Source organism: Herpailurus yagouaroundi, unplaced genomic scaffold (assembly GCF_014898765.1).
Source record: "Herpailurus yagouaroundi ecotype Mexico unplaced genomic scaffold, PumYag 193, whole genome shotgun sequence".
Classification (NCBI taxonomy): Eukaryota; Metazoa; Chordata; class Mammalia; order Carnivora; family Felidae; genus Herpailurus; species Herpailurus yagouaroundi.
In genome coordinates this window covers 5,277,454-5,345,953 of record NW_024412424.1, presented here as the reverse complement: position 1 = coordinate 5,345,953, position 68,500 = coordinate 5,277,454, and the positions used below count along the sequence as shown (strand labels likewise).

The 68,500-nt window shown below is 57.7% G+C and overlaps 3 protein-coding genes and 1 long non-coding RNA gene across 10 annotated transcripts in view; 3 read left to right on the top strand and 1 right to left on the bottom strand.

Moving 5' to 3' along the window:
* CCDC12 (coiled-coil domain containing 12) overlaps positions 1–8,772 on the top strand; it is a 53,774-nt gene extending 45,002 nt beyond the window's left edge. The window contains exons 3-7 of the mRNA XM_040445162.1: positions 5,172–5,251; positions 6,844–6,905; positions 7,120–7,154; positions 8,228–8,304; positions 8,400–8,772. Coding sequence (XP_040301096.1) covers positions 5,172–5,251; positions 6,844–6,905; positions 7,120–7,154; positions 8,228–8,304; positions 8,400–8,482 — 337 coding nt within the window. The 3' untranslated portion in view covers positions 8,483–8,772. The remainder of the gene's footprint in view (positions 1–5,171; positions 5,252–6,843; positions 6,906–7,119; positions 7,155–8,227; positions 8,305–8,399) is intronic.
* A 16,400-nt stretch (positions 8,773–25,172) lies between these two features.
* PTH1R (parathyroid hormone 1 receptor) lies at positions 25,173–50,086 on the bottom strand. 6 transcript variants are annotated; one of them, XM_040445156.1, is made up of 16 exons: positions 49,934–50,086; positions 47,668–47,723; positions 45,213–45,335; positions 34,800–34,902; positions 32,722–32,856; positions 31,006–31,116; positions 30,784–30,902; positions 30,534–30,628; positions 30,139–30,334; positions 29,479–29,632; positions 27,884–27,944; positions 27,475–27,541; positions 27,105–27,199; positions 26,356–26,497; positions 26,197–26,238; positions 25,173–25,688 (listed from the first exon to the last, which is right to left on the bottom strand). In XM_040445156.1, the coding sequence occupies exons 3-16, from the start codon at positions 45,285–45,287 to the stop codon at positions 25,311–25,313; spliced, it is 1,773 nt and encodes a 590-aa protein (XP_040301090.1). In that variant the 5' UTR covers positions 45,288–45,335; positions 47,668–47,723; positions 49,934–50,086; the 3' UTR covers positions 25,173–25,310. The 6 variants fall into 6 exon arrangements, with proteins under 6 accessions (XP_040301090.1, XP_040301091.1, XP_040301092.1 ...); XM_040445157.1 differs by lacking the exons at positions 47,668–47,723; positions 49,934–50,086 and adding an exon at positions 46,384–46,568; XM_040445158.1 differs by lacking the exons at positions 45,213–45,335; positions 47,668–47,723; positions 49,934–50,086 and adding exons at positions 35,789–35,909; positions 36,431–36,549.
* Positions 34,064–35,834, top strand: LOC121011123 (uncharacterized). Its single transcript, XR_005781501.1, has 2 exons — positions 34,064–34,167; positions 34,757–35,834. It is a non-coding gene; the product is annotated as an uncharacterized LOC121011123 (long non-coding RNA).
* A 13,765-nt stretch (positions 50,087–63,851) lies between the features above and the next one.
* Positions 63,852–68,500, top strand: part of MYL3 (myosin light chain 3) — a 5,466-nt gene continuing 817 nt past the window's right edge. For both annotated transcript variants that reach the window (XM_040445153.1, XM_040445154.1), the window contains exons 1-4: positions 63,852–64,056; positions 66,306–66,333; positions 66,472–66,621; positions 67,408–67,581. In XM_040445153.1, coding sequence (XP_040301087.1) covers positions 63,925–64,056; positions 66,306–66,333; positions 66,472–66,621; positions 67,408–67,581 — 484 coding nt within the window. In that variant the 5' untranslated portion in view covers positions 63,852–63,924. The remainder of the gene's footprint in view (positions 64,057–66,305; positions 66,334–66,471; positions 66,622–67,407; positions 67,582–68,500) is intronic.

Sequence of the window (68,500 nt, the reverse complement as noted above, 5' to 3'; positions counted from 1 at the left end):
GGCTCCAGCACCTCCTCCCGCCGCAGCCTCCACATTCTAAGACCAGGGTAGCAGAACCTGTGCGTGGCTCCAGTGGCCTCTGGAAGAGTGAGCTCCAGATGCCACTGTCTGCCTAGTGACTGTGGCAGCTTCCGAGGGGCCCGGCTGGCGTGGTGTAGTCCCATCTCCCAGCCTCCCAGAGCTGTGGCAGCTCCGGATACCGCCAGATGCCGCCGTGGGGAGCCCCCAGGATGGAGGCCTGGGCCCGTTTTGTGTGTGAACCTGTTGTTTCTCAGCTTTCCTTTTTTATCTCAATTTTGGTTTTTTGGATTTTTGTTTTGTTTTTAATCATTCCATTTCCTGTTAATATAACTTGTTAATTATATACTCCTTTTCCCGTTAGGGGTTTCCGTAGGGATACAACATACATCCTGAACTTACCGAAGTCCAACATAAAGTAACACTGTGCCGTTTCCCATGCGACGCCAGGGCTGCAGAACATTCTCACACCATGGATGGTTCTTCCCGTCTCTAGTGCTATTGCTGCTGCATTTTCAATCCCACAAGTCATCTTTACTCTTTTGTGCAGTCAATATTCATTTAGATTTCCCCACATAGTTACTCTTTCTGAGGCGTTTAATTCCTACCTGCAGTTTGATTGCTCTCATCTGAGGTCATTTTCCTTCTGTCAAAAGCACTCCCTTTAGTAAAGAACAGATTCCCTGACAACCAGTTTCGCCAACTTTTCTTTCTCTGGCCATATCACCCCATTGTCGGTTTCCATTGTTTCTGTCGAGAAATCAGCTGTCCGTTTTATTTCTCCTTTGAAGATCAGGTGTCTGTTGAATTTAAGAATTTTCTCTTTGTCTTTGGTGTTTAGGAGTTTGATAATGATTTGCCCAGGTGTGCTCTTCTTTGGGGTTCATAGTGTTTCTTTAATCTGTGTATATTGTATGGCTTGATGTTTTCCACTTATTATGTAAAATCTTCAGTTATTATCTCTCTCTTTTCTTAATGTTTTATTTATTTTTAGAGAGAGAAAGTGTACAGGCACGACCAGGGGAGGGGCAGAGAGAGAGGGAAAGAGAGAGAGAATCCCAAGCAGGCTCTGCGCTGTCAGCATGGAGCCTGATGCAGAGCTTGAACTCACGGACTGTGAGATTGTGCCCTGAGCCGAAATCAAGAGTTGGCACTTAACTGACTGAGCTGCTCTGGTGCCCCCCGCTATTATCTCTTTAAACATTGCTTCTGGGACTGTCGTTATATGTATGTTAGATCTTCTTGCTATGTCCCATAGGTTTCTTATGTTCTTTTCTCTGTTTTCCAACTGTTTTCCCTCTGTGCCTCAGTCTGGGTATTTTCTGACTTATTGGTGGTTCACGAACCCTTTCTCTAGCTGTTTTAAACTGCTGTTAAATCCATTTATTGAGTTCTTAACTTTGGTTGATTTTCAGTTGCAGAATTTCCATTTCATTAAGTTTTACAGTTTCAGATACTCTGCTGAAATTCTCCACCTTGTGGTATATCTTCCTGAACTTTAAAAAATGTGCTATGTTATTTTATTTTTATTTTTATTTTATTTTAATGTTTATTTATTTTTGAGAAAGAGAGCAAGCACAAGCAGGGGAACGGCAGAGAGGGGGAGAGAGGGTCCGAAGCAGGTTCTGCACTGACAGTAGTGAGCCTGATGTGGGGCTCAACTCACAAACTACAAGATCATGACCTGAGCTAAAGTCGGTCACTTAACCGACTAAGCCACCCAGGCACCCCCAAATTTCAGTTATTTTATATTTCATTTCTTTTTAAAAAACATTTATTTATTTTTAGATTTTTTTTTCTAATGTTTATTTATTTTTGAGAGAGTCCGAGACCGAGCATGAGTGGGGGAGGGGCAGAGAAAGAGGGAGACACAGAATCCAAAACAGGCTCCAGGCTCCGAGCTGTCAGCACAGAGCCCGATGCAGGGCTCTAACTCACAAACCACGAGATCATGACCTGAGCTGAAGCCGCATGCTTAACCGACTGAGCCACCCAGGCGCCCCTAAACGTTTATTTTTTTGAGTGAGAGAGTGAGAACGAGCGCAGGGGAGGGGCAGAGAGAGAGAGACAGAAAGACAGACAGGATCTGAAGCAGGCTTTGTGCTTAGAGCAGAAAGCCCTATGCGGGGCTTGAACCCACAAACTGTGAGATGATGACCTGAGCCAAGGTCAGATATTTTACCAACTGAGCCACCCAGGTGCCCCTATATTTCATTTCTAATCGTTTTAATATCTGGATCTCCTGTGAGTGTATTTCTGTCACCTTTATTATTCTTTTCTTTTCTCATGGCTTTGGTTGAATCCTGGATGTTGTGTATGAAAAATCTTAGAGATAATCTGGGGTTCTGAATCAGTTATTTTCCTCCAGGGAAGATGTATTCGAGCTTCGGGCAGGCAGTTAGACTAGGGGTGCCCTGACCCACCCTCTCAGGACTGGGGAAGAGGCTTCCTTCCTGCACTGATGGAAACTTTTATCTCTTCGGCCACATGAGATTGCAGGGAGCTCTCCTTGGGGTCTCAGCTGTGCAGCCTCTGCTCGTAAATAGACAGATGCTTTAGGGGAGATGAGGTGCCCAGTGTCAGGCTCACCTGTCACACTTGCCCTTCCTATGATTGCAGTCCCTCAGATCCTGGTTGCCTTGGGGCTTGTCCAAGGCTAACAGATTTTTTAAAATATGTCTCGGGGCTCCTGGGTGGCTCAGTTGGTTAAGCGTCCGACCTCAGCTCAGGTCATGATCTCACGGTTTGTGAGTTCGAGCCCCGCATCGGGCTCTGTGCTGACAGCTCAGAGCCTGGAGCCTGCTTCGGATTCTGTGTCTCCCCCTCTCTCTGCCCCTCTCCTGCTCACGCTCTCTCTCTCTCTCAAAAGTGAATAAACGGTAAAAATAAATAAACAAACAAACAAACAAATAAATAAATAAAAGTATGTCTCTTGTCAGGTGTTTTCAGCCATTTTCAGAAGCAGGGGGTTAAACCTCGGCTCTGTGTTGGAAAAGCCAGGCCCTGGAGCAGAACCCAGTGCCCCCATGACCTGTCACAGAGACTCCTTGCCCTTCAGGGGTGGGGGCCGAGGGCAGGGCAGGTAACTGGGCATTCATTAGAGGCTATCTCTTCATGAGCTCTCACAGAGTGAATCAGAGAGGGCTTGGATGTAGCTTGACGGAGCTGGACATACCCTTCTTGTTTAATGATGTGGAAGCTGAGGCCGAGAATGGGATGGTCCCACAGTGACTGGGACACAGGTGTTCTCGACTGCTGGACTGGTGCTCAGCTCCCAGGGAGAGCAGGGGACGCTGGGCGGTAGCACTGCTGTGGGGGATGGGGCTGCTGTGTGGCCAGCCTCCTCCCCCCCCCCCCCGCCCCCGCCCCCGCCAGTGCTGCTCTTTCCTATTGTGCTGCCCTCTCCCTGTCCCCCTGCTGTGTCTTCCCTGTTCCAGCATCTTACGAAGCCTGGGCAGCAAGGCGGCTGGGGCGCGGGTACTTGTTCCTGGGGCTTCAAGCTCTGGGTCCAGTTCCTAGCAGACTCCCCTCTCCTGCTGATTTCTCACAAAACCCTGAAGCTGGTTTCTGAGAGCGATAGTTTTTTTTTTTTTTTTTTTTTTTTTTTTTTTCTCACTATTCCATGCAGTTTTCTTCCCACACCCAGTTTCTCTTCTGCTTTTCTCACTACCTTGTTGTGAACGAAAGTCAGTGTACCGAATCATGCCCCACTTTCTCTGCTGGGGCTTCCGTGGCATTTACCAGCAGGCCTGAAGGAGGCGCTAGAGGGTAGAGGACAGGGTGGGTGTCCTGCTCTTAGCACTGTGGACTCTGGGCATGGGGCCCTGGCAGAGAAGGGGGCTGCCAGAGCTGGTGATAGGGACTGGTTGGCAACAGAAAGTTCCCAGATTCAGACCTCTGCCACTTGCTAGGTGTGTGGCCACAGACACCTGCTGCCTCATCTGTAGAACAGCTTGCCTGCACAAGGGACCTCAGCAGCGGTTTTGTCCGGCACAGAGGGTTTGGTAGGTGACGGACTGTGGGAGCCCTCCTGCTGGGAAAACCATCCCTGGACTTCTGAGGGGCCAGCAGCCGTTGAGGGGCTCAGAAGACGTAGTGAAGGAGGACCCACCTCCCAGGCTCACCTGGTTGGCATGTCAGGGGGCTGTTCTGCTTCCCTAGACTGGAAATGGTCTGTCCCACAGTCTGTCTTGCCTTTATGAAGCAGCAGCCCCCACATGCAAAGTGTCACTTTGCCAGCCCGTGGAGGGAGCCTGGGGCCGTTTCTCCTGTGGTCAAGCTTCCCTGTGTGGGGGTCGGGATTGATGAGCTGCTGAGCCAGGGAGACCCCAGCACACGCCTGGCGTGGAGGCCACCCCTGCCCAAGGGGACTGACGTGAGAGGAAAGTAACAGCGCTGTTGCTGGCCGGGCCCAGTGTGTGATCCTGGTCCCTCACAGCTCCCCTCCCTTCACGGAGGTCTTGGGGTCTGCCCAGTGGCGTTTTAAAGCCCTCTTGTGGCCGCGGGGCCATGCAGTTCTTCCGGCTGTCCCAGCCTTGCATGCTGTCGTGCCTGTCCTTCACCCTTGCCGGCTACTCCTCGCACACACACACCCTTGCCACCAGGAGCTGAGGTCTGTGCCAGCGGCTCCAGGCCACAAAGGCTCTAAGAAGGAAGCCAGGCTTGGAGAAACAGTGGGTGACCACCGGCTTTGTCCTGTAGGAGAAACTCAGCCCGGGAGCTCCGGCCCTGACTCTGGGTCAGACGCTGCAGCCACTGCTGTGAGACCTTATGAAAATGCTCCAGTCTCTCTGACCCTCAGTTCTCCCGGCTGTCAGATGGAGCTCATCCAGGAGAGACAGCCAGAGAATGCTCCCGGGCATCCCTGGCCCCAGCTCTGGGCGAGAACCTATGGTGCGGGCGGGGCCTTGGTGGAGTGACCCGCCCAGTTGCTCCCCGGCAGATGACGGGGCTGCATGGAGAGGGGGGCCCGTCCCTATGGTCCTTCTGTTCCCGTGCTCTCCCTCTTCACCAGGCCGTCTCCAGAGAGACCGGAGGAAAGTCTAGAAGTCACCGGCTCGTGTGGCTTCCTCACAGTCCGACCTCCAGGTGTACGAGGTAAACGAGACTGCCACATGCTTCGCTCCATCTCTGCTTGTCATCTCCTCTCGTAGGGAACTCAGGCTGCGGAACTACGTGCCAGAGGACGAGGACCTGAAGAGGAGGAGGGTGCCCCAGGCCAAGCCAGTCGCCGGTAGGTGGGCCGCAGCTTTCCACCTCCAAGGCGCCGTCAGCCGCCTCCACGTTGTCAGGTGTCATCCTCTCTTGGAGGGTAACTGGCAGTGCCAGGCCCGGAAGTTGGGCCTCCAGGACCCCTGGCAATGTCTCACAGCCATCCAGAAGTGGTCAGTGCTGAGTGACAGCAGAGAGGTGGTCAGGGCACGGCTGGAGGGCCTTCCGGGGACCGGCGAGAGAAGAGGCCCCATTCCCCTAAAGGACCTCTCTGGGCTGAGACGTGGAAGGGGCAACAGGGGCAGGGGCATAGGTGGGGATGGATCCTGGGGGCACTTGGGGGTCAGAGTGAGAGACCCTGGAGAAGAGCTGACCACTCAGGTGCTCAGAGAGCAGCGGGCGGGCAGGTGCCCGCCGGCTGCGAGGCGTGGCAGTGCCAGAGCGCAGAGGATGGAGAAGGTGTCCCTGACGGCAGGTGTCCCTGTGTGAGCGGCCTGGCCGTGGGGCTGCCCGGTCTCGTGGCGTGGGGAGCAGCACAGCAGCCGGGAGCTTCTGGAGATGCTCCACACTGGAGATGCAGAACACTTACCACGTAGACCCCTGGCCCTGTTTTTATCCTTCGTTTCTGTTACCGGTTTCTAATTATACAAATTATAAATGAATAAGTACATTTATCTTGAAGACAGCAAATTGTTGCCCATTCAGCCACCCCCCGCCCCACCCTCGTCTACTTCCCCAGTTGTTCACCTCAAGATTCGTGTGCTTCTTAGGTGGTTCGCTTCGTGGTTTGGGCCCCCATGGTGGGGGCAGTAGGCGGGACCAGGGAGAGGGGCGGGGAGTGGTCCCGTCCCTCGGCTTCACCATCTGTGGCTGGAGGCAGGTGAGGCAACATGTGGCCACAGTGACGGGGAGTGGTGGGGGGGGGGGGGGGGGCGGGGGGGGGGGTTGGAGGAAGCGCCCGGAGCCCAGACTTGTTAGTGCGCCTGGGTCTAGGCAGGCCCTCCTGCTCTCCCCACCCAGGGTTAGGGTGCCGTCAGCCGCTGGGCATAGCTGGGAGGCGCGTGAGGTCAGGGCTCCCCAAGGTGGGGAGCACGTATCCTTGCGAGCACATATCCAAGTGGGATGGGAAGAAAAGCCACCTGTGCCCCAGCTAGTCCAGGGCCCAGAGGATGTTCTCAGAGCCCAGGAGCCCCTGGAGATTGTGGGAAAGCCAGTCCTCACAGCTCTTCGCAGAACCATCCTGTGGATATACCAAGGCAGCTCTCTCATTTCCCAGCTGGGGAGAAGGGCCGAGAATACTGGCCATGCTTCCCTGCTGGAGGTCTGGGCTCTGTCTACTCTAGCCGTCTGCCTCCTGCCGGCCCTCCTTCACCCCAGGTTGGCTGTCATCCGGGGAAACCCAGGCCTGCCTCCACGGCTGCCTTTACAGAGTCTTCGCCTCTGGAGGTTGGGTGCCCCGGGAGAGGTGGGGGCGAGAGAGCCCAGGGTCTCGGGGGGAGCCCGTTCCGCACCCTCCCCCTCTCCTGTGCGGGGGGTGCCGGGTGTGCCTCGTGGGCCTCAGGGAGAGTGGCGGCCCCTTTCCGAAGGCCTGTGTTGTTGTCTTGCACCCTCTAGTGGAAGAGAAGGTGAAGGAGCAGCTGGAGGCCGCCAAGCCAGAGCCCGTCATCGAGGAAGTGGTGAGTGGCCCCCGTCGTCGTGGGCCCTTTTCTCCTCCCCCACGGCTCTCCTCCCTCCTACTTCCCTCTTCCTCCTCTCCACTTCTACATTCCCTTCCACCCCCTTTTCCCACACCCCTCCTTTCTCCCTTCCTTTCTCCCACTTTCTGCCTCAGTCCCCTGTCTGCCCACAGCGGGGGCCCTCTGGTCCTGACACGTGTGTCTTCCTCCCCAGGACCTGGCCAACCTCGCACCCCGGAAGCCTGACTGGTGAGTGCTGCCGCTGCAGGACTCGCGCGGACCCACCGGCCGCTCTGGGTGCCAGACGGGGCCCTCAGGCTGGGCCTCTCCCACCTCACAGCAGGGAGACGGACAGTGTGGGCACTTGCTGTCCAAAGGACGTGCTGACAGGACAGAAGTGGAGAATGAGAGGGTGGCCATGGGGGTGACACCTGGAGGGCGGGGGAGGGGCTCTAGGAGGGTGAGGAGCAGCAGTCCCTTGAAGAAGTCCCTGTTGCAAGGGTGGGGGTCCGGCCACCTCAGAGAGCTCCATTTGAGCAAGCCCGGCCTTGGCCCTCAAGGAGCCACAGGATGGAGGCGAGAGGATGGGAGGGCAGGTATAGATTGCTGTCCCAGTTCTGCTGCCACTGGCCTGTTCTGCTTTGTCCTCAGTTTCCTCTTCTGTGAAATGGGGCTGCTCATCCTTTCCCGATGCCCCTGTGACCAGGCTGATACAGAGTGGGGGAGAGAGGGGCCATGTGGCCTGGGGCTTGTGTTCTACTTGACCTTGGGCCAGAGGTGCAGGCCACATCCCTCACCAGTGATTCTGTGACAAGTACAGCACCACTGAAGGTGTTCTTATTTGTCGAAACAGAAGCACAGGGCATGTGTCCTCCGAATCCCTGGGCAGGGAGAATAGGCTGTGTGTGCACTTCTGGAAGCTCCTGGTGGTGAGGGTGAGCACACGGCTAGAGGAGGAGCAGGACCCACAGTGGGCTAGGGCAGGTCACTCCCTGATGGTGACCGAGGGGACCAGGCTGAGAGGGACCCTGAGATACCACCCACCCTTGCACACCTTGACTCGGTCCCGTGTTTGGTGGGTCTGCGCCATCAGTCGCTGCCTCAGCGGGACACGGAAGGGTGACTGCTGCTGGGTTTTGGAGGGTGCAGAAAGGGAGAGAGGAGCTTCCTGGCCTCCTCCCCGGGGTGGTCTCCTCCCCGCGGTGGTCTCCTCAGGCAGCTGAGTGTGATTCCTAATGCCAGAGGGGCTTTGGGAGGGGAGGGTCCCAAGGCCACACCAAGCCAGTCTTCAACTTCTGCCTCCTCACACCTGCCTGCTCCAGGGACCTCAAGAGAGACGTAGCCAAGAAACTAGAGAAGCTAGAAAAACGGACCCAGAGGGCCATTGCCGAGCTGATCCGTAAGTGCAGGGCCTGGCGAGGCGGGATCCTTGCCCTCTGGGTGGTGGCCCAAGCACAGGGCCCCTCCCCACTCCTCTGTCTGTCCCTCATCCAGGTGAGAGGCTGAAAGGCCAAGAGGACAGCCTGGCCTCTGCAGTGGATGCCACCACCGAGCAAGAGGCCTGTGACTCTGACTGAGGCACGCCATGTCCCCTTGCCCCTGTCAGGCCTGTCCTGTGGGTGGGTAGTCTCGGGCAAGGGTGGGGCTGGGCTTGCTGTTACCTCCAGAGCCAAACCGCCCCATCAGCCTGAAACCCCCACCGTGGGGTGAGGTCAGCTCCTTGTCTCCTAAGTGGTCCCCGTCACCCCGACAGGGGCAGAGCTGACAGCAACCCTGTGGGCTTGCTGTGTCTGTACATATGTATGTATTTTGAACTTTCTTTTATCTCTAGAAATAGAAACAAGCAGACCTGTATGTGCGTCAGAAACCTGTCAATATTTTCTGAGTCCTGGGGCGCTGTGGGTTTGGGCCCCAAGGCAAAGCAGAGGTGAAGCTTAGTATGAGTAAGTGCTGTGTTGGGCTGGGCATGTTGAGGCTGGAGGGGTGCAAAAGGCCCAGGCCTGACCTTCTGAGTCCAGAAGGTAGTCGTGTCAAAACCCACAGGTGACAGAGACCGAGTCTGAGAGAAGCCTCGCGGGCCTGGGCCTCACAGCAGTCTGTGGGACAGCGTGGAGGGGCTCCCACCCTGGTCCTCTGTGGACTCCCTCACAGTGTGAGAGAGGCTGGGGGTGTGGAGGGGGTGCACTGTGCCTGGCAAGGCTCCATTCTGGGCCGCTCCAGATTCCAGGCCCCTGGTGCTGTTTTCTCTCACCCTGCACAACCCCAAGTAGCCCTTCTCCCCACAACACAGTCGGAGCTAGACTGTGGCTTCTCTGGGACAGGGCCCCTGTATTGGGGAGGGTGGCTCATATAGACTAGGGTATCATAGCTTTGGTTTTGAGTGTGGTCATGGACCCTGAGTCCCCAGGGTCCTGGCATTAGGACCGTGAGCCTTCTCTGGAGCTGACTCTCCAGAGTGACTAGCTGGCCACAACTCCCGAGTCCAAGTACCTGTGGCCAGCTAGAATTTCATGACCAGAATGATTACACTCTTGAGTTCAGGGTTTCCCCTTGAGCCTCCCACCCCCACCCTGTGTCATTCCAGGGTGTCGTCCCCTCTGTGCTCAGTCGGAGGAACACATGGCCTGGCTCTGGCAGACAGTGCCAAGGACCCAGGTCATAGTGGTGGAGTGAGTGTGTGCACACAGAGACCAGCATGCTCATACAAAAAAGTAAATGCTTTCAGCTAAAAGTACGCAGCTACCCAAGGAAGGTAATTTGTGCAGAAAGGGAGCAGAAACTTGCAGGGATGATAGGGCTAAAGTGGCAGGTGGCTGGCTGAGCAGTGGGCAACCCAGCACTCTGGTTCCCACACCAGTGGGGGTTAGACATGCCCACAGGTGTCAGGTCTAAAGCCACACTCCTTCTGCATAGCAGCGTCTGGAGCTGGGCTTCCCTTCCTGGGAATAAAGGATAAGAAGGTGTCCCCGGCCCAGGACTGCTGTAGGAAGTGGGGTGCTCGTCCGTGACAGTGTGAGACTCACACGTGGTGACTGGCGGCTAGCTTCCCACCAGGACTAGAGTGTGGTCAGCCCCACAGAACAAGAGCCCCGAGTGCTGATGAGAAGTTTCCTTCTGCATTTACAGCTCTCTATGCCTATAGAAAACTGCCAGGCAGAGAGAGAGAGGAGAACAAAAACCATCACACACGATGGGCACTTAGACTCACATTACAAAATATGTGAGAAAATCCAACACCTTGAAGAATGGCTACCATCCCAACATGTGGAAGAATTTACACCCAAGGAAGCTGAAACAGTTACATCCTAACAGGCTTTTAAAATGAGTGTTTGTTTTATTACCACAGAGATAAAAGAGGGACTGAGCCCCATGTCTCAGGAACAGGGATTAGGCATGAGGAAGATCTGTTTAGAAATCTTGGAAACAAAGAATGTTTATGAAAATAAGCAGCGCGCACATACACACACACACACACACACACACACACACACACTCAGCAACTCACTGGAGGAACTAATAATAACAAAGAAGGAATTGATAAATTGGAAGGGAAAGCTGAAGCTCTAAAAGGTGGCAGAGAGAGAGAAAGGAGAGAGAGGGCGGGGTGAGAACCTTGACGTACTGCTCGATGGCCTTTAGTGGACAGGAGATGGAGAAAAGAAACCTGGAGACAGAAGGTACTTGAAGAAGGAATGGCTGACCACGTCTGTTTCTGGCATCACAGTAGAATAGTTGCCTGAAGTGATCCTCCCTTTGCAAACAGCTAAAAACACTAGGTAAATAAGTCATTACAACAAATACTTTTTAAATGCATCACTGATCTGGCAAGAAAGTCAGGAACACTCAAGCAAGTAGGTAAGAGAAGCAGCAGAATGCTGAAGCCTGACCTTTGCCTTGAAGATATGTAACAAACCAGGTGAAACCAGTCTTGGTTTTTGGGGTCCTCGGTGCCTGGGGCTAAGATAACGCAATGCCTGTGCATAATGAGGGGCCTGGTAGGAGAGCCCTCCAGAAAGCTGGGGCCCCCAAGGGCAGCTCCCTCTGTGAACGAATAATAAATCTGCTGTCTTGGCATCCCAAAGGAAAACTGAACCTTGCCGCTGACTGAACTGAAAAAAGGTCTCCCTTGAGAACTGAGCTGGCCCTCGTGTGGGTTTGCTCATGAGAAACCTCCAGCCAAGAATATAAATGGCTCCAGAATGTGGTGGTCTCAGATGCTTGATAGAAATGCAAATCCTACCTGAATGAACCTTGATTCATTGCAGTCCTTAACGAACGCCTGTTGATAAAGTTCAGGAAAAGTGAGCAGCTTCTGGAAAAGGTCACCCACCAAATCTACTAGGAAACAAGGCACAAGAAGCAAAGGACATGGGCAGGGATGTGGTAGAATCAGACTTGCAAAGGATTCATACATTAGAATGACCAGGTAGATGATTTAAATGTTTAAGAATGATGCAAGAATTAAAAGACAGGCTTGAAAATAGGAACTGATTTGCCAAAAACCAAAGTGATGTTCTGGAAATAAAAATTATTATAGCAGTTAAAAGCCCTGCATCTGTGAATTAGAACTAAAGAAGCGGTTCATGTACAGGAAGCTAGGCCTGAAGAGGTCTTCCAGAATGTAGCAGGATAAACAGATTGATAAAACCTAAAACAAGAAGCTAAGAGAGATGGAGGACAGAGTAGGAAGAGCCGACATGATGTGTGATCAGAGTCCCAGGAGAGGAAAAAAATACAAAAAATGGAGTGGAGGAAACACTTTTTTTAAATGACTGTGAACTTTTCAAAATCACCAGTCCACGGATTCAGCGAGGCCAGCAAATCTCAAGCAGGGCAGAAAAAAGAAACCAACACTGAGATGTCCCATCTCTTGATGTGGATGGTGATTAATTAGGTATATTCACTTTATGACTATTCGTCGAACCACACACATATGATCTGTATGCTTTTTGTATGTGTGTTAAAGCTCAGTAGGCAAGTTTACTTAAAATGTTTTCTTGGATCAATCCTCCATCACTGTATACAAATTACAATCAAAACCCAGTGGCTTGAAACAAACCTTTACTACTGGATGGTTTCTGTGGGTCTGGAATGCAGGAGTAGCTGACCTGGGTAGTTCCAGCTTGGGGTCTCTTTAAGGTTGCAGTCAAGACATCCCCCAGAGCTGTAGCCACCCAAAAGTTTGGCCGAGGCTGGGGGGTATGCTTTCGTGATGGCTTCCACTCCCAGGAAGGCTCATGGAAGCATGCCATGTGCACAAGTCCTTGCCACATGGATCTCTCTGGCAGGCTTGCCTGCGTGTTTGCGTGCTGTAGCACTGGGGAGTGTAGCTCACTCCCCAGAGTGAGCGAGCCAAGACAGAGGCAAGTGGAAGCTTTAGAGCCTTTTATGACCTGGTCTTGGAAGTGATGTGCTGCCACATTATATTGTGAGGAGCAAGTCACTACATCCAGACCACACTCAAAGGAGAATTAGTTCCACCTCTGGAAGGGAGGTCTAAGGATCTGTGGATGTATTTTAAAACCACTGCATACCCAGACACAGTGCAATAAGTTGGCAGAATGAAAAGAGCAGAAATGATGTTAAAATTGGAAAAGATTTATTCCCTTTTAATGAGCAAGACAGCAGATGTCTCAACCACAACCAGTGTTAACTGGGGAGATACCTTCTGGTATCTGTTAACTGGACGAAAAGAAATTGTCAACTTAAAATTCTATACCCAGAGAAAATATCTTACAAGTACAAGATAGTTTCAGACAAGCAAGCCCAGAGCATCTATTACCAGCAGACCCTCATGAAAAAAAAATCGATTTTGGAGGTAATGAAAATATTCTACAGTGGATTATGGTGGTTGCACACATCTGGAAATACGCTAACAGCCATTGAATTATACACTATCAATGGGCAAATTGTATGAGGTGTATATTATATCTCAAGCTGTTGTTAAAAAATTAAATAGGGGTGCCTGGGCAGCTCAGGCAGTTAATCGTCCAACTTCAGCTCAGGTCATGATTTCATGGTCTGTGAGTTTGAGCCCCATGTTGGGCTTTATGCTGACATCTCAGAGCCTGGAGCCTGCTTCTGATTCTGGGTGTCCCACTCTCTCTGCCCCTCCCCTGCTCATGCTCTGTCTCTCTCTCAAAAATGAATAAATGTTAAAAAAAAAAAAAAAACTAAAAATGAAATAAATAAGCATTCTTAAAAAAAAAAAAAAAAGTTCTACAGGATGTCTTCAGATTGAAATGAGACTGGATCCCAGATGGAAAATCTGAGCTAGAAGTAGGAACAAAGAGAAAGAAGGTGGAACTCTAAATAGGTTATAAAATGAGAATGTTCCATGGAGTGAAAGTAAGACAAGGGCTACGAGAACATGTAACAGCAGTGGTAGGTACATACTCTTGATTGGAATTACAGCTCTCTACGAAGCTCATGGGTGAAGAGACAAAAGACTCAGACTCTGCTACACAGGCAGGCTGACATTTCTGCAGTGACCCTAACAATAGAACAAGAGTGTACCACTTCCAAAGCAGTTGTAAAAAAACAAAAGAAAACAAAACAAAAAAAACAAAAAACAAACAAAAAAAAAACTACCCAAAAGAAGGCAAAGAGAGAAAAGTGGGACAAGTAAATTAATCCAAAATACATCGGTGTACTAAACCACCTTATTTTTTTTAAACTCAGTCTGATGCTGTTTTTAAAAAAAGCTTAAACCCAAACCTAAACTTAAAGAAAGATGGAAAGTGAAGGGATTAGAAAAGCTCTATCAAGCCCAGAACCAACAAAGGTAGTTGGGGTAATATCAGACGTTCGGACAGAAGTGGTATTAGCTATGTGAATGTGCTGTGCAGCACTGGGGCTGTCACTTGCCGCCCAGAGGGTGTGACCACTTTGGAGAAGCGGAACACGTGTACAAGCTGTGAGCAGCAATTCCAGAAGTAGTGTCCTGGGGGACCTTGGCACGGGTGTGTTGCTTGCAGGAGCGTCATTCATCACAGCGCATGTGCACACATCCACCACATTGAAACACATGTGTAATAAGCTGTGATTCGTCCGGTGGAAGACTCTGGCAATGAAGTGAGCTACAGCCACATGCGATATCATGTCCCAGAAGAAAGGGAGTGTGAGCCACTTCTGTGGTGTTACATAACAGGCAGTGAAACAATATACTCTCTAAGGGTACACGTACGGAGGGTAAAGTGGGTGCAGAAAAGCAAGGTGACAGTCCTCAACACTAGGCTTGCAGTTCACTCCGGGAAGGAGCCCTCTGAGGTATTGATAATGTTCTTTAACTTGGCTTGAGTGGCAGGAATTCGTTTTATTCTCTATCCCTTCATTTTATATACTTTGTTGGTATATATTCTGTATGTCACATGCATACTTGTTTAAGGAGAGAGGTCTCCACAGAATTCACAACCAAATTATTCGGTAAGTGTGAAATGGAATTTTTTTTTTTCTGTTTATTTTTTGAGAGAGAGGGACAGAGTGTGATCAGAGGAGGGGCAGAGGGAGAGGGAGACACAGAATCGGAAGCAGGCTCCAGGTTCTGAGCTGTCAGCACAGAGCCGGACGCGGGGCTTGAACTCGTGAACTGCAGGATCAGTCAGACGCTTAACCGACTGAGTCACCCAGGCACCCCAATTTTTTTCTTTTTTTAAGTAGGCTCCATGCCCAGCTTGGAGCCCAGTAAGGGGCTTGAACTCCCCCTGACATCAAGACCTGAGCTGAGATCAAGGGTCAAACGCTCAACCACCTGAGCCACGCAGGCACCCCTGAAGTGCAGTTTTTTAATGACCACGTCTGCAATTTCACTACAATGGTCTGGGTTAGAACACTGGGGGTAAAGAGAAAAATCATACAAGCACACGGAAGATAAAACAACCTATGAATGAATGCATTGTGTTTTCATCAGTAGTAGATGCTACAAGACAACATTTTCCTGAGTGCTGAGGAAACAAATGTCCATCTGCTTAATTATCGGACATAGCACCAGACAGACATTTTCGGGCTTCCGATACCAAGTGTTTACTCTGCACAGATCTTTGCTGGAAGAACTCGAAAGGAACGCTCTGTAGTGAGAGGAAGCATGGTAGGAGCTGGGAGAGCAGGAGAGAATCAGGACTACATCTGGTGGACACTCACACACATGATCTTCAACCAGGAGGCTTTGCTGTTCTTGTGTTAAGTCCATGGGGATGCATGCGGTGGCTCCAGGGACATGGTTCCCCGTTGTCTCCCCAGCTGCCGTCCTTAGCTCCCCTAGGAGTCTTTGCACCACCCGGTTGCAACTACGGGCAGGAGGGGGAAGGGCAAGGGGCAAGCCAACTAAGGAAACTGTGGCTTCAAGCCCGGTCCACCAGGCTCGCCTTCACATCCACCAGCCATTACCATGTCCGATCCAGCCCGAACTGCAGACATGTGGGGAGTAAGGGTATTTTAAGCTGGGCACATTGCCACCGTGATTGGAATTGAGGTTCCATGAGAAAAGAAGAAGGGTAGAAAGAGTCCTGGGAAGGCAGCCAGCAGTGCCTGCCACAGGATGCAGGAAGAAGTGGTAAGCAAAGAAACTGGTAAACATTGCAAAAATCAATAATTGACTAACCTCCAGCAAGACTGACGAAGACACAAGTTACGAATATTCAGAAGGCAGCAAGGCTGTCACTACCGACCCCATAGACCTCAAAGAGACAATAAGGGGATACTGTAAATATCCACATCAATTTGAAAAGTTGCTGAAATGGACCAATTCCTTGAAAAGCACAAACTACCACAGCTCACCCAAGACGAAATAATTTGCATAGCTCTATACTAAGGATATTGAATTCCTGACTTAAAAAAACCCTGTAATCAAGATGGTGGTGTTGGTGGAAAGATAGGCACAGAGAACAGTGGGAAAGAGTAGGGAACTCAAGTAGCCCCAAACAAGTAACAGCCGACTGATTTGCTTTTTTTTTTAAGTTTACTTATTTTGAGAGAGCATGTGTGCTCGGGGGAGGGACAGAAAGAGAGGGAGAGAGAGAATCCCAAGCAGGCTCCGCACTGTCAGCATGGAGCCCCACATGGGGCTCGAACCCAAGAACCGTGAGATCATGACCCGAGCCGAAGTCAGATGCTCAACCAGCTGAGCCACCCAGATGCCCCCCTAATTTTTTTTTTTAATTTTTTTTCAACGTTTTTTATTTATTTTTGGGACAGAGAGAGACAGAGCATGAACGGGGGAGGGGCAGAGAGAGAGGGAGACACAGAATCAGAAACAGGCTCCAGGCTCCGAGCCACCAGCCCAGAGCCTGACGCGGGGCTCGAACTCACGGACCGTGAGATCGTGACCTGGCTGAAGTCGGAGGCTTAACCGACTGCGCCACCCAGGCGCCCCATCCCTAATTTTTAACAGAGGTGCAAAACGAGCTCAGTAGAGGCAAGATGCTCTTCAGCTGGAGCTGAGGTGCTGGAGCGATTGGATCCCCACATGCCGAAGAAAGCCTCAACCTAAAGCCCAGTGGTTATTCTTAAAAACGTAAGTTCCAAAACTTAAAGTGGATCACAGGTGTAAACATAAAATGTAAAACTATAAAAGCTTTTAGGAGAAAACATTCAGGACCTAGAGCTCGGTGAAGAGTTCTTAGACACGAGACCCAGAAGCGCATTCATGAAGAAAAAAATCGAAATTTGATTTAACTGAAACAGAAAGCTTTTATTTCAACAAAATCTGTTAAGGGGCGCCTGCGTAGCTCAGTCGGTTAAGCATCCGACTCCAGGTCAGGTCATGATCTCATGGATTGTGGGGTCGAGCCCTGTGTCGGGCTCTGTGCTGACAGCTCAGAGCCCGGAGCCTGCTTCACATTCTGTGTCTCCCTCTCTCTCTGCCCCTCTGTCCTTGTGCTCTCTTTCTCCCTCTCTCTCTCAAAAATAAATAAAAACTTAAAAAAAAAATGTTAAGAGAATGAAAAGCTACAGACTAAGTTGCAGACCCTATATCTGCTAAAGGACTCCTATCTAGAATATATAAGGAACTCTCACAACAGAAGGAAGGAAGAGGGTATATAAATGGCAGATAAGCACAGGAGAGCATCGTTGGCCGTTAAGGAAAAATGCAAATGAAGGCCATGATGAGCCATCATCACACACCTATTAGGATAGCTTAACTAAAAAAGAGTGCTGGGGCGCCTGGGTGGCTCAGCCGGATAAGCGTCCGACTCTTGGTTCCACTCAGGTCATGATCCCAGAGTTGTGTGATCGAGGCCTGCATCAGCAGGGTTCCAAAAAGAGTGCTGATACCAAATGCTGACAAGGCTGTAGAGAAGCTGAATCTTTCGTACATTGGTGGTGGCACTGTAAATGGTACAGTTACTCTGGAAAACAGTTTGGCAGTTTCTTAAGAAACTAACATACACTTCCTGTGTAACCCAGTAACCACGCTCCGCCTGGGCATTTATTCCAGAGAAATAAAGCCTGTCCACACAAATGTTCATAACAGCTTTATTTATAATCACCGAAAGCTAGAAAAAAGCCAAACCTCACAAGTATTAGTGGCTTATTGAATGCTAGATCATTTGAATTTGTTGTCCATCCAGGATATGTCACTTAAAAACAACAACAACAACAAAAAAAAAAAAACAGCCCAGATCTCCAGTTTAATGGAGGTTTCCAAGTCATCAGATGAAGATCAAGGTCTTAGTATAACTCCCCATCCTTCATTTTGGAATTAAAATATTATGCAAAAATGGGTGAAATAAGGATATGTGGTAATACATTTCTGACCTACGGCAGTGGATGAAGGCATTACTTCACTTGGTCCTGTACTTCGGGGAGTAACGGAATGGAAAATTAAGTAAGTTTTTATTCTATGAAAAAAAGAAATTAACCAACCACAAAATGTCCTGGTGCCTGGTTAAACTGGTGCATCCATACCGTGGAATACTACTCAGCAGTAAAAAAGGAACAACAAACTTGATAAAAGTGAGTGGCTTGGATGAATCTCGGGGGCATTAATGCTGAGTGAAATATACATATATGCATCTATCTTATAAAAATCACATGCTGTACAATTCCCTATCTATAATATTCTTGAAGTGACAAAATCCTACACATAGGGAACAGATTTGTGGGTGCAAGGGTTTAGGAATGGTAAGGGGCAAGCATGGCTGTATATGACAGGGTAGCTTGAGAGAGTGCCTAGTGGTGATAGAATAGTTCTTGGTCGCACTGGTGATTATGCAAATCTATATATGTGGTAAAATGGGATGGAACTGTACACACACGTGCCAATGTCAGATTCCTGGTTTTGGTTTTGACATTATGCTATAGTTTCAGAAGATGTAGCCATCAGGGGAGACCGGGTGAACAGTACACAGGACTGGTGTACTATCTTTTTTTAACTTCCTCTGAATTTATATTCTGTCGAAAAGTTTTAAGATGTCTTTAGTGGTGAACAAAGAAAATGGTAACACATGTTAATAAATTGTGTGTGTGTGTTTTTTTTTTTTTTTTTAAGAAGCACTTTAAAAATAAGACACAAGTTTTCTGGATCCACAGACTTGGTCATAGTGAATCTTGGCCTTGGTTGGAGGGGCAGGTTGGGGGCTCTCGGGCCGCAGCAGCCCCCGTATCACAGGACTGAGGGAATGACAGGTGGCAATGCCCACCTCTGTGGATGGAGGGAGCTCTGGTGTGCCCCTTGCTGCCCAGCTCATCAGGTACCTCCCCAGGACAGCCCTGACTGCCCTCCCAACACTTCATGCCCCTCCTGCTTGCAATCCTTGAGGACATCTTGCCGCTGGGTCATCTCTGGAGAGGTTATCGGGCCTGAGCTGCAACACCCCTTCCCCAGCAGAGGACAGGGGGATGAGGCCTGCTGGCCCAGAGACCCAGGCTTGGTGCCTCTAGGTAAGAAGGGCAGCAAGAGGATTGGGAGGAAGTTGGACCTGGGATTGCAGGGATGGGTCCCCGGGGGCTGGTACAGGGCCTATACCACAGTGAGGAATAGCCGACGGGGTCAGAGGGAGGCACAGCCCCTCAAGTTACGAGGGAAGATTCTGCCTAGCCCAGCAGGCTGCAGTCAAGAGTGTGAAGGCACCCAGTTTGGGCAAATCTAGTTCCGTGGAGTTGGCCTGGCCTTGCGGCCAAATCCCCTGTTGGGGTTCCACACTGCTGCTCACCAGCACTGCTAGTGTTCACACTGCTGGGCTCTAGTGTGAGATGTCTGCTCGCCTTCATCCAGGCATCCTCTCCGCGGGGCTCTGAGCCATGTCCAGGACCTGCTGCAAGGCCGCCCACCCTATAGGATCTGGGGATTCAGATCTGCTCCCTGAGTACCCACCTGGTGCTGGGCACTATTTCAGGGGCTGATTGTATGGCTGTGAATCCGATGATACCCTGTCCTCTAGGAGTTGACCTTCCTCCGGTGGTGGGAGCCAAACTCCCTCCCTTAGACCCGTCTGAAATTCCTCGCTTCCCCCAGAGCCCCCTGGCTAGGCATTAGTGGGGCATCGTAAGTGGTGAGATCTGGGGCCTCAAGGGCCCCGCAAGTCCACTCAGCCTGGAGACTGCGTGGACAAGTCTCCGGGCAGCCTATGTTTCCCCATCTTCACATGGCCACTGGGGGGCAGCAGAAGACATCAACCCGGGGCCCCTGAGAGGGAGTGTGGGTCAGCTCAGCCTGTTTTCCTGCTGCTCTGTGGGTCTTGTGTAATGCACATCTCGCCACCAGGGAAAGCAGTCCTTCTTTTCCCACAGGGGATATGTCATTTAAATGACTGATGTCCAAGATGGTCCCAAGAGTGGTGCTCTGTCGACCTGAAGCCCAGAACTGTGGGGGCCCGCTAGGAGAACAGCACCCCAGGCCCCCAGTCCACACCAGCCTTACTCAGGTTCCAGGCACCAGGCACCACAGCTCTAGGGGCAGCATCAGCCCTGTCAGGTCTCAGGCAGCCTCATTCCTCCTGGGGAAGGGTCTGCACCTGTGTGAGGCCCGTATGTACAGAATACCCAGGGATGTGGACCCTGTATAGTCTGGCTGGGAAAGGGACTCGCCTGGAAGGAAGGTCAGGGTCCCTTAGCCCCTGGGCCAGACCTCACATGGCATCCTCTGCCATCCTCTGAGCCGGTCCTGAGCATCTCTTGTTTGAAGCCAAGTTCCCAAGATGCCTGTCTTTGTCCCAGGGGCCATCTGGGCAGCACAGCCCTCACCTGATGGGCCTGGGTGGGCAGAAGTGGGTAACCCACAGAACGGGGTGCATGTGCATGCTAGGTCCTAAGGCTGCTTCCCTCCCCGGCTCAGGCCTGGCCTCAGGGCCTCTGGCAGCTGTGGGCTGGGCAGGGGTGTCCAGGCAGAGTTTCCCGGCCAGCCTGCCCCTTCTCTATGTATTTACTGGTTTTCTTTAAATGTTCCCATTACTCAGGCCTCTGGTCGGCATTGAGACAGAAATAAATCCCACAAGGCAGCCCAGCCAGAAGCTGGGAATCCAATTCCCCATCAAAGGCCGGAAGAGGCCCCTATGCAGAGCATGCCAGACCACAGTGGCCCACACACTCCACATGGCCACGAACACAGCCACGCACACCCCCCCCCCCATGCACACACACGTGCGTGCATTCACACACATATACCCCCACATGCACACGCAGGCACCCACATGTCCCCCGTGCACTCAGATTGGCCTGATGCACACACTCATGCCTTCACACTTACCTATTCACACAGACTGACCTCACACACACATATGCATTCACATGTACAGCCCCACATTGCAGACTCAGTCCAGGTACGTGCTCCCTGACAGCTGGGCTCGCACTCAGTTGTGACCGCACACTCTGGGGTCACAAATTGAGTCATCCTCAAGGTGCCGGTAGGCAGGTAAGTGGGGAGGGTGCAGAGGGCAGGAGGATGGGCACCCGTGTGTGGCGCTGGAGGAGAGCAGCCTCATGGGAGCACAGGCCCAAGGCTGCCAGGGCTTCTGAATTTTTAAGAGAAACTGAAAAGCTGAATTTTTATGTGAAATATCCTGATTTTTAAATGTTGGCCCAAGACGTTGAAAATATTGTAGGGGCCAAACCAAACACGTCTCTGGGCCAAATTCCACCCACAGGCGGCGTTCTCAGACCACAGGTCCACACAGACACACACACACAGACACACACGTATACACAGACATACACACAAATACAAATAGACACATAATACAGCCACGCTAATGGACACACACACACACACACAGATAGGTATCGTTTATATACAGATAGAACCACAAATTGACAATACAATTAAGACACAGCAGACACATATGGCTAGGCACATATATGAACAGGCACACACGTTTATAAATATACATACATAAATACTAATAAATACACAGACACATATGCACACACAAATACAAATAAACATAGACCCACACAAATATGTACACACATAACAGCCCCACAGCACATCCCTCTATCACTGATGGTGAGCTCGTTGGGGGCACCCAGCTGGCCAGTGTGGCCTCTGGGCGGGGCCAGAGTGTGGTTCCCATCAAGGCTGTCCCCGGACTGATACATGCTGGGGTTGGACGGTTCCCAGGAGGGACCAGCTGCCTTGGGCTGCCAGGAGAGCACAGCGTGGGGAGCAGGAGGAGCAGGGGAAGGGCCTCGAATGCCAGCACCTGAAGCGTTTGCAGCCACAGGTGCTGGGTGGCCCCAGGCCAGCCCTCCTATGCCCGGAAGCCCATCCTCCCAGCCTCGCCTCGTCCCCTCCTCCTCCCCATTGGGAAGCAAAGCCAGCAGGAGCCCATGGGGGCTGCTCATCTGCACAGCTCCCCACCCCACCCCACCCCCAGCGGTTCCCTGGGAAGCTCACCTCTCTACCCCCACAAGGACTGCTGGGGGCCGGGGGGCCTGAACAGGAGGCACATAATTAATGCAGCTGCCTCCCTTCCCCCCACAGATGGAGAGCTGAGGCCAGAAGGGAAGGTTGGAATCTGGTCTTCTGCCTCTTTTGCCTCTGAGACCCTGGCCCCCTTCCCCTCACTGCTCCCCCGGCCCTCAGACAGGAGGAGCTGCCCAGAATCCACACCCACCATCTCTTGGCCCCCACTGCCTGCAGGACTGTGATATACCGAAGGAGGGAACCAGTCACTGGGGATATCCTGGCCTTGTGTCCTGGGGGCCCACTGAGGAGTGGGACTACTGAATCCACACAGGCCTGGAGACCTGGACAGGGGCCTGACCACAGAAGAGAAGCTGAGGCTCAGAGAGGGAAGGCAGCTTGCCCGGGATCACACAGCACACACCGGGAGCCAGCCAGGGTCCAGGCCCCTGCCTGGCTCTGGAGTCCCCTCCTCTGCCCGAGAGGAGGCTCTTCCGCCCCAGCCAAGGCTTGTTTCAGTTGGCCATGGTAGCCTCAGGCGGGGATCATTCTCCTGGAATTGGCTGAGGAGGCATGAGGTACAGGCAGCTGGACCCAGCCCAGCCTGTGTGCCGGAGCTGAGCGGCAAGCCCCACTGCTCCTGCCCCCCCCCGACGGACCCCCACAGCCAGACCTCTTCCATGAACCAAGGCAGAGGAGGACCTTGTCAGACCCCCGGCAGGGTCACGGCCCCTCACACGCCATCAGAGCAGGGCTGTGTCCCCTTAAGACCCTCTAGGACAGGGTCGTGTCCCTTCTGAACTTCCAGAGAACGCAGTCCCCTTTCCCCTGTGTCCTGCCCCCTCCCACCTTCCCAGGGTGAGAGCAGAAGGATGTGGGCTCTCCCAGCCTGCCCGCTCCAGGTGGGCATGGGGGGCCTGCTCCATCCTGGTTCTCAACAGGCTTGCAGGCTGAGGGTGAGCAGGGCCGTCTCTTTGGTGCCCCTGGACCCCTAGGCCCCACTCTGAGCCGGGAGCTATGGTCTCACCCGGCCTAGAGGCCTGGCCTTGTGTTCCAGGGGGCCCTAAGAGGGTACCTTCCAATGTTCTTCAGAGGTCCCTGTCCCAGTCTGCCCGAAGGAACACAGGCCAGAGAGGGCAGGGCCTCTCCACACGCTCAGGACAGGTGGGAGCTGCAGGCAGCCTCGCCGGCCCAGCTCAGAGTTGATGGCAGCCCATGAGGTGCCAGCCGCTGTGGCCAAGGAGGCTGCGGAGCCGGGGTCTCTGTGCCCTCCCCCCTGCCTGCCTGCTCCCGGCTTGCCTGCTGTTTACGTGTTCCCTGCGGCTTGGCTGCGCTGGGAGGCCTTGAAGGGAGAAGTGACCACCTGGCTCCAGCCCCTGCTCAAGGCAAACAGGGTCCTGACTGCCTGCCAGGCCCACTGAGGGCTCCCACTTCCTCTGCCAACACCTGCATGGCCCAGGCGCTGCTCAAGGGCCTCTCTGAGTGGGAAGCCCGGCCCTGGCCCAGGGGCTCTGGGTCTGAGAGAGGAGGGTCCTGGCCTAGGGGCTTGGACTGGTATAAGGTCCAGTCCGGTCCTGGACATCCCAGGAATGGTTCCCAGTCTAAAGGGGAAGGCCTGGCTCTGTCTTGGGGTAGGGGTGTGGGGGTATATAGTCTGAGGAGCACAGCCCTGTCCTGTGGGTATCTCACCTGAAGGGTGAGCACAGACTTGTCCTGGGGTGGAGGTCCCTGGTCTGTAGGAAGAGACTAAACCCTGTCCTAGAGGGAATCCAATCTGAAAGAGGAGGCTCAGCTCTGTTCTGGGGCATGCCTAGTCCAAGGGGGATGTTTCAGGGTGAGTGGACCTCATGGACTCTATTTCAGAAGCCTCCCCGGGAGGAGTCTGGGCTAGACGGTGGGGCCCCAGGGCCCAGCCCACTAGAGGCCTCAGTGCCTGCCTGTGGGGTGGGTGGGACGAGTTTCCCAGAAAGCCCAGTGGTCCAGAGGTCCCATAGCTCTGAGCCCTGAAGAGGGGCATCACACGGACACCCCTGGGAAGGGGATGGGGGTTCTCTTCTGCCTGGGCCTCCTCCCAGCCAGCACCTCAGCACTCCCAGCCAGGGTGCTTCTGGCCTGCCACCTGCCTCCCACAAGGCTGCCTGTCCCCTGACCCCTAACTTCCTCCGGCTTCTCCACTGATGCAAGGACTCTTCTAAATGTGGCTCAGACCTTGTTGCTCTCCCTGTATGATTTCCAGTGGTGCCCAGTGTTCATGGGAGTCCTCGATGCCTAAACTGGCTCAGGTCCTGGCCCGTGCGTCTCACGCCATTCCAAGCACATGACACCACATGGTGCTCCAAGCGTGTGCCAGGCCTTGGGCAGTTGTTTGCCCTGCCCACCATCTAGAAGGACAGGCAGGGCCGGGCCTGAGGCTGCCCAGAGCACACCTGTGCCACCTGCTGCCCAAGTGAGTTTGCGGTCCCTCCCCCATGACCCCTCACCCAGCCCCCCGTGGTGGCGGTGCTGTTAGAGATGGGAGCGCCTTCCAGACGCTGAGTCCATGGAGCAGAACAAACGGGTGGCGTTGGGCTGAAGGAAGGGCCAGGCAGGGGTGCTGGCCTGTGTAAGCCCAGAGTCGGGCAGGGCTGCCTTCGGAATGGAGAAAGAAGCTTGTGCTGGTCAGAGCACGGGATGGACACTCAGCTGGGTCAGTTCTCAAGGAGGTCATTCTGGGGCCCAGGACTGAGCAGTGCAGGGGCCAAGGGGGCAAGGAATGTAGTGGATGGGTGACGGAGGGGGATGCTCAGCGACAGCCTCGGATGCACAGGGAGTGGACATGCTGAGTCCTGCAGGTCCTCAGCCCAGCCAGACCTGTGGGCTGTCCCCAGGCTCCCCCACAGCTCCCAGGCCAGAGCAGAGGCCGCAGCCCACCCTTCGCTTGATGGCCTCGGCATGTTCCCCGCACCCTCACCCTCAGTCTGATTGCCAGGAGTGTGTCACATCTGGGGTGGGGGCTGGGACCACGTATGGAGGGCTCCCTGCGTACCCCAGCCTCCAAGGGGCCCAGTATGGCCACCAGAGGGGCAGGAAGGGGCCCGGAGCAGGGCCAGGGACCTAGGGATATGCGGTTGGCCCTTGGTGGACAGTGACTGGGGCAGCAGGTGGAGAGCTGGCCCAGAGGAGCCTGGGTCCCCCCGGGGGCCTCGGTCCAACCAGAAGCATCCAAGGGTGGCAGGGAAAGGTTGGGGCCCCACCCCTGCATGGCTCCGCCGGGTCCCTGTGTGACTCCAGCAAACTCCAGCCACTGTAGGCCTCTCCCAGGTCTTTCCTGCTCCACTGTGCCTGTGGCCCCCAGAGTCCCTCCTGAGGTGACACCCATGAACTTCTCCGATGCTCCTGCCCCTCCCCTCCCAAGTCCCCAGTTCAGACCACAGGAAGCTACACGCTGCTTCCTTTTCCCTTTTTTTTTTTTTTTTTTCCTGTTTTGTCTTCCCAGCCCCAGCCCTGAGTGGGCAACCGTCCAACCACCCGTCTCTTGGTCCGTCTGTCGGCCCTCATGTCCATGGGTCCCACCCTCAGGTCCCCTGTCACATGACTGTCTCCCACTCCTCCTGCAGCAGGGCAGGTGGCCGCTCCGGCGCAGAGGCCTCCTCGTCCAGCCCCGAACAGGAGCCATTGAGGAACCCATCGTCCTTGGGAGCAGCCACGGCAGGTGGTGTGGTCTGGAGGGCCGGGGCCCCTGGTTTGGTGTGGCCGGGGAGCGGGGGGTGGCCGTTGGTGGTGGCGGCGGGCAGCAGGCGGGGGCTGAGGGGCAGGCCGAGTCCTGTGCGGGGGCCTACGTTGGTCACACTCGTGTGAGACACCATCGGGCCGTAGCTGTAGCTGCTGCTTCCGCTGCGTGCCTTCCGCTTGAAGTCCAGTGCCAGTGTCCAGCGGCTCCAGGATTTCTTGATCTCAGCCTGTACCTGGGGTGGCGGGAGGAGGGCAGGCCGTCAGGTAACCCCTCTGCCACATGTGCCCCCCCCACCAGGCCCAGCCGTGCCCTCCTCCCTGCCCCTACAACACTCAGCACTGAATAGAACCCGAAGGCACGGGATATCACTGGAAAATTCCAAGGCCAAGTAAAATCCCGTCATCCTCAGAACATGGTGCCTGGCTTCAGGCAGCTGACACGCCCAGAGTCTACAAGGCTCAAATGGCCCCAAGGGTGGCTGAGTTGTTCAGTCTGGATTATGGAGATTCAACTGTGGGCTTGGGAAGACACTGGCTATGCCAGAGATCGAAGAGCCCACAAATCCTAGGACGTCCCAAGCCTGAATCATCTGGAAAGACTCTGCTTTCACAAATGTCCTCAGGGATGTTCTTGGAGGAATATAGGAGGAGCCGAGCAGAAGAATGGAAGGCCAGGACTTGGGGGGGCCCCTGGCGCTTTCGCGTCCTCCCTGCCTCGTACCAACGTCGCCCACCGCTTACCTCGCCGTTGCAGAAACAGTATATGATGGCGACAAAAAATCCCTGTGGAGAGAGGCACGTGGGGTCAGGGCCCGGAGGCCGCATCCAGGGAGGGTGGGAGTGGACCCCCCTCCGCTGCCCTCCCCACCTTCGGCCGGGCCTTGGGCAGGGCCTGCGCACCTGGAAGGAGTTGAAGAGCATCTCGTAGTGCATCTGGACTTGCCAGAGCGTCCCTGAGACCTCGGTGTACGGCGTGGCCATGAAGACGATGTAGTGGACGCCAAAGAGCGGCATGAGCACCAGCGTGGATTTGAGCAGCTTCCTGGGCCGGCAGGGCACGCGGGTCAGGAACAAGCCCCTTCCCCTCAGTAGGCACGGTGCCGTCCCCACCCACCAGCCCTAGGCTCCAGGCTTCGGGAGCCACTACGGGACCTGAGGCTCGGGCCAGGGTGGAGGACAATCCAGTTAACCTGGGACAACCACCCTTCGCTGTCTTGGCACAGTGTTAATAGGGCCCTTTGGTGCTTCCACCTGCCGGTCCCCCTACTGGCACACACTCATCGCCCCCCCCCCCCCCGCCTTCCTTCTTCATCCCACGGCCCGTTCCTCAGGTCTTAGCTGAACCACCGCCCTCTCGAAGCCACCCACGGCCCTCACGGCCCTCAGACTTTGAATGACCTCTCCCTCTTTAAGGAGCGGTCTGGGTTTGTCTCACCCTTGCAGACCCCAGCTCTAGGGCAGGGCCTAGCACCGAATGGCCCAGGTTGGCTCTGGGGTGAGATCCCTGGGGCCAGCCAGGGAGTCAGGAGCTGGGTTCTCCCCCTGACACAGGCTCACTCCTGGGGCCTCTGTCTTTGCTTTTTCACATGGTGCCAGGGTCTGATGACCCCTGAGCTCTGAGGAGCCGGGGTCTGCCGGGCACAGCTCACCGGTACTGCTGCCGCGTGTCGCACCGGCCGGCATTGGTCTCCCGCAGCTTGGTGGCCAGCACCCGGACGATGTTGATAAAGAGGATGAAGTTGAGCTGTGGGAGGGAGGGAGGGCTGCATCTCGAGCTGCACCCCAGCCGGGGGTGGGGGCAAGGGTCCCGGGGCACGCGGCCCTGCCCGGACTCTGCTCTGCCACTGCGTCCCCAGGTGGGCCCTTGGTTTCCCCAGCGGACTGGGGTGGGGGGCAGCTGCTTCTCAGGCCTGTGGCTCCAGTCCTGGGGTCCAGGGAAGCCTCTGGTCCCCGTCAGGGGCTGGGCACTGGGGCCTGTGGCACATACCCCGACCCGGGCCTGTTGCCACCCCTGCTCACCACGATGGAGGCCAGGATGGGCACCTGGATGATCCACTTCTTGTTCCCGGAGCTCAAGTCCCAGCACCTGGGGGAGGCCGAGGCATCAGCTCCCACCCCCCTGTTCCCACCCTGAGCCTGCCCACAGAGTGGCCCCAGAGCTGGTCTGCTCTGACAGAGGACAGCCGAGTGTTGGGGGTGGCCAGGCCTAAGGCCACCCTCACACGCTTCTTTTGCAGCAGCCTCTCGTGACCCTGAGGGGGCACCTGACTCAACGCTGGATACAAAACTGAAGTGGGGCCCACTCAGGGCCGGGGTACAGGAAGCCCCCTCACATACCGCACAGAGGAAGAGGGCTCCAGGGGTATTTCTGGCCTGTGTCGGAACCCCCCCCCCGCCCCCGCTGGCCCCCTTCTCCACCTGGACCTACCCGGTGTTGGCCAGGCTGGCTCTCACACTGACCCACACGGCCACGAAGATGGCGGGCAGACCTGTGGGTGCAGAGGGGGCAGCGTGTGAGGAACCGTAGGTGCCGCCCACGATGTCTCCCCCCTCAGCCCTCCTCGCCAGACCCCTCTCATCCTTGAGGACCCCTAGCTTACCCAGTCACCGTCCCTGACCCCCCTCACCCTGGAGCCACGGGCTGCTTGGCGACAGAGCCACAGGCTGGCATGTGCCACTCTGCTTCCCCAACAGCCTCCTCTGAAGGCTCTAGTGCCCAGCGCCCAGTTCAGCCCTCTGCCCTCATCTTGGCTCCGCGTCTCCCACCCACACATGCAGACCTGCCAGGCACAGGGTAAAATAAGGCATCGCTGACTTCCCCGTGCCCAGCCTATTCCCCACTGCTCTCCTCTCAAGGGCAGTGATCCGCACGGGGCGCTCTTGTGGGGAGGGGGCCCAGTGCCAGCATTCTTCTGTCCCAGCACGCCCCCCTCCCCAACACCCAGCGTGAAAGGCCCTAGCCCCCACGGATGAGACTGGATGGAGTGACAACCGTCATTCCAGGCTGAGTAAAGTCCACAGGGGAACCTTGGTGTTCCCAGGCCCGAGTCAGCTCAGAATGCACATGGTACCTCTCAGTGAGCTCTGCCTCTAGAAGGGAGCCCAGGTTCCCACCTTCCAGACCCTCACACTTCATTCTAGGCCAGGTGAACTCTTGGGAGGGGCAGGGTGCAACCTGGGTTTATGGTGGGAAAAAGAGCTGTGACATTCTTGTGTCATGAAGCTCTGTGTGCTCCCAATCTGTGTGTTTCCTGCCCACCCTGACACTCTCTAGCCCCAGAGCCCGTGTCAGTTCCTGGAACCAGGCCCAGATCTCCCCCAGCTCTGGGGCTTGCTGTGGGTGAGGACAAGGTCAGGGTGTGGCAAGGGGCTGTGGCTGTTGACCTGAGAGCTTCTGGGTGCTGAGTGCAGGGAGGAGGGCTTCAGCCACCGGGCCTACCCCTTTGCAGTCTGGCCAGTCGCCCCAGTCTGGCCAGTTGCCCCGGAGCCCAGCCAAGCTCGGGAGCTGCCAACAATAATGGACAATTATCGGTAACTCAATCCCAGAGCCCGTGGGGGAGCCGTGCAGAGCCCCAGCAACCCACTCTGCAGAGGGGCTGCTGAAGCTCAGATGATGCCGAGAGCCCGCCCTGGGGCTCTGGGTCATGGATCCTGCAGGCAGTGAGGGGGATCGGTAGGGAAACAGGGCTCAGGGTGGAGGGGGCATCCCAGATCCCAACCTTGGCCCTAGTGTGATCTCTGACCCGAGATCCCACTCTGATCCTGACCTGAATCTTAACTTGAGAGGACCCCCTCCTTCTCTTGGGCTGAGCCTCAAGGCCAAGTGAACCGCAACCCCGGGCTGAGCCAATCCCAGGTGAACCCTGACCCCTGGCCAAGGCTTGTTGCCTGAATCTGGGATGGGGTCAGACTCGCAGAAGGGTGGATGGGATGGCATATACTGTGTGGGCACCTGACCCTTTGACCCTGCTGCCCATGGCCCCACCCTTGCCCCAGCCCCCGTTGTCCCCCACGCCTGCCTACCCCAGCCGAAGACCGTGAAGCCCCACAGATACTTCTTCTCTGAGAAGAAGGCCATGAAGATGAGGCTATGCAGGTACAGCCCCTCCACCAGAATCCAGTAGTAGTTGGTGGCCAGGAAGTAAAGGAAGAAGGTCACAGCTACCCTGCAGCCCGCCTAGGAGAGCAGTGGCGTTAGCCAGAAGGCAGGCCTGCATGTGCAGAAGTTGGAGATGGGCTGAGGGCTGCTCATAACATAGGACAAGTGGTGCTGGTCACGAGGGCAGGAAGGGCCAGGCTCTGGTCAAGGGCAGAGCTGGGGGTGCAGGGAGAGGGGGAAAGCCGTCGCCAGGGGCAGGAGGGCACTCAGGACAGTGGCAGGGAGCAATGTGAAGAGGTGGGGGGGGCGGGCGCGCTGGGCTGAGGCAGGAGTGTTGAGGAAAGTGCCGGGTGGGAGACAGTCACAAAGCCCACGGCAGCAGGGGCTGGAAGCGGGGTCGAGAGTGCCGGGTGGCTGTGCGTGGCTCACTCCAGTGGCATGGCAGGAGGAGACGGGCAGAGGGGAGGGCCTAGCGGCAGGTGGAGGTGCCGGGCGAGGGATGGCAGGGTGGGTCTCCCGCGAAGCCAGAGGTGGGGAGGTGGGGAGGGGGGCGCGGGCCGCCGGTGAGAGGGAGGGGCACTCACGTAGCCGGCGGCGGCGGCGGCGGGCGGCGGGGGCGCCTGGGCGATGGCGCGCAGCTCTTCCTCGGTGAGGCGCTCGGCCTCATCGAGCGTGGCCCCCGAGTAGAGCACCGCGTCCTTGACGAAGATGCTCACGGCGCGAAGCATGAAGGACAGGAATAGGTGCATGTGGATGTAGTTGCGCGTGCAGTGCAGCCTCCTGCGGGGCGCGCGACAACACCGTGGGTGAGGGCACGGGGACGCGCGGCGGGGGGTGGGGGGGGGGCGGTGGCCGGGAAGCCAGGCTGTGCGCGGCGGGCAGGGACGCCCAGCCCGGGTAAGGGGAAGGGAGGCACCGGACCTCGGCCCCACCCACGCCCACGCCCACCGAGCGCGGCCCCGCCCCTCGCCCCGCGCACCTGAAGTACGCCAAGATGAGCACAGCCACGGTGAGGGAGGCCAGGGAGACAGAGTAGCCCACGGTGTAGATCATGCCCAGGCGGTCAAACACCTCCTGTGCCGGTGGGGACACACCGTCAGAGCCCTGGGACTCAGGTGGAGGGTAAGAGGCCAGTGAAGGTTGCCGGAGGAGTCAGGCCTAGCTCAGGGGTCACCAATGGGGTAGGGTGACCTTATCCAGGTCAGGTTAGGGAGGGGGAAAGCTCGCACCCGTTCACGAGTCTCATTGGTCAGGAACTTGACACACTCGCTGTAGTTGGCCCATGTCCGGTTGTGCCCAGGCACCAGTTCCCAGCTGCCATTGCGGTCACACCGACGGTAGGCATGGCCTGCGGGTCCATGGGGAGGGTCAGGGCAGGCAGAGAGGTCTGGAGCCCTGAGCTCCAAGTCCTGGCACCCCTGTGGTCCCCACCCTACTCCAGCCTGCCTTACCTTTGTGATTGAAGTCATAAATGTAGTCGGGACAGGGCACGGCCACCACCTCACCTGGTGCCCCCAGCGGCCAGCAAAGGATGTGGTCCCACTCGGGCAGGCAGGGGCGCCCTGTGCCCACAGAGACAGACAGACAAGGTGGGGGACACCAGTCAAGTCCATGGTTAGTGACCCAGAAGAATGAACACACCTGTGGTCGCTGGCTCCCTCAGGGACAGGTGTGCCCCAGGACTGGAGAACTCAGGCCTGGAGCGTTCTGGAGAGAATGTATTGAGCCTTACTACCTACTGTGCCCTGCACCCACCTGGCCTCATAGAATTCACCCACAGCCCCTGTATGCAGGTACTGGCATGGCCCTATTTTCTAGATTGACTGGTGGAGGCCAAGAGAGACAAGTGATCTGCTGAAGTCATACAGCCTAGGGCCCTGCCCTCCTCAGGGACTCAGCCCCTGGCTGGGCCTTTCTCTTTTTCCTCTACTCTTGGTCCCACCTCCAGGTGTCCCTGGAGAAGGGGAAGTTCCCAGACTAATTCCCTCAGCTGAGAATGCTTTCCGTGTGATCGTTGCCCAGGGACCATGGACAGGAGGCAGGAGGACTAGCTTCCAGTGCCAGCTGACCTCATGCAGATGTCCACCCTCTTTGTATTCCAGCTTCTTCACCGGGTAGCTGGGAGTGACCATATCAGCCTGTGCTTCCACCCCCATCCCAGACCCACCCTGAGCACCTGCTACAAGACTCCAATGATCATTCGTAGGGAAGGTATCATCCCCCCAAATCTAAGTGCTATCTGTGGGATTCTACCCTACTTTAGGGCTCCAGCCTCACAGCAGAGCTACTAAGTGACCTTGGAGGGTCCCCAGCCTCTGAATCTTCTACTTTCCACCCCCCAGCTCCCTTCTTTCCCTCTGCAGGGCTCCAGCCACAGGACTCTCCAGCCATCCTGGAAGGCTGCCTTGATGGCTGGACCCACCCCAGCCTGGTGAAAGGCTCTCTGTCCTGGGCACCATATTCCCAGCCCCGCCTGGCTAGGCCCACAATTCCCTCTGGTCCCTGGGGAGCCACAGGGCGACCACAGCCTCCCAGATGTGGCCCATCTGGAATCTGCTGCCCACCCAGCCGGTTCAAACCGGCCCTGTGGCTGCAGCCTGGGCTCTGCGTTTGTCTCTCTTACCTTCCTGAGGGACAACACTGCCCTGCATCTTCCTCCCTCTCTTTTCTTCTCCCCTCCTTGTCTCACTCTCTCTGGCCCCACTCGTCCGTGGCTACCATCCTCTCGGGCTCTGTGTCTATGGCCCAGGATACTATTTTTGATGGACCCTCCTCTGACAGAGTCCCAGTCCCAGTTTGTGCCTCCCGGTCCCCTGTCTGTCTCTCCCTGTCTTTGTATCTGTCCCTGCCCCTCTGTCTCCCAGGTTCTCTGTCATCTCTCTCCATGGGAGGGGCCATAGCCCTGGGGCCACCGCTGGGGTAATGTGGGGCAAGTTCTCTGCCCAAAACTCCTGGGTGTCCGGGCCCATCCAGCTGCCGGCCCCCTCCACACCATACCTCCTGGGCTCTGTCTCCTCCCAGCCCCTCCCCTGCTTTCCTAGGGAGGGGGCCACAGCCTCTTCTTTTCCACAAGAGCTGAAGAGCATGAGCTCACTTGCCGGGGATCAAGCGGCAGGGTGGGTGGGTCCTAGGTGGTCTCCCATGGATGCATGGAAGCACAGACATACCTCGGCGCCTGCTGCCAGTGGGCGCCTCCTTGTCCTCCTCGGACTCAGGGTAGAGCTTCCCAGATGCCTTGTCTTTCTTAGGCTTCCCTGATGTGGATGCAGATGCCCATCCTTTGTCTGATTCCATTATGTCAGCTGGAGAAATCAGGGCAGTCATGGCTATCAGTTGTCCTACGGCAGGAGACCCAGGGCACACTCCTGCCTCAGACTCCCCCTTTGTGCATTGTGGGTTCATCCCTGTCCTGCTGACAGCCCAGGCCATTGAAAGAGCTGAGGTAACAGGTGAGGAAGCGCTTTACAAACTGTGAAGTACTTGCCAGGTGCAAAGTAAGCAGAGGGTATGGAGACTGTCAACAGGAGGTTCAAATGGGAACGCACACCATGCGGGCGTGGGATCAACTAGCCGGCCGAGCAGTAAACGTGGGCAACGCACGGGCAGAGGCGGTGTCCTCCGACCCAGGAATCGGAGCCAGAGCCTGTGCAGGAGGACGAGGCCCCACCAGGGGGCGCAGGACAAAAGCGGACGGTAGGGGTGATGTCAACGGAGAGGTTAAACTGTGAAAACGCAGCCTGGCCAGAGCATTGTGCAGCTCAGGAAGCTGGCGGTGTGGACGATAACAGCAAGAGTGTGCAGCTGTCAAGGGTGTTCAGGCAAGTCTACCTACCCGTCCGTCCCCTGCCCTGAGATACTTGAGTTAAGGGTTCACAGGGTCCACAGAGGGACTCCGGAGACTGAGTTGGGCTGGCCTTTCTCTCCAGTAGAGAGATGTTCAAGATCTCTCTCCCTCGCTGAAAAGTCTCCCTCATTCTCTGACTTGTGTCCCTTCAGTGACAGCCTGAGCAGGGCCCCTGGCCCTCCCGTGTCAGGGTCTGTGGCAGCAATGGGAAGCTGAGGGCAGACGCCCCAACTGGGATGGAATGGCTGTGCCTGATCCTTGGGGCATCAGCAGGGAGGGGGTAGCAAGATGGCGTAGACCAGGAAGAGAGGGTCTCCATCAGGATGGGGCGGGCTGGGGCGGGGCAAGGTGCCTCCAGGCTTCCACAACTAGGAAGAGCGCTGGGACCCAAAGAGAGGGGGCCCACCTGACCCCCAAACCCTGAAGTCACCGGGGCAGGGAACCAAGGAGTCACCAGTGGGGCCAGTGTGGACAGGGCTGTGACCAAAGAGACCATGTGAATCCCTGTGACTGTGAGCAAAGTCCACGTGCTACAAAGTGTGTCACTGTGTGCTTGGGTCCCCGGCAGTCTGAGAGCCAGCTCCAGACAGGAAACTGTTCTTGACAGCCAGTCGGGGGGGCGGGGGGGGGGAGGGTGGGTCTGGGCTTCTTCCAGGTCCATGAGACTGATCAGACAGGCGGCAGAGGCCTGGATGGGTGCTAATGAGCTCCCATCTTCGCTTCCAGGAAATGGACTCAGGGCAGGATAGGGCAGGAGGCAGGACGGAAGGTGAGTGCCCCCCCTTCACCTTAGCACAGGTCCCTGGAGAGGCCGCACTGGTGGGCAGCAGCCCTCCCTACCTCAAATCAAACACCCTCTCCTGGACAGTAACTATGACTCAGAGTCCCAGGTACCCATCCCTATCCCTCTGTCATCCTCCCCGTCCAGCCCCATGCACCCCAATTCTCCTGACCCTGGACACCTCAGCCTCGTCTTCTGACCAGGTGGCCCTCTTCAAAGATCTACTTATCCTTCTGGACCTTCCTTGGATACCTCCTCCTCCAGGAAGCTGTCCCAGCGCACCCCAGTGGGATTTGGCACCCTAGTCAGTGCCCCTGATCCCGGTGTGCCTTGCCAGATCTAAGCCTGTGGGGATGATTCGGACTGTGGCTGCCTTCATACCGCCCTAACCCTGCCACGGGAGGGAAGGCTCAGTGCATTTCAGTCTGCTGACTTTGATGACACCTGACCCACCCCACTTTGGCCTGACCTCCCCTTCCAGCACCCCCACCCCCACCACTTCCCTGGTGCCACTTGGTTCCGCATCCTAGGCTCTCATCTTCATTTGGACCCTCCCTCCCTCGGACCTCGCTTCCAGACCCTCCTTCTTTGGCCCCGCCTCCCTCCGGCTCCGCCCCCACCTGGCCTCTGCAGGACTTCTTTGAGCCGCTTCTGGCATTGGGCCTGGGCACGGTGCAGCAGGAAGATCTGCTCCTCTTTGGTCATGACGTCATCTGCATCCACCTACCAAGTTGAACGTCAGACTGCAGGCAGGACTTACCAGCTCAGAGGCAGGTCCTACAACCATCCCAACCTCCCTGAGGGACTCCCGCACCCCACCCCCACCCCAACCCTTTCCAAAGGCCCTGAGTCTAGAATTTGGGAACTCTGCCTTACAAAGCTCCCATTTTACAGATGGGAATCTGCAGCTCCAAAGGGTAGGGCCTGTCCCACCAGAAGGATAAAAGAGGGAGGGGAATGTCCCCTGCCTGTCCGCTAGTGACCCTGTAGGCTGCAGCCACTGATACTCTCTGTGCAGTCTGTTCCCTAAGGGTACATGGGAAAGGGATGGAATGTCCCGGGATGGATCCTCACAGGATCCTGTCTGTTGGGGACCTGGTAGGGAGAGGGGGTGGATAAGGAGTGGTGAACTCTGGGGAAATAAACCAGCCCTGGATTCTTTCAAGCCCTAGTGACCTGGGGGACCTCCGGAGTCACCAATTTCCATCCTGGCCCTCTCCCCAGTCACTGCTCTCTGCAGTGAATGGTGAGTGAGTGCCTCAGCCGCTCCCACCCTTGTGGTCCCAGAAGCTAGAGGACTGAGGAATTGCTGGCCAGTGGTCTGGTTGGGCGGACACTCCCCTGCGGGCTGTGGGTGGGAGTCACCCACATCCCACTGCTTATCTGGAGGCTCCTTCCACCCAAGCCGACCCTGTGTTTTTTTCTTTTTTTAAGTGTACTTATTTTGGGAGAGAGAGCGGGAGACAAAGAGCCAATCCCAAGCACCTCTGCTCTATCAGCGCAGAGCCAGATACAGGGCTTGAACTCACGCACCGTGAGAGCATGATCTGAGCTGAAATCTCAAGAGTCAGATGCTAAACCGACTGAGCCACCCAGGTGCCCGACTGACCCTGTATTTTGACGGTGCCAACAAGAGAGTATCAGTTCCCACTGTTTCCTCTGGAATATACTTCCTTCTTTTCCTTCCAACCTGTGCACCCTGGGCACTCGCTGCCACCCACTGGGGTTCCCTGGAATCATTTTGAGGAGAACAAGATCATAACGGGCATCGGGGTGTGGTCGCACCCTGAAGCTGTGTCCCCCCTACAGGGTTGGAAGCGGGTCAGAGTAAAGGCAGCATGCTGCCCTGGGGACGGCTTAGTGTGATCAAGTCTAGCCACTTCCACGAGTGGGACCCACAGAGGTTAATACATTCCCCTCGCATCCCTCTCCCCCCCCCCCCCAAGTTGGAGCCGGATCCCCTCAGACACCAGGACAGGGACATGTCTGTCCCCTTAGACCCCTCAGCCCCAAGAGCAGGGCTGTGTCCCCTCACACTCCACAGGGCAGAGCCTGGCTCCCTTAGCCTCTCAACAGGCAGAGCTGCTGCCCCTCAGCCAACGCATGGCGGGGCCGGTCCCTTGTCAGAGGGGAGCTTTGCAAGGCGGAGAGCCAGGGGGAGGCAGGGGAGGAAGGAGGCGGGCTGGGGAAGGGGCGGGCTGGCCGGGCGGGGCGGGTCAGGGAGCCCGGCTGCTGGGAGAAGTTAATTGACCGCGTCTCTCGGTGGCAGCAGCAACGGCTTCCAGGGCCAAGGAGTCTCCTATTGGCTCGGCCGGACTTGGGTTCCGCTGGTTTTACTTAGCGGAGCGCGTGCGCGTCTGTGCGCGTGCGCGTGAGGGGCGGCGCGGCGTCCAGCGGCCGCGTACCCACTGCGGGCCGGCTCGCGCGCTCGTGTGCGCCCTTGTCTCTTTGCGTTCTCACGTGGGGACTGTCCCGCATGCATCTGGGACGTGAGCCTCGGGTGTCTGGGAACATGCATGTGTACATGTGTTCCCGGGCAAAGGTCCGCGTGTGCGCCCCTGCAAGTGTGTCATGCGGCGGTTCCTTACGGGGGGGGGGGGGGGGTGTCTATCAGATGTCCGTGCTCCGTCTCTGCAGTCTGAGTTGGACCCTGAGATCTCAGCTGGATCCAGTGCCCAGGGCACCCCGGGAAGGGCTGGGGCAGATTGTCATGTGCTCCCTAGTGGCCCCCACACCTCCTGTTTCCTCCCGGCTCTACACGCTCCTCCTTGAGCTGCAGCGGAGCAGGATGGGGCTTGAGGGAGGACAACTGAGCCTGCCCTAGTTCACGGGGCTCCAAGGTTAACCAGAAGTTCTCTTTGTGCCTCTGGCATTGGGGGTCCAGGCTCCTGAGGGGTCTGATCCCTGCATAGCTGAGCTGCTCACCCCAACCCATGATAGCATCCCTTCACTACCATTTCCATCATTACAACTGGCACCTCCATCAATAAACGCCACCACCATCACCACCAACAACCATCATCACCTTGACCGACAACGCCAACACAAACCATCACCACCCCCATCACCACCGCCACCTGCACCAGCACCATTACCACCACGAGCACTAATTATTACCAGCAGTGTGACCGCCATGACCACCATGAGCACCATCCCGGCCAGTAGAGCATCATTACCATCACCGCTGTCGCTATCCCCACCAAAGGCAACATTAGCACCATCACTGCCATCACCATTATTGCCACCAGCCCCATAACCAATGTCGGTACCACCTCTACCATTGTCTTATCCTTACTCCCTCGCCGTACCCCCCTCCCCACCCCTTCTTCTGCCCATCTCCATCTCTCTCAAGACAAACAGATAATGCCCCATCTTTTTGCCAGCTGATGGAAAGCTCCTGAGTGACTGAAGCTCCTACCAGTCCCCAAAGGCTGGCACACCAGCCCTCCTAATAGACAGACTAGCCCACTGATGTGAGCAGTCATGGGTTGAAAACTGCCCATTCGGCAAAGCGTGCTGGCTGGGTGATGACCGGGAACTAACCACACGCTCCCTCACAGGCCCAAGGCGTCCGCTCAGCCTCCACTCACTGCTGCTGCTTTATCCTCTCTATGGCCAAGGGGAGGCACCCCTCTTTTCTGGAGTCTGGCTTCCACGGTGGGGGTGGGGACACTCAGGAGAAGGGAGGCACCTCATGGCCCCCAAACTTCTCCATTTATCCACAGGGATGGTGGCCCCACCTCTGACCTCCCTGAAGCTGTAGGAGCCACTGCCACTCAGGACTGCCACTGCAGCAAGAACCCAAGCCAGAATCAAGGAAGCACTTTCCCAAGGAAAGGAGGACAGTTCCATGCCAAGTTCATTCCCACTGCCCTTGAGTACAGCTCCCCTGCCCGCAGTGCCCCCGTTCGTCCTTCCCTCCAGCTGTGCCCTCTCCTCATCCAGGGACATTCTGCTGGACCTTGAATCCCACCTCCACCACTGATGGGCTGTGTGTCTAGGGAAGTTGCTTAACCCTTGTGCCTCAGTTTTCCACCTGTGCGAACAGGGGGATGATAGGGCTGTCGTGAGCATTCAGTGAGGTACTGCATGGATAGCCTGGACAGGGGTTGGGTCGGGGCCGAGCTGGTCGCTATAACTGCTCCCGTTAGCAGCGCCACCACCACCAAGTCGTGGCTCTCCTACTTGCTATGGGCTCCCCTGCTGCTGGGCACTGCAGGTGGCTCCAGGCTGGGGACCTAGAATGGCAGAGGGAGACCGGGTAGATGACTAAGTCCAGGGACCCACAGTGAGGGGTGGATGGGAGGCGGGACTCCAGAAGGTGGGGGAGGAGGGAGTACAGGAGGGCCTGCTGGGTGAAGTGTGCCTGGTGAGTTTTTGGGGCGATCCAAGCTGGATTCCCAGTAAGATTGCAAGTCACTGCAAGGCCCCCCAGGCTTGGGCTTGGCGGGTAACAGGGTCCTTCATCTGCCTCTGCCCTGACTGAGGAGGCCTTATCTCCCGAGTGTGAAGGGGAAAGCGAAGGCAGCTCAGTTTCCCCTCCTGGCCTGTTGACTCTGTCTGCTCCTCCCTCCCCGGACCTAACCAGCCCTTCTTCCCCTTTCCCAGCAGAGTTCAGGTCTTTCTGGCCCAGCTCCTGGTGCGGGGGACTCACGCTGGCTCAGTTTAAATAAACTGAGTGTGGACTCAGTTTAGATCTAGAGTACTGGCAGATCTTGGGTGTTAGGGGTGAGGACTGAGGGACCCAGGGATGGATCATAGCCAGGGGTCACCCACCAATGAGGGGGCCACCCAGCCCCAGCACCAGGTGCCCCAAATTCCCCCTCCCACATCCCTCTTATGGTCTGGAGTCAGGGCTGACTTCTCCTGACCTAACCGATATACGGCTCAGCTTCAGTGCCCCTTGCTATAGCACACTCCCCATGGTGGACCCCCCAACACAGAGCCTTCCTCTGTGCACATGTGTGCACGATGTGCAGTTTGTGAACACGCAAGGGGTGGGGTGATGCCCTGACTTCAGCCCTGAGCTGGAGGAATAGGGAGAGGGCAGCCTGGGAGCAATGAGCTGGTGTCTGTGGGGCTCCAGGCAGGGTGCAGGTGGAGGCTGGAAGCCAGTATGTTATTTACAAACATAGAAGGCTGCTGTCCCAGGGAGAGACTAGCGTGTGGTCAAGAGGCCCGGATGTGTTTCTCATTTCCTGAGTTCAGAAGCCCAGACGAAGAGAAAAGGCCATCTGCTCATTACCCCTCCCCTGGGGCGGGGACGGGGGGGGGGGGTAGCAGTTCCTTCTACCTGAGCTCCCAGAGAAGTCCCACTGAGGACAGTCTCCCAGTTGGGGATGAGCGTCCTCGTGTGGTGGCAGTGGGGGTGGAGGTGAGGACGGGGAGGCCAGGGGTGGTGATGGAGGTGTGACGGTGACAGCGGTGGTGGAGAGAGCCAGTTCCACGCCACTGACCAAATGAGGGCCACTCCTCTCAGCTCCTCTCCTAACTGCCAAATTCCACACATTTGCTGTCTGTGATCCCAGACATGCCTACATTCTCCTCCAGGCAAAACTAAGAAGGAAATACAAGGGCTACTTCTTCAGCTGCCGACACCCCTGCCTTTGGGAAAGGGGCTTCTTCCACTGAGTGGTGTCAGACTCGAGATGTCCTCTTGGGTCATCTCACCCATCCCTCTGCCAGGGTTCGCCCTGGTCCCGTGGGGGAAGGCGGCTGTCGGCTTCCTCATCACCTCTAGAGAAAGCAGACCTGCCTGGCATCTGTCTAGCCCCTCTGCCTATTGGCACCCACCCCGTTGCCTGTGGAGCTTTATCTACATCTCCTTTATCTTCCACCACATCCCCATCTGGCAAATGGGGACACTGAGGCCGAGAGTCACAGTCAAAAAGAAGAGGGCCAGTCTGCTTGAGGAAGCACCAGGCCCCATGGATCCCCTAGTGCAAGCCTCAATTCCGGCTTTCCAGAGTCCTTCTGGATTCTACCTCTTGCTGCACCAGGCAAGAGCCTCCCAGCAGAGGCTCCGAGGCAGAAAGGTAATTCAGGGGTGGGGGCAGACAGAGGCGACCACACGGCGATGGCGTTGGTGATGGCATCTTGTACTCGGCTCTAATGGGACAGAGGACAGTTGCGCCCTGGTGTTCGGAGTGAGGAGAGCTGTACCTCCAGAAAAGCCAGGAGGGGAAAACCTTGGCTCACAGGAGACCCCCTCGTGACCTACTGGCCTTCCTGCACCTCTTCTCCAGGTTCCACTACTGGGACCTGTGCTGGCACCCCTCGATGTCTCCCGTGCCAGCTGGCTAGGGACTGCTCCCCGCCCCTTGCTGCCCTCTGTCTGTCCGGCTGGCCCAAGCAGGCTGGGACGGGCTCCCTGCCGGGGACACTCCTGCCCCGCCACCGCTGACAAGTGCTGACTTTTCCTCCCCCTCTCCAGGCCTTCCTGAACAGGCTGCCTGTGTTCAGGGCTGGGAGGGGCTGGGGGGGGGGGGGGAGGCACTGTGACGCCTCTCATCCTGGCCAGCGTGGACGCCTTCAGGGCAGGAGGTGGGATGGAACCTGGGATGGCGGAGTTGGCTGCTGGACCCGGTGGATCTTCACAGGCGGCCACTACCTGGCCCGGAGGACCAAGGCCCAGAAGGATAGTACAGTCTAACTTAACCGTACGCCTGGTCAGCAGAATAGGATCCACCAGCTCTCACCTCTGCACAGGCCGGTCCCAGACTTGGGGGTCTTTAGGGTTTGGAGGTTTCTGGTGTCTTTGCGAATCTGAGGGAGGCTTTGCACCCTCTCTCAGTCACACCGTATTTTGCAGACAATTTCAGGGGTCTGCAAAAACCCCACCCCACCCTTTCTTTTTCCTAGGAACTCTCTCTCTGAAAGAGCTGCTTTCCTGGTGCGGTGGCTGGACCAGGGAGTGTCCCCAGAAGGCCCACAACAGGAATCTGGGGGAGGCCACTTGACGCCTCATTAAAACATTCCGAAGAAAACCCAAGTTCCCGGGAGGGCTCGGCTCCCCTCCTCCTGCTCTGTCCACAGGCCGTTCCCAGAGCTGGGGTGTGTGTGTTGGGGGGAGGGGGGGAGGTGTTTAAAGGCAGGTGATATAAAAAGCTTGAACAAATCAATACAAAAAAGACAAATGAGCTATGGAAAGAGGAGTGAGTAATGGCTCTGTGCAAGCTCTTAGAAGAGGGACAATAGACCAACGTAAAGTCCCAAAGTTTATGGGTAATTGGCAAATTAAAATGACAAGATGCACCATTTTTCACCTATCAGAATGGCAAAGGTGAAAATCCTCATGCTTCCCCCGTGAGACAGAGGGTGTTGGGCAGAGACCCTCCTGGTCCCTCCTGGTATTGTGAGTATAAACTTGTACAAGCTTTCTAGAAGCCAGTTTGGCCATGTCTATTAAGATAAAAAAACGTGAATGTTCTCAGACCCAGCAATGACAGAATCTAGAAATACCCTGCAGAGAAATGGTCACACGGGGCCATGGGAGGGCGTTTCAAGGAGCTCTTCTGCCCCCCATCTGGAATCTCTCACACACACACACACACACACACACACACACACACACACACCTATGCAGAAAAGATCTAAATATACATTTCTGGGGACTGCTTAATGCATCCCAGATTTTGGAATACTATGCACCATTAAAAAATAGATTTATGTTTCCTGGCAAGAAGATCTCTAAGACATACCTTTAGGCAAAAAAAAATGCACATGGCAGAGCTTTACCTACAAACAGACACCATTCATTTGACAACAAGCAGAAAACGACAGAACAAAACTATCTGCTTTATATGTACACAAAAAAGTACCTTTTGGAAATATACAGGAAAAGGTCTGGGAGGACACCCACGGACCCAGACTGTTAAAAATGATCTTCTCTAGAGGGGGCCCTGGGGCTTGGGAGCCATCAAGGGTGAATTCTGTTTACTCTGTACTATGTGACTCTTTTATAAGAAAGAACATATTCAAGTATCAGTTCAATAAAAAATAAGAAGAACATATTCAAGTATCAGTTGTTCAATAAAAAAATTTAAAAAAAGTAAAATAACAAGGATTTTATGGAAGGAAGGAAGGAAGGAAGGAAGGAAGGAAGGAAGGAAGGAAAATTAAATAACCCACAGTGGGACACGGGGATCTTGCTTTGGAGGAAGCTTGGTGCAAGAGTCTGAAGATGTGGGTTCAAGACCCACCTCTGCCACAGATTCACTGCCTGAACCTCAGGGCTCTTTCCCATAAAATGGGCTGGTGAAAGGATGGAATGAGAAAACATTTGTGACAGTTTCTAGCTCTGAATCTGAGGACAGCCATTGTTCAACACGTGGTGGTTCCTTCCTGTCTTTAAAAGAGGGTCCATGGCCACACTGGCTCTGGAGCAGGCTAGGAGGGCTCACCTGTACTCCCACCCACCACAGCCCCTCCTGGGTCTGACCCTGAGGTCGCATCACATCTCTGCACTCGAGGCCTGCCCCCCGTGCTGACCTGCAGTTTCTCGTTCACATGTCCTTAGGATGAGGCATCCCCAAGGATGGTTTTGCCCCCTACTCACAATCTGTGGATCCGTCCCTTCCTCCAAAATCCACTCCACCTGACCCCCAGCTCGCGGCTACTATTCCCCGTAAGGCACAAGATGGACCAGCTGAGTCTGGCCATAGCCGATGTCCTCACAGTGGGGCGCTTTCTGCCCCCCCCAAACCTGAGGTCCCTGGGAGCCCACTTCTGGGACTGGCTAGGCAGGCAGCATGAAGGTTTGGTGACAGGAACTATTCGCTGAGTTTGGCGGGCATAGTGGGCCACAGCACAGATCTGGGTGGGAACGGTCACCCCGGGGTTCAGAAGAAGAAACTGGCAGGCTGTCAGTCTCTCGCTGGCTCCAGCTGAGCCCAGGGGGCCTACAGGGTATTGGGTGACGCTTGGGCCACATCCTCTAGACCTAAAACCTAGAAGGTCTTCGGGAAGGTCCAGGGTATACACAGTCCGAGTATCCCGCCACTGCTGTCCCGACAAGGTCTCAGGGCAGACCCAGACAGGGCATCCCTCCTCCTGCCCTACCCTCAGAACTGCACCGGGGCTAAGCCAGGCCAGTTCTCTGCATGTGCCTCAACTTCCCCAGAAAGCAGTGAGGGGCCCTGGGGACCCATTACCCCCTCCCCACAGAGACACAGGGCTTGGCACCAGGTTGGCATGCAATAAAAAATGGTCATGTTGATTGCGTGATTCAGATTACTTTAAAAATGGGAACAATAACAGAACCTTTTTTAGAGGGTTGTTGGAAAGATTAAAGTAGTTAATATTGTAAAGTGCTTAGAACAGTGTCTGGCAAGAAGAGAGTGCTACAAAAGCATCTATTAAATAGAAATAAGAAACAATAGACCTGGGTGCACATGTGCTCACAAAAGTACATGCACATATATGCACAACCACGTCCCTGCAAGTGATGTGCAGACCCAGCGTCAGACACATGTGAGTTCACACGCGTCTCAGACACACACTCACGGGGACCCGGAGAACAGCACGCCCCGAGTCTGGCTCAGCCCTGCTCTGACACACAGACATGCTCTCAGGACACTCACACCCACCTTCCTGTCTACCCCATATATGTGCACACAGACCGCGGGCTGGCTCTGCACACAGCCTGGAAGGGGCCCTGGGGACCGTGAGCCTGGCCCAAGGGGGGTGTGGGGAAACAGCTCTGGGTCCTTGCATTTGCCTCCGCACAAGTCTCTGAGCCTCGATTTCCCCCATCTGCAAGTCCTCCTATGGGGTGAGGTCTCTGGCTTTGGGGAGCCAGAGTTAAGAGGGCACGGGCACCAGGGAATGGAACGTGCTGAGGCCCCCAGAGGAGAAGAGAGCCTCGGATCAGGGGATTCTTAGCAGAATAGTTCTTGCTCTTTTTTTACGGATGGGGAAACTGAGGTGTGGAGGATGGCCAAGGTCACATGGGCATCAGGCAGCTGGAGGAATCTCAGAGCTCTTGCTTTCCCGATGAAGGTTCTGTCTGGGTAGGGAGCTGGTGAGGGGGGAGGCAGCTGCCTGCCTGCCTGCTTGTCTCTCTAGAAGGCAGATGCCCCCACCCGGGAGGTACCGGGGAGGCAGCAGGGGCCTTGAAGTGGGACACACAGGCGGACCCTCTCCTCAGCAATGAGCTAGTCTCCCGGGACAGGGCTGCTGAGGGATCTGACTGACTCCCCGGGACCTGGCCCCGGACCACGATGCTTTCCTCCTTGTCTCCGGCTCTTGGCCTCCGCCAGTGCCTGCTTTTCTGTGCTATTGTTGGTCTGTCTGCTGCTTCTGCTCTGGGGAGCCCTCATCCCCACCCCATCTGTCTCTCTTGCCCACCTCCCAGCCTGTTTCTTCTTCTCCCTCTGGTCCCCTCTTGGCCTCTGCTCTGTCCCTCACTCACCAGAGTCCCCCTCCAGCACGTTTCTCCTGGAGAAGTGTTCTGTGAGGTCGGTCTCCTTCAGGGGACCTCCATCCTTCCTCCATGCCACACACACCGCCTCCCTGGGCAAGAGGGTACGCGGTGTGTGCACGCATGTGATTGTGAGAGCTGGAGGGGACCCCTAAATCCTACCCCCTGCCTGGTTGGTTCTGACCTCAGACTCACAGCCCCGTGTGCTGGATTGCAAACAACATTTGCAGAAAACAGAGGCCCTTGAACAAAGTCTGTGGGACCCTACCTTAGGGCCAAAGCCCGGTCTACAGCTAGATCACATTGTCATCTCTGAGGGAGACACAGCCACGGGAGTGGTGCTCGCAGAAGCAGAAGATAGGGGAACCCCAACCATAGATTTCCAGACTTGGGACCCCAAACCCAGCCTTCAGAAATTACGAGACCTTAGGCATCTGGCACCAGGTCCAGACACCCCAGAGACAGCAGGCACCCAGGATCTCGGGTCAGAGAGGACGCTCACCCAGAGTTCAGATTACTCAGGGAACCTAAGACTCTGCGCCCCGGTCGGACCCACCCCAGGGACCGCAGAGCAAGCCCGCAGCCTGTCCTGGAGCGCGGGTGAGGGACTTACCAGTGCGTATGCGGAGCTGAGCACCGGGCAGCAGAGCAGGAGCGCCAGGCCGGGCGCGATCCGGGCGGCCCCCATCGCCACCGCCTAGGGCCCCGTCCCTCGGGGCAGCCGCCGCCGCCGGCCCTGGTGGTGGTGGTGGTGGGGTACAGAGCTGCGTCAGGCCGGGCTGCCCCGCCCACGCCCGGGCCTAGGGGACCCCGGAGGCCCGGCGGCCCGAGGCCCCGGGGCCCGGCGCGGGGCCCATGCGCCGAGGGCTAGCAAGCGAGCGCAAAGGAGAAAGAGAGGGAGGGAGGAAGGGAGGCAGCCGGGGGCCGGGCGGGCGGCGGGCGGGCGCCGAGCGCTGCGGAGCTGCCCGTCTGCCTCGGAGCGGAGAAATCACATCCATATGGCCGGGCCCCCCGCCCCCGGCCCGCCCCCCCTCCCCCCCCCCCCCCCCCCCCCCCCCCTTTCTTTTTTTTTTTTTTTTTTTTTTTTTTTTTTCTTTTGGGGAACTAGGAGCTGTGGCTTCGCCCCACGCCCAGTGGGGGAGGGGTCGGGGGAGGGGTTGGGGTCGCGGTCTGCGGGGGGCGAACCGGCTGTTATTTTTAGCTCCGCGGGCAGCGCAAGGAGGGGAGGTGGGGCGGGGCGGGGGGCGCGTTTCGAGCCGCTCGGGGCGTGCAGCTTAGGGACGCGATCCCAACTTTGCAACCACATTTTGAGCCCTTCGGCGATCGGGCCGCCGGCTCCCTGCCCCTCAGCCCCCTCGGATCCCCATCCTGTCCGCCGCCGCCTCCCGCACCCTCTCCCCATCCTGGGCCGGAGCCCCGCCTGCGCCCGCGCGGCTGAAGCACGCCTGCGGCCGGGACGCTCTGCCTGTCGGCCTGTCTGTCAGTCCGTCTCTAGCTCCCCCAGCCTTGGCCTCCGTTCTTCCAGCAGCCCCGAGCTCCGTTTCGGTCACTCCCTCGCTCCCACCCTCCCCCCCCCCCTCCCTCTCTCTACGAAAACATTTGCAAGTTTCCAAAAAAGCCACCGAGCCGAGCGGCGCGGGGCCGCCAGCTCCACCGGGCTCCGAGGAGGCGCCGCCGACTGACACCGAGACGGACCAGCCCGCCCGCCCCGGCCAGGCCCGGCGTCACCCCTACCCAACGCCGGCCCCCCCTCCCCGAGGCGCCGGCCCCCGACCCCGACTTACTCCGAGCGCGCCGCCGCGGCCCGCGCCTAGCCATGGATGTCGGGGACCCCCCGACAGCCTCCCCAGGACAGCGCCCCGTCCGCGGCCCCGGGGGCACTTCATGGGGCTCTCGGGATCCCCTCTGGCCGGCCTGGCCTCCAGCGCCCCCCGCCCGGCCGCCGCTCGGAGCCGCCGCCCGCCGCGCGCGTCCCTCGCCTCGGCGTCTGCCGCTCCCCCTCCCCCCCGCGGCCGGGCGCCTCTTCCCTCCCCCCCGCCCCCCCCGGGGCCCTCCCCCCCCCCCCCCCCCCCCGCCCCCCCCGCGCCGCCTCCGCCACGGGTGTGCGGAGCTGCCGAGCCGAGCCCGCTGCCCCTGCCCCGGGACGTCTCTCTAGAGGCCGCGCCCCGGGTCGCCAGCGGCGGGATGTGAGTGTGGAGGGGACGGGGCCAAGGGAGCCCTGACATCGGGGCCCGGAACGTAGCCCGCGACGCTGCCGCCGCTTCATTCTCTTCTCCGGGAGGCACAGACGTTATTTTTTCTGATCGGCCTGCCCGGGCCCGTGAATAGGGACCCTCAGCCGCGAAGCACGGGAGGTACCCCGCGCGCCCCCGGCCGCGGCGCTGTCTGTTCGCCCGCGGGACTCCCGCTCGGGCTGCACCGGGGTCCCTGGGGAGGCTGCCGGGCCGCCAGCCCCGAGCCTGGCTCGGCCGCCACGGCCCTCCCGCCCCGCCCTCGCCTGGACCCCCGGCCTCGGGAACTCCCTAGTGGGTAGGTCCGCTGTGCTCTAGACCCGCCCCCGCCCCTGCCCGCGTCTCGGGGCTCACGTCCCTCTCCCACCCTCCCCGGTCTCTCCCCGGGTCCGGGTCTCTCAGAGTCTCGACCCTTCCAGACGCCGGCCCGGCCTCCACCCCTCCAGCTCCGCCCCTGACTCCACCCCGGGAGGCTCCAGGCCGCGAGACCCGGGGCTCGGCCGGGACCCCCACTCCGGAGCCCCGCGTCCCTCTCCACCCCTTCACATCTCCAAACACCCCAGGCGGGCTCTGGTCCACTGGGGACCCCCAACTTGGGGGAAGAGCGGGATGAGTCTGTGGGGGCGGGGTTACGAGCTCATGCCCGGGAGGGGACGCTGTAGCGCCGAGAGGAAGGCATCTCGGACCCCAAGCCTGCCACCTTTCAGTATCTGGCAGGGAAGCCGAGGTGCTGGGGAGGGCCTGGGACGCCTCGAGCGAATGGCTTTAGGGATGGCTTGGGGGAAGCTGCCCTGGGAAATACCTGAGTGGAGTGGCAGCCCCTGCTTACCCACTCACCTGTGGTATATCCTGCGCAGGACGACTTCCTGCTCTCTGGGCCTCAGTTGCCTCATCTGTAAACCGAGGATTTGGCCAGCTGATTCAAAGGGCACTTTTAACTTTACTGTTTTCGTGCTGCAGAGGGTGGGTGGCCAGACCCATGGGGTCTGTAAGCTTCCCAGACTCAGCCTGTGGAAATTGAGCTCCTCAGAGCCCCCAAACCGGCCCTCGCCCCCGCCCCAACATTTCAGGGATGGCCCCTCCCCCCATGTGAATGGATCTGCCGGCCTAAACCCTCAGACTACTGGAATCCAGCTGCAACCAGCCTTTCTGTCAGCCCACCCTTCTTCAGGCCCAAACCCACCCATCTCCCATACTGTGTGCACAGCTGTCTTCATATGAGTCTGTGGCCACATCCTCCTCTGTATCCCACTACCCTCAAATTTCTTGTCCTGGTGATTAAGGACTATGCTGTTTGAGGCAGTTTCCTCCAGAGGTGACTTTCCCCAACAAGTACTGTCCCCTAGACTCCTGGCCTGCTCATGCTCACTCCCCAGCCCTCGGCCTTTGTAGTTTACTGTGCTAGGATCATGCTATGCCTGGTGTAGAGAACATCCCTCCCTCCTTGTGACACCATCTTCTCCATTCCTGGGGGGCCGGTGGGGGGAGGGGCTGTGATTTGGGAGCTGCCCCCTATGGTGTGTGGGTTACTTAGCAACAGGGACAGAGAGGCCCAGGAGCCCAGAGTGGGTACCTAAGGAACATTTGTGCTTCTTCTGGGTTATAGTTTGATAGTCTCACTTTTATGTCTCTGTTCCTAAAGCATTCTATTATGTTTTATGGTTCTATGGCTGACCACCCCTGCCCTGTGATAGGAAAAGAACATTCATGGAGGGATTGCAGGAACTAGGGGCTGATGTAGGGAGGCCTTAGATCTGACACCAGAAAGCTTGACATTGGGAAACAAACAATATTTGTACTCGGGAGGACCGGGGTGGGCTGTGGGTAGGGCTGCAGAGAGGGGTCTGACGGGCGGTGGGCCCCTTAAGGGCGTTCCTCTAGCCATAACTCCTGTGCCTCACCCCAGAAGCCCTTGCTGGATATTCCACCAGTGTGGGTGAGGCTGATCCCCTAAGTCACCTCTAGGCCTCTGGTTAAAGTACCACCATGGGGATTGGGTGTCACACATTAACTGGTAGCACCCGCCTGCCTGACAGAGCCAGCCTGCCCTTTTTGATAGGCAAGCCCCAGGGCCCCAGGGTCAGTTTCTGGTCAGTTTCAGTGGTTTGAAAAGGTCTGGTTGGGGGGGTAGGGAGCTGCCTTTAGGGATTCCTGCCTCTGATGGGGAAGAGCCAAGATGGTTACTGGAGCTCAGAACTGGAGCAGAGACTGGACTCCGGCCCAGTGACCCTAAACTGGATTCTGCTGCTGCCATTGCTGCTGTGAGTAGGGCTCTGGCCAAGCTACACAGACCCTAGGGCCACGGTGGGCACTAGACTCAGGAAGGAAAGACAGAGGCTCAGCTCTTAGCTCTTCAGCCTGGCCTCACTCCCTCAGAAAACCCCTTGTCCCATTCTGGGAGCTCTGTGGGAAAACTGGCCTGCAGACCCTCAACACTTCATCCCCCAATCCTAGCGCCAAAGTCAGCTTGAATCCCTATCTCAACCCTGATCCCGGACTGAGCTTTATCCCCTACACGGAGTCTTTATCCCAGTCTGACCTCTGACCCCTAGCTGAACCCTGACCCCAGGCTGAGCCTCCACCAAGCCTCAGACCTCTCCCTGGTTCCAGGCCCCTCTGGAAGTTTTTCAAGGCAAGGGGCTGGTGGGGGTGGGGATGGCCAGGCCATAAGTGAACCGAGGTGCCACTTTTACAGCCATTTCGCCTGCTCATAAACACCCCCCACCCGGATGAGTCACTGGAGGCTCCCACGGCAGCTGCTCGGGCAGCCCCCTCCCCTTGCAGCAGGAAGCCTGGTTTTCTCACCTCTCAGGAAGGCGAAGGGAGGGAAGCTGGGGGCAGGGGGCTGGGAGGCTCTGCCCCAGGCAGGGAGCACTCCTGGGGCGCCTGGAGGAGGGGGGGGCCTCCTGTCAGAGACCCCCTCCTGCAGTAACGCCAGATCCACAGACATCTCCACGCAGGCACGCCTTGTCTGCCCCACAGCACGACACAGGCACACACATGTACACACGCACACAAACACATGCGCTAACGCAATGGGGCAAAACAGCCTTGCCGCTCCCAGCTGTGCTCGGGTCCCAGGGTTGCCTTGGATCCCACTCACCTGGAGCCCACAAGGTCTTCCGGGTAGGGCCTGGAAACACAGAGCAGACTCAGGTCGGCCATGGAGAGGCCATGGATAGGTCTGAGCTGCCTCTGCTTCAGACCTAAGCAAGGATGTTGCTGCTGGGGACAGGAAAAAGGCTTAAGTGAGAGCTTTCGCTTGAAAAGAAAAATTAATTATTTTTTACCAAGCCCTGCACCAGCCCAGGACTTTGTCCCAGACGCCTGGTGGGGGAGCAGAGGGAGGTCCAAGTGTACCTGTGTTCCGTGCCCTGAACTGGGCCCTCCCCCACCTCCAGGGGTGTGACACAGGCCAGCCCAGCCCTTCAGGTGTGGATGTGACACGGTGGTCCTCTCCTTGCCCTTCCAAGCCTCTGTCTGGCTAACTCTTCTTCCGTCTGTTCTGGTGTCCCTGTCTGCCTCTCCTGGCCTTTTCCATGTCTCAGAAATTTCAGGCCACCGTGAGGTATGAGCAGAGCCCCTCTGAGTGACTTCGTTAAAGTCTTTGGCACCTGAAGGAATCAGATGGAGGCTACAGGTAGTTTATACCTAGCTCACAGGCAGAAAAACAGACCTGAGAAGGCCTCGCCTCTCAGCACTGGGTGCTCAGTGTTCTTCAGGCAGGTGACACGTGGGGACACTCATTCCACCCAGCCCTTGTCCTAATCCTGCAGCCCCATAGCCGCTCCGTATCTGACTCCTCGCCCACTGGAATGTGGGTTCTTGGCATGAAACCAGCCAGTGCCACTCAGGCTCAGGGTCTGCATATGCTGTTACGGAGGCAGGGTTGTGGACAGGATGACCTTCCTCTGTGGTTCTGTGGAGTGAGCTGTGACGGAACCAGGGCTGGGTCACGACACCGAGAGCGAGGACGTGGACAGATGGGGTGGAAGAGGCCATGCAAGACCCTGGAGCCTCACTCCTGCACCCGGAGACCCTGGCTGGAGGCTGCCCTTCTGCCTGAGCCCAGCCTGAGCTGGTTTGTGTCTGGAAGTCCCAGGCTGAGCCTGACGAGGTGTAATGATTCACGTGGCTGCTGCCTCTCAGCACATTCCAGCAGTAGCCCCCAGCGCCTGGCACGTGAGGTGGCTGGCCCCAGACCAACCCCAGCAGCTGGGGCACGTTCCTGGGGCCCCCATCCTCAGGGGAGACCCTTCCCCAGGTCTTCCAGGCTCCTGGGGAGGACACCACAATTTACAGTTTCCAGAGCACTTTCTAGTTCACAGGCTGGAGAGGGAGGTAGAGAGCTTGTCCATACCTGGCCTCCGGGTGGGAGAAATGAGGCTGAGGGGGTAGACCGGGATGGCCAGGGGCCTGGAGTGAGACGATGACAAATTCGTGTTTTTGGGGCTCCTGCCCCCCGGTGCTGGGCTGCTCCTAGGAGCGCAGCACCAAGGGGGATCCCTGGGTGCACAATGGGGACCAGATTTCAGCTTTGCAGGTCAGTTTTCCTCTGCCCTCTGTAAAGCTTGCTGCTGCCTGACTCTCCACTCACGGAGCCTCTCCCTCCTCTGAGCCCCACACGTCCCTCTGCTCTTCCTGCTGTTCCCACTCTCTCTGGCCAGGGGAGTGGGAGGCTGGGGCCTGTTCTGCCCTGACCTGTGGGTCCCCTTCCTGCCTTGGTTTCCTGATCTGTCCTTCACAGGCCAGTTCAAGGCTTGAAGGGGCTCCACAAAGTGTGCAGGCACTCAGGGCTTGGCATCTATGAATCTGAAAACCTGAAGACCTCTCTCCCTTTGGGGGCCGCCGGTGCAGGCCTGGCTGTGCTCCTCCAGTGAGCCCCAGTCCAGGGCTCTGAGGGGCGAGTCTGGCCCTCAGCTCCGGGGACAGGAAGTTGTATTTTGGTCCTGGGTCCTTGGGAAGGAGGCAAGGGAGAATGGCAGCTCAGACCCAGTCATGTTTACTCGGGCCCGGCCCCCTCTGAGCTCAACAGGCCCATTCATCGGGAGCCCCATAAACCCTTTGGGGCTCCCTGAGGTTCAGAGCGCCGGGACGCCAGGACTGGCTACCGCCCCCGGACCTGCTGGGGGCCATGGGCAGCAGGTGGGGCGTGGGTGAGGCAGGCCTGGGGGTGGCCTTGGACAAGCCTCAGTTTCCTGACCTGTACGCTGGAGTAACGGTTCCTGCCCATGAGTGTTGCAGAGCAGTTGAGAAAATCGAGGGGGCTTTGGAGGCTGTGTCCCATCACGCCAGGCTTCTGAGAGCATGTCCTCAAAGCCCATGGCCTTCGAGGCAAACCTGAGACCCCACACCTGGCCTTGGGGTGGGCGTGGGTGCACATCCTACAGCGGTGGAGGGGGACCCTTGTTCTCTCCAGCACACAGGTCCTCATCTGTCCAACAGAGGGTCTCCATCAGAAGTGGAAGCGTGAGGATTGGTTGGGGCGTTAAGGAATGAGGCTCCAGGGTCCGTCCACCCCCAGGTGAGGACGGGATAGCTCACACCTCACACTGTCTTCAGGCTTCCAACTCCGCTTTAGTCGGATGGGGTCAAATATTGTCCCCTGGTCCCTTGAAATGGAAGGGAGGCAGCAGCAGTATTTGTTAGGTGGGAAGAACTGTGGCTTGGGGGTCTAAATTCCACCCAGCTGCCGTGTGACCTTGGAATAGTCCCTTCCTCACTCCAGGCTTACCAGCTCTCACCCCCTCCGCACCCCTGCCATCATTGGCTGGGGTTAAGCCCTTAGGGTTCCCATGCTGGGCATCTGGGTGGGGACCTGGTGATGGAAAGGGCAGGGTAGGAGCAAGCCCTCCCACCCCAGATGCCTTTCAACAGCGTCCTCACATGCCTGGGCAACCTGGCCAAACTTCTGGGACCCTGGTGGGGGAGGCGAGACTAGAATGGAGTCTCCTTTCCCAGACGCCTTCCTGGTGGGGTGTGACTTCCCACTCCAGTGGTTGTAAAATCCCCTGAAGCTTGGTGGGTCCCTGGAGAGGGGGGGTGTCTGTGCCTCGGAATACCCCCCTCCCAGGCGTGTTTGACACGTGTTTCCGCCTCTCCCAGCATGGGCTCCCGCTGCTGCTATTTATAACTTTTAAGAGCTCCTGCCGACTGCAAAGTTTTCTTAAACTCAAAATATCACCAAGGTCCTGGGCACGCGTTCCAGAGGCCGGCTGGGCCCTGCGGTTTGAAGGGACAGGGGGCCAGGAAGGAAGACACAGAAAGAAGGGGATTAGCTCAGACACGGGGTCCTGGCTGGGGGTTATGGTGGGGAGATCTAGGGTCGGGGACCCCTAGGTCTTGATACTGGGCCCTGCTTGGACTGGAAGGGTGCTCTCTGTGGGTGGTCCTTGGTCAGGCTGGGCCATTTGAGGACGGCGGGGCCATCTCTCTGGGCCTCAGTTTCCTCTCCTGCCTTGGAGAACACTAGCCGGGTGAAGCAATGAGCTGGCAATGACACTGGGAACATCTTGGGCTGGGACCAGACTGTGTCTGTCTGGCCATCCAGCACCCGGCACAGAGCCTGGCCCAGAGGCGCCGTGGACGTTGGCTGAACTGGCCAGAAAGAGGAAGCACTTGGGGAAGTTTATAAAACCGTGTGTGGGAGAAGGATGTCCAGAGAGGGGCAATGGCGTGCCAGAGGTCATCAAGCTCATTCAGACCAAGTACCCAGGGCTTCCCAACACCCAGGACCCCGCTGGCTGTGGGAGAGGCTGAAGGGTCCTGACTGGGGACCAGTGGGTCCCCACCTCGGAGGAGATTCCAGAGATAACAGGAGAGTGACTGTGCACACATCAGAAACTTCCCCAGAGCTGGAAGGGCTCCAGCAGCTGCTTGCACCCAGGGAGGGCTGCTCAAAGTCACATACGGAGCCCCTGCCTGCTCCGGCCCACTGCTCTATCTCTGGGGCACCTCTACCTCTTCTGGAGTGAACGAAAAGCTCAAGCCTCACTTCCCAGGTGGAAAGCAGAGGTCCTGGACCCCCACTGCACCCCTTTCCTTCCCGCCTTCCTGAGCCGTATCGGGGATGCAGAGGCAGGGAGCAGGCATGCTGACCCCTGGGCCGTCCAGCATGTCCTGTCCCCGCTCGGAACCCCAGGAACCACTCCTGGCCTAGTGAGCTGAGCTGGGCCCCACGTGGAGGGAAGCCCTGCCTCTCCCGCTCAGTGCTCCACACCGCTGTTCTGATTCAAGCATAACCACACGGGGCTATTGAGGGGCCCAGGGGGATAAGGGAGTGATGACCTAGCAAAGAAAGAAGTTGGAGGAGAGAGAAAGGAATTGTTCTGTAAGCTCAGCCCTGATGGGGCCACTCCTCTGCTCAAATGCCTTCCTGTGGCCTCCTGGATCAGATCTCTCAGTCCCCAACACTTGAGCGCTTACTGTGTGTTCGGCTGGGCCCCCAGATGTGGAGGCTTTGCTTTGCTTCCAGGAGCTACTTCCCTGTTAGCCCCCCTGGACTGGGGTTCCCGTTGCCTGAACCCTCAGTGAGCTCTCACCTTGGCCCCTGCTTCTTCCAGTCTGACTTGCCCTCCCTTCTCGGCTGGGAGGCTCTCCTATGCTCTTCTAATGTCCCTTCTTCTCCGAGGTCTTCCTGAATCTGCCCCCGCCCCCCCACTCCCCAGCAGAATGGGACCTCACTCTCCTGATTCTTGCCATATCCTAAGAGACAGTGAGCCCATGAGGGCAGGGACTGGGTCATCTCTGTCCTGCTGCATCCTCCGTGGTAGAAAAAAAACCATCATCTTGTCCTGTATCTCTGCAGGAAGGGGTTTAGTGGCTGGAGCTTTAGACTTTGAACACTGTGCTCCTTCTTGTCCCCTCTCATCTCTCATCTGCTATGGGGAAGGCCTTCCCTTCCTGATCCTCAGTTTCCCCACGGGGAGGAAGGGAATCCCAGGATCTCAGAGGGGTCCTCCTCTGGCCCCTGGACAAGTCCCTGTCATGCAGTGTTGGAAAGTTCTCCTCCAGGGAGCCTTATGAAACTGAACCCGTCCAATGGAGAGTTCTTAGCAAATCAGGGAGCAGCCCAAGCATCAAGCTGGAGGTGACTGGAGCCCAAAACCCAAAGGGGAGACTGAAACCTGGGAGGCTGGGGGACTGCAGGGAGGGGCCGCCCCAGTCCTCCAGTGCAGGCCAACCCGGCTGTCCCTGTGGCTGCTGTCCTCAGTGGGGTGATGGGGGTGGGGAGACTGGCATGCCCTCTCTCTGGACCCCAAGGTCAGGCAGGCGGGGGCCGGAGGTGGCGAGTGCTCTTGGCAGCCGCAATCAATGAGTCTCTTCGTGGTTGTTGACCCCAGACTGCTACAGCCAGTAGAGGCCAGGCCGGGGAGGCTGATGGGGGTGGGCTGTGGGAGCGGCCTGCTTATCCCCTCTGACCAGAACTCCTGAAGGCAGAACCCCTCTTCAGAGGGGCGGGGTTTGCCATCAGGCAAGGCTCTCTGAGGGCAGGGGGCGCAGGAAGCCCCCAGTGCCTCTCGCTTATCTGCAGCCTTGGACGAGCCCTATAGTTGTGCAGAATTCCAGCTGATTGTTCCCTTGATGACTCGGCTCTGAGCTCTAAGCTCCAGCAGAGAAGCCTCAGCCTTCTGCTAGGGACTGAGACCTGTGCAGGGAGGGGGAGGGTGGTGGGTGGGCAGAAGCTGGTGCAAGTGGGGAACGGAGGAGACTCGGGCCGAGCATGCCCCGATCTGACTATGCTGGGGACACTGCTTGCCTTTTGAGCTGACCCAAGACCCCGCCCCATCCTGCCAGTGTGTACCCAGAGGTCTCTGGAGGGAAGAGGCTCCAGGAGTCAGTGATGACACCAGGAGCAGATAACTAATCCCAGGACCAGCACCTCATCATCTGCTTTGGATGGGGCATGATGCTTTCGTGTCCCCCAACATCCCAACCATCTCCCCAAAATAGCTTTTCCATTAGCCCCGGCTCCAAACCTCATGAAGCCCCCTGGAGCAGAGGGGCTCAAGTCCTGCTGCTGCAGAGAGCTGGGTGCCTGGCATTGCCCCTCTCCTTGTGCTCCGGCTGTGCACTTGGGCATCCCTGGGCTGGTTTGAGGGGTCACTCCACATTCCTGGGCATCTGTGAGTGTCTGAACATGCTGTGTTCTCCCACCCTGGCCCTCAAGGCCAGCCTGATGAGGACTTGCCTGTCCCTCGGCCATTGCTCTTTCCCTTTGCCCTCACCCCTGCCTGCTCTGGGGTCCAGGTTCTGGGAAAGGAATGGGTCGAGAGACTTCCAGAGAGTCCTTTCCCACGAGAGCCAAGCTCTGACCCCCGTGCTTATCTGGCCTGGGTTTGCCAAGAATAACACAGATGCTAAGGCCTGAGAGCCCCAAACCTGGGGACGCTGACCTCCCCAGGCCCAGCTGCTGTGCTCTGGCCTCTATTTTCCCTCTGTGAACAGGGATGGGGGTGGGGGCCAGGGAGGAGGCAGTGAAAAGGTCCCAAACACCTGGACGCACGCACACACACACACACACACACACACACACACTCACACTCACACTCATGTGTGCTCACATGATCTCCCAGACCTCATCAGGCAGGCCTGCTGTGGTTCGCCGATTTCCCTGATCTCTCCTCCTTCTCGCTGCTCCTAATTCCCACCCAGAACTCTTTCTGTTCCAGTGAGCTCAGAGGTGTGACGTGCTAGGTGTGCGTGTATGCGGAGGCACACGAGTGTGTGTGCATATGCGTGCGACAGGCATATGTGTGGGTGCATGTGTGCACACAGGCATGTACACATGTGTGTAAACATTTGTGCAAACGCATCTATATTGTGTGAGGATTTATGTTTATAGGTGTGCGCATGGGAGCATGGTTGCTCTTGGTGCAAGCCCCCGTGGACGGGGCGTGTGTGCGTGTGCGCGCATACACGCTTCCGTGTGATTCCTGTTGGCCCTGGTGTTGGTGGAAAGGGACCAGGTGGTGTGGGGAGTGTCTAGGGCCCAGTGAGTATTTCCAGACAGACAGGGACTCACAGCAAGAGCAGGTTAGCCTGACTATGGTATTTCTGAGTGTGTGTGTGTGTGTGAGTGAGTGTGTTGTGTTTTAGACAGGGTAGGTGGGGCGGATATATAAATATCTGCAGAGGCAGGTACCGGAATTGACCCTAACTATTCCTGGCTGGGGGCTTGGGCCATTTTTATGCAGTTCCACACCCTGGGCCACAGAGGGTGTTTGTGTGGCCACTGGAGGCACCAGGACACAGCTGGTGCTGGGTGGAGCGTGTGGGTCTGGTGGGGCCACCACAACTAGGTGGCGTGTGCAAGGGGATGGGGAGGGAGGCCCTCCCGGTCACCATTGCCTCTTCTGCCATCACCACCATCACCCCCTAGTCACCCTCCTGCCGTCACCTCCGCCACTGCCATCGCTGAACCCTGCGCTGCCTACATTCCCGCCACCACCCCCGCTGTCACGGACGCCCGTGGCCGCGCTCTCTTCCCGCACCCTGGTCTGGGGCCCCTTTCCTGTCCACTCTGGGCTGCTCGCGGGTGAGGCCGAACCTGCCGTATCCCGGCTCCCAGCTGAGGGCCCGGTGCGCGTGCACCTCATCTGGTGGCCCTGGGAAGCTGCTCCCACCCTGGGTTCTCTCTTTGTCTCTGGCTTGCCTCACAACCCTCCCTGCCCTGTCTCTGAATCCGTCCCCATCTCTGTCTCAGTCCCCGTGTCACGTCTCTGCTGTGGTCGGTGGGGGTCCCCGCCTCCAGTTTCCCCCCATGCCTGCATGGGCAAGGAGTGGGGGGGGGGGCCCGTTCCCCCTCCCAGCCAGCAGGGACTGTTTGCCTGAGACAGTCGGTCCATCCAGTCAAACAACCGCCCAATTCAGACTCCTCGTCTGACTGACGGGTTTTTTTTTTTTCCCCTGCTAAATTTACTCTCATTTTTGACTGAATTGGCCATTCAACAGAGGTTGTGTCCACATGCCCCCACCCTGCCCCGTGCCAGCAGATGAACAGGCTCACAGAGGGACGCCCCCAGACACGCTCATACACGCGTGTGGTCATGGCCTCTCGCGACACGCGTGAGCACACGAGATGGCACACATCTGCACGCACGTGTTCACACTTCCTGCCACGGTGACAGTGTCTGTCCACCCTCAGACCTGTTCTGGGGAAGCCTTGGGGAAATGGGCCTGGGCAAAGCCCCCACCCCGCAGCCCGGGGCAGCCATGACCCCTGTCCTCCGAGGCCAGCCTCCGTGCCGGGCTCCTTCCACCCTCAGCCTGTCTAGGTGGGGCCTCTGGTCATCTGGGGCCGCCGCCGAGCCCCTGCAAGCCTCAGTACCAGTTCCCAGACCCCGATCCTAAAAGGGGACTCTTTTTTTTTCTTCCAAGGACAATAAATATTTGCTCTTTGGGAAACTGCTGGTGGGAGGGTACAGGGTTTGGCCCAGCGGCGGGAATGTCCAGGGCAGTTCAGGGAGGCCGCAGGCCATGCCGGCGAGGGACTGGGCGGCACCTGGCCCCGTTCCTTCGGACCCCTGCCTCGGGCCTTGCTTTCTCCATTCCTTGGCTCGGCTCAGGGGTACCCCTCCTCCCGTCCCTTCCATCTGAGACCCCTCTAGCCCCAAACTCACCCCCGGAGAGCCTTCCCACTCCCATTCACCCTTGTCAGCCCCTACCCCTTTCCCACACACTCAGGATGCCCGGCCCCAACTTGCAGTCTGACTCTTTGGACTAAATAAGGGGTTCGGTATTCTCGGACCCGTTTCCAATCTACCTCCTCAGACCAGTTGCGGAGGGCAAGACCGATGCCCCCCCCAGGCCAGGCCTCTGAGAGCGGAGCACGCCCCTCACACTGGGCCCCTAAAGTCAGGGCTCTGCCCTCCTTCTGTAACGGACCAAGCCTGGCCAACAGTCCCCCAGTCTGTCCTCCCACGAGGCGCTGGTCCCTGGAGGCTCCTGCCTGCCCACCCCTCCCTCATGCTCAATTGGGCTCCCAAATATAGCGGCCGGGGCCACAGCCGGCCAGGACACCACAGCCCCAAGCGTCAGTCCTGGGCAGGGATCAGAGGGGCAGGAGCTGATTATAGGTCCCTGGGCCAAACCCAGGGCTTGCCTGCCAGCCCGCTGGGTCCTGCCACCCCCACCCCAGAACCACAAGGTTGGAGCATCTGGTCCCCGTCAGCACAGTGGGCAGAGGGAGGGGCCTGAGGGTTGTGTTTGGCCTGCCGAGGACAGAGTTGTCTGTGTGTGGTGTGGGGGTGGTAAGGATGGACTGGGACTCTGGGGCAGTGACTGTCACCTCGCCTCACCATGGCCATTGTACAGATGGGGAAACTGAGGCCCAGAGAAGCCAGGACCAGCCTGGGTCACAAGAGTGTACAGAGTCTCCTGCTTCCCCCTTGGCCACTCCTTCCCGTCTTTCAAGGCCTGGGGCTATGCTCCGGGAAGCCGGCCACATCCTGTTGGTGGCATAGCAGCCCTGCTGGGAAGTCCTCTTTGGAGTCAGACTTTCACCCAAGGCTCCAGGGCCATGGAATGGTGCAGAAATTCCTGTCCTCCTGGTCCTCGTGTCTGCCTCGTGCCACCTCTGGCCAGAGTTGCTGGGCAGCTGCTGCCCCTCTGGGGGGGGGCCTCAGTGCCCTCATCTGTGCAGGTGGGCAGGGACCGGGGGCCCTGCGTGGGGTCTGTGCTTATGGGCACCCAACACGTGGTGGTGGGTTCACGTCTATGTGGATACACACGGGTGCCCTGGTGGGTGAGCTGCTGCTTGTGGGCTTGCCCACGCCTGGACGGGGTCCCCAGGACCTGCTGCACAGCAACATTTGACCTACTTCTAAGGCTCTGGGTCTGGCCCAGGCCGCGTTCTCGACTCCTCCGGGAAGTGTGGGCCTGCGTCCCAGCCCAGAGGCCTCAGGCCAGGAGGGGCGGGCTGGGGCGGGCCAGGACGGCCTGTGGAGCCTGCGGCCAGGGGGACAAGAGCCCGACCCTCCTTCCCTGCCTCTGGCTCCTGAGCCCAAAGGACAGCCAGGCCTTGTGCATCCCTCCCTCCTGTCACCCTCCACCACCCTCTCCACGTGGCCACCATATTCTGAGCTCCCCAAATTGGCTCTGACAGGATGAGGGACATTCCTCATGCCCCTCTGAACATTACAGGAAGGTCTGCCAAGCACTCACCCCTGCTGTTTGCCAAGCGTTTACCCTCCCCCCTTCCCCGCCCTTGTCTACACAGAGATGTCGGCAGTGCCACTCTGGGGAGCCAGCAAGCCCCTGTCCTGGGTCCTGGGTCCTGGGTCCTGGGTCCGGGGTCTGGGTTGACAGTCCTGGGTCCTGGGTCTTGAGTCCTGGGTCTGGACTCTGGGTTGAGAGTCCTGCTCCTTGGCCTGGGGTCTTGGGTCTGGAGTCTGGATTGAAGGTCTGGGTTTGGCATGCCGGGTTTTAAAGTCTGGGTCTCCGCAGTGGGGTCAGGTCCTGGGCTCTGGGTTCCAGGTTCTAGTTTTGGGGTTCAGATCCTGAGATTTGAAACCGGAGTCGGGGCTTGGGGTTCCAGGTTCCAGTTCTGGATTCTGGGTTCTGGTTCGGGATCCTGGGTCCTGGGGGTTGGCTGGTTTCTATCCCTTTTACGCCCCCTGCTGGCTGGTCTTCATGGTCAAGTCACTGCCTCTAGCACGGGGTCACAGTGTTTCTTCAGGCTAGTGACAGGGAGTCCCAGCCAGCGGGTGGGTGGGAGTGGCAGACGGCGCAGGCCTGGGCTGAGGTGGCCGCAGCTGCTGACTGTACTCCTGTCCTGGGGTGCCCCTTGCAGCGACCCAGGCTCCTACCAGTCTTCCAGCCAATCCCCCCTCCTCAATCTCCCCTGACACCACCCCATGGGTGGAGTTTAGCAATAAGTCCCAGTCCCCGTGTGAGAAATGGGTAAAACTGAGATGTTTTGGGACATCTGCTCATCCGACATTTATTGAGTGCCTACTGTGTACCAGGCTCTGTCGTAGACTCTGGGAATATACAGATGTGAAAGAACAAAATTTCCTCCGTGCCAGCTGACCCTCATGGGATGGGGGGGAGGGTGGGAATCCACATAAGAGACAAAACAACAAAGAAACAGGCTCGTTTTAGGGTGCACCGCGATGGGGCGTCTGAGTGAGAGACAAGGAAGAAGGAGCAGGCCCAGGGTAGTCTGAGAAGGCTTCGCAGAGGAGGTGACATATCACTGAGATCAGGGGATGACAAGGAGCAAGCCATGGCCAGGGTCCCAGACGAGGGGAGGAAACAGCCTATGCAAAAGGTATGCGGGCTGGAAATAACCGAGAAGGAGGCCAGTGTGGCCTGAGGTCTTCTGCCTCTATCCATGGGCCCCTCAGAAGTTAGGGCCCATATCTTCTCCAGCATTCCCCTTGGCTGGAGAGAGAGGGGGGCAAGGTGTTGCCCCCAGAAGGCTCTGGACTGTAGTACCTGTGAGTCTGCATCAGACCGGTCACCACTCAGACACCGGGGCTGGGGGCACTGGAGGGGTAAGAGCCAGGCTCTCCAGACCCCACAGGCCCTGCCAGGATCTTGCCTGCAGGCTGTCCTTCCTAAGGGACACAGAGCTCAGGCTGGGACCTGGGAGAGAGATTGGAGAGCCAAACCTTAGAGTGGCCCTCCTTACTGCTCACCTGCCTGCCCACCAGCCCACCCCCTGCCTTGCTTCTGGCCTCAACAGCCTGTCCTGCTGGCAGTGGAGGAGGCTGATCCCTGCAGAGCCCCTGCTGGGGGCTGGGCATTAGCGTGAGGTTGAGAGAGGTCCCGCAGGGTGAGCCCTGGGGATGCTGTGGCTCCCAGGAACCAGAGCTCAGCAGTCAAAGACCTGGCCCCTGCCTCCGTCTAAGCCCTCGGGAGGCAGTGGAAGGTGGCTCTGTGCACAATGTCCCCACTGCAGGACAGCACCTGCCCTGTGCATGAGGGAAGGGGACAGAGGCCTCCCTCCCCCGCCCCCCCCGACATTCTCCCAAGCAGAGGACGTGGTGCAGTGTGGCTCCGGCTGGCTGCATCAGCCTGTCCCACCCCGTAGCACGGACCTGGCAGCTGCCGGTCAGGAGCCCTATGTCACTCACCTACCCCTGTTCAAGCTGGTGTCGAGTGGTTTCTGAGAGATGGCAGTCATGTGTGGACGAAAGGAACGAGATCAGAAGTTTGGGTGACCCTGAGTGTGTCCTCTGCCCTGGGTCTTGGTTTCACCCATCATGAGTGAAAGGGGACTGGGTAGTGTCTCACTGGTTGTGCTTGTGGGTGGCTGGAGTCCCCGTGGGACATCCAGAGTCAGTTGTCTTGAGGGCCATCGGGCCTGGGCAGTGGGGCCGCCCAAGAGCCTCTCTCTCTGTGTGTCCTCCTCTGGCTGTCTTCTCTTGTGGTATTTCTGGCTTGTCTCTGTGGACCCTCTCCCCACCCCTTCTTTTCTCAATACTTTTGCCAAACATCTGGAAGGAAAGTGAAAAACTTGCCCCCCCCCCAGCACCGGATGTTGTCAGATTTCCAGATGTGGGGTGTTCTGTCCTCCAGATGAGGGGAGGCATTTCCTGTGTTCCAGCTGGGGGGGGGGGAACCCGGCCCCGTCTGTCCCACTGCTCTCCCCCTCTTGGTGAGGACAAGTGACAGGATCAGAGCGACCTGGGCTCAGCAGGTAGACGGTGGGGGGACCCCAGGGGGAGGCCCCTGTGAATCCTTCCCCCCCCCCCCCCCCCGGCTCCAGCCCCAGCCCCTCTCCACACCCAGGAATCCCCCCTGGGGTCTGGATGGGTGAGGCATTGCCTCTGAAGTTTCTATCAAAGGCTCCGGGCACTTAAAAATAACAAGGAGCACCTCCTTCCCACCCCCGGCACAGAGGGAGGGAGCCCAATGTGCTCACAAGATGTCCCCACTCTCACAGTTCTGGGCCCGGAGGGGCCTCATGCCAGCTCAGCCTTCCCACCTCCCCCGCTTTCCCAAGTGGTGGCCTGGCCAGGCTGCCCTCTGTCACTGCCCTCTGATGAGACCGGGGCTGGGGGTGGGTGCGGGGGGGGGGTGGGGGTTGCAAATCTTGCTTGGCTCCCTGAGGTCCCTCAGAGACATAAAGTGGTCCACAGGCAGAAGGCAGTGGGGGGAGAGGAGATGGGAAGTGAGGTGAAACAGGAGCTGGCGAGGGGCCAGCCGGGTGCCGAGGAAGGAGGCAGTGGGGGCCGCTGGGCTGCTGAACTGTGCTTGAGGGAGCAGCACATTCCGTTGCCACTTGGGGCCTTCCCGGAGCCCCCCCCCCCTGCCCCGCCCGGGGCCGCAGCTGCCTGCAAGCCTTGAGCAGACACACACAGATACTTATAAACACCCAGACAAACACACGGAAGCGACACTCACAGACACGCTCACAGAGATACACACAGACATGTGCGTACGTATAAACACCCCTACAGACCCGCAGAGCCAACACGGAGATGGGCACGGGCCGTTCCCCACGAGACACAGAGGCGCACACGAGGACCTCCCCCGCCAAACATGAAGACACCTGGACAACACACACAGATACACGCCTCCCACCGTAGACAGACAGACATACACAAACAGCCACACGCGTGCGCGCGCGCGCACACACACACACACACACACACGGGAATTCGGTGCACAGATGGGAAATTTAACTCAAGAGGTGCCCTTTAGGTGATCACAGCCCTTCTGCTCCCGACACAACACGCTCCGGTCCAGCCTTCGGGTCCTGTTCAGTGTATTGACTTGCCGAGGGGCATCAGGGTTGCTGTGCCTATGGGTGCGTGTGCATTTGAGGGTGAGTGGTGTGTGTTGAGCAGTGGCTTCGGTCCTCTCCTCCCCCTCCCTCTCTCCAACAGGTGATTGGGAGGAAGGGAGGGCCCTCCCTCTTCCCCACCCATTCCTGAGCCCGAACAATGCCCTCCCCAGGCCCCGAAATAGCCCCTGAGCTTAGCCAATGTCCTTTTATGGCCCTGTCCCTATTGTGCACTGTGGGGGTGGGGGGGACTGGGGTCAGGAGGTGTCCAGACAGGATAAAGGCCAGGCCTGGGAGCCTCACCTACCCTGCTCTCTGCTTGCCATCTCTCCACATCCCTCTCTGTGCTTACAGCTCCCATGGCCCCCAAAAAGCCAGACCCCAAGAAGGACGATGCCAAAGCAGCCAAGGCGGCTCCCGCGCCAGCGCCCGCACCTGCACCCGAGCCCGAGCGCCCCAAGGAAGTGGAGTTTGATGCCTCCAAGATCAAGGTGGGTGTGGGAGCTGGGTTTCAGCAGGAAGGACGGGGCAAGTCAGTGGATCCCAGAGCGGACCTACTCAGTGGCAGGCCAGACTCTAGAAAGTGAGCACTGAGCGGACCCTGGAAGCCTCCACGCAGAGGTCAGACAGGCCCTGGGGGCTTTCAGGCATCCGGAGGGCTGCAGCAGGAGGGATGGTTGTCAGACATCAGGCAGGACTCCCCCAGTGCCGCCGAAGGGCAAGTCTTTTGGTGGCTCTGGAAACTGTCTCTTGCCCTTGTCCCTGGACCTCACATCCTCGGAGAATCCCGGAGCTGCCTGGACCCAACCCTGTGGCCAAGTAGGGATCTTCCTTGTCTAGCAGCGGGGTCTCACGTCCACGCCAAGTCCCCCAGGGTGGCCTGGGGGGAGAGGATGAGGAAGTGAGGCCCCGGCCCAGGCTGGGTCACACTCACCCCTACCAGAGTGGCCGAGCCCCAGACTTAGTCAAGCCTCAGCTTTTAGGTAGGGAAGTTGAGGCACAGGCTGAGTAGATCATGTAGGAAATTGGTCTTGGAGCCGTGACCAGTGGAACCAGAGATCCTCTTTCAGAGTCTAAACTTGGAGGGAGAGCCATGACTCCCACCTGTGGTATTTGCATAGTGGCACATCCCCCGTGTCCTGCCTGTCCCCTGTTCGTGGCTGGCCACCGGTCACTGCCACCCTGCCCTGTGGAGCTCCCCCAGCCCTACACAGCTCCTGCTGTCCAGCCAGACCTGTGGCCCAACTGCACAGAACCGTCTCCTGTTTGTGAGCCCTTCCCGGGGCGCCTGCCTTGTCCCTCAAGACCCGGGTTCAAATCCCAACATTGTCCCCTCCTGTTCACTGCTCTGGGGCTCGGTTTCCCCAGATGTGAAAGGGGGTAATAAACCTTCCTTGCAGGCTACCAGGAACTGTTCACAGAACGTGCTCTTTGGAGTTGGCTCCCTGAGCCCCAGCCACCCCCCTGTGTCCAAACTCGTGTCCCACAGGTCCCCTGCTGGGGTCCGACCACTCCAGGCCCAAGGTGGCATTGTCCAGTCTCCCCGGATCTGCGGTGGGCACAGACCCCCCTCCGAGAGGGGGGTGTAGGGAGCCCCTCGGGCCGGCCAGTGAAGGGCAGGAGGCTTTGCCAGGAGGCCAGGCAGCCTAATGTCAGCAGGCTTCCTGGTGCTGAGAGAGCTCGCAGGGGGCCAGGAGCAACAACTTGTTCTTCCCAGCACTGGGTGGGGACAAGCACGACAAGGTGGCAGGGTTCCTCTGCGCTGATGTGTGCCGTGGAGGTGGAGGTTGGTGGGGCTCCCAGGGAGCAGCAGTGGAAGAGGTGCCAGTCACGCCCCCTCCCCCAAGCTCCTTTCCCTCCTGCGACCTTGACTTTGGGGCGAGTGACTGCCATGATAAAAATAGACCTGGTATCGGGTGAGGAGGGGGAAACCAGGTCCCAGGAGGCCTCCTGACCTCAGGTGGCTCTGATGTGGCCTCAGCAAACACTCACCCACACCCCCTGGCCCCATGCTCTGCTTCGGTGGGGGTGGCCTCGGGCTTATGGAAGGGGTGGGTAAGACCCCATTGTAGAGCGGGGCCATGTGACTGACAGTGCCTAGCCTTGAGGGCCCTGTGCGGGACAGGTGCATGTAAACACTTGCAGATGCACACACGTGTGTGAATACACACACGTGCATCTCTCTCACACACACGCGTGCATTCCTGTGGATATGCTCTCATGCTGACAGAAACGATCTGGCCTGGACCTTCCCCCTTCCCCCTCCTGTCACCCTCCACAAGGAGATGAGGCCTCCCGTCTCTCTCCTGTGGATGGTCCTGCCCGTTGGGCCCCCAGGCCTGCCGGGGGTGGGGGCAAAGCCAGTCTGATCAAATCTTGTGGCTTCAGACACCTCTGTCCAGGACCAGGGGTGACAGGTAAGGCCTAGGCTGAGCTGGGGACTCAGGACACCGGGCCAGCCTTCTCACCTCTTCCCCAGATGCGGCCCCCCCGCCGCCTCCCCCCACCGCCATCAGGGTCTGAGCACATGCAGACTGAAGGCCCTCGTTCTAACAGGTCAGGAGGGGGAAGGAGGCAGGAAGGTGCCAGGGTCGATGGCAGGAGGTTGTGGGTGCTGGAACGGGGACAAGTCGGGTAGCCAAGAGGCTGAGGCCTGGGTTGTGCCCCTGGAAGTGCCTGGGAGGAGGCTTGGTCCCACCCTCTGAGCCAGGCACTCAGAATCTTTGGGGTCTCCTTTCAGATCGAGTTTACACCGGAGCAGATTGAAGGTGAGTGAGGGTCTTGAGGCCGAGGGCGGCAGGGTGGGGCCCAGGGTCTCAGGCCCAGGCCTGAGAGTCCTGCCAGCGCAGCATGAGTGGGGTGGGCTGACCCTGGGTGTGTCCCCGGTTCACGCCCTCTCCTGGCAGAGTTCAAGGAAGCCTTCATGCTGTTCGACCGCACACCCAAGTGTGAGATGAAGATCACATACGGGCAGTGCGGGGATGTCCTGCGGGCGCTGGGCCAGAACCCTACGCAGGCCGAGGTGCTCCGCGTCCTGGGGAGACCGAAGCAAGAAGGTTGGTATGCGTGAGTGCCAGGCCCCGGGGAGGCCGCTAGGGGGGGTGCCGTCTGTGGTGGGACAATGTGGGACCCTCCCTGCTCTGCGCTCTCTTGACATCTTCCCATTGTCTGGATGAGGACACTGAGCTGGTCTCGGGCGATGCCGACGAGGCAACAAGCATTGAGTTTGCTGGGCCATCGGGCCCCACGCTGATTTGCCAGATAGGAAACTGACAGTGCAAATGAGCTGCAGCGGCTGGTGTGAGGGCGGCCGGGGGGGGGGGCACCCAGCCTTGGCCACCCTCTGCTCAGTGGCCCTTCCTTGTCTCCTCCACGTCTCTCTGGGGCTCCGGGCCCCAGATTCCCTCACCGTTTTTGCCAGAGAGGTTTGCCTACTTTGCCCCCAGGGAGTGAGACTTAAGCCCTCTCCCCAGGTTCAAAAGTCCCAGGGAAGGTCTCTGATTGGCCCCTGGCCAATCTGCTGGCCAATCACAGGTTGTGGGGAGGGTGGGGTCTATTAGAAAATGACACTATCTAGGAGGGTTTCCCCAAAGGAGAGCAGAGGCGCCAGACAGAGCACTGCAGCCAACCATCCTTGTGGACAGCAAAGGATTATGTAAACAATGCATTTCTCCATTGACTGTGAAGTGCCTCGTGATGGTGAAGTGCTTTGTGAATGGCTAACGGGTGTAGAGAGTGCTTTGGGACTGTGTGAGGGCCACAGCCCTTCACCATAAGGGACAGCGGAAGGGTGTGCCCATCCCGCCCCTCAGAGCGTGGGACCAAGGACCATCTCTCCACAGAGCTTAACACCAAGATGATGGACTTTGACACCTTCCTGCCCATGCTCCAGCACATTGCCAAGAACAAGGACACAGGCACCTATGAGGACTTTGTGGAGGGGCTGCGGGTCTTCGACAAAGAGGGCAATGGCACTGTCATGGGTGCCGAGCTCCGCCACGTGCTGGCCACTCTAGGTGAGGGCCGCGTCCTCCTCATCCCCACTCCTCCCTCGCGGGGCATCCTGGGAGAAACCACTCGTCACCAGGCAAGCCTGTGTCTCCTGTCTGAAATGGAGAGAGTGACAGTCAAGAAGCCTCTATGGCAGGCGACAGCAATGTGGGGAATTTAGAGACTTAGGTAGGGAGGAAGGGAATGTGTTGGTGCAGCTCACAGAACCCCAGGGGACTGAGGACAGCTCTGGGGACAGGGTAGGGCAGTATGGCATATCTAGCAGGATCAACTCAGTCCCGGTGTTCGTTGTCTTGAGGTCACATTCCAGGGACACGGCAACTAAGTGGCCCAGTAGGTTAGGCGCCTGCCTCTTGGACATCCAGACCCCCATCATCTGGCTGGCAGGGGCACCCCCTTCTCAAAGAAGCTTTTTTGTACAGCAAATGTTTATTGAGCACCTGCTATGTCTGCTCAAAGCAGCTTTTCCCCGTACCAAACGTTGACTGAACTCCTACTGCGTGCTTAGCCCTGTGCTGGTCTCTGGGTTGTGTGTGTGGCTGGGGGTAGGAGGTCGCCCCCCACCGCAGTGAGGGAACCCACACAGCACACAAAACCCAGAGGCAGGAGCGTGGCAGACTTGTCTGGAGAACAGAGATGTTGTCTCTTGGTCCCCTCCACCATCACCCCTCAAGGCCCTCAGCTTCACCCCACGGGCCCTTCCTCGAGCCTCAAGAGGCCGCCCTGGGGAACTGCTTCTGGGGACATGGTGGGGCTGGCCTCCTCGTGATGGGAGGACCCCCAGCAGCCCGTCGAAAAAAGAGGACAGTGCGTGCTGGTGACCTACCTGAACGCCAAGCTGGCTTTTTAAGGACAGAGCCCAGGCTTGGAGGGGGCACCAGGCCTGCACCCCAGGTTCCACCGCTTTTGACTTGTCACTGATTC

Coding starts and splice junctions, on each gene's coding strand:
- PTH1R (XM_040445155.1), bottom strand. Junction 31,117..32,721: donor CACTGGCAGCAGGCGCCGAG/GTATGTCTGTGC, acceptor CTGTGGGCACAG/GGCGCCCCTGCCTGCCCGAG. Junction 30,335..30,533: donor CTCATCTTGGCGTACTTCAG/GTGCGCGGGGCG, acceptor CGCGCCCCGCAG/GAGGCTGCACTGCACGCGCA.